The 72,089-nt window shown below is 39.7% G+C and overlaps 1 protein-coding gene across 15 annotated transcripts; it reads left to right on the top strand.

Moving 5' to 3' along the window:
• Window positions 1-12,282: 12,282 nt before the first annotated feature.
• On the top strand, window positions 12,283-53,239 carry eya1 (EYA transcriptional coactivator and phosphatase 1). Of its 15 annotated transcripts, none has more exons than XM_057323121.1 (18): window positions 12,283-12,573; window positions 19,373-19,500; window positions 20,060-20,125; window positions 21,514-21,591; window positions 23,793-23,859; window positions 24,215-24,369; window positions 26,352-26,489; window positions 31,368-31,450; window positions 31,849-32,035; window positions 32,357-32,499; window positions 33,472-33,555; window positions 38,476-38,565; window positions 46,870-46,928; window positions 47,012-47,172; window positions 47,348-47,462; window positions 47,917-48,038; window positions 48,693-48,793; window positions 51,146-53,239. In XM_057323121.1, the coding sequence occupies exons 2-18, from the start codon at window positions 19,377-19,379 to the stop codon at window positions 51,224-51,226; spliced, it is 1,854 nt and encodes a 617-aa protein (XP_057179104.1). In that variant the 5' UTR covers window positions 12,283-12,573; window positions 19,373-19,376; the 3' UTR covers window positions 51,227-53,239. The 15 variants fall into 15 exon arrangements, with proteins under 15 accessions (XP_057179104.1, XP_057179105.1, XP_057179106.1 ...); XM_057323122.1 differs by lacking the exon at window positions 12,283-12,573 and adding an exon at window positions 17,222-17,959; XM_057323123.1 differs by lacking the exon at window positions 12,283-12,573 and adding an exon at window positions 17,222-17,539.
• Window positions 53,240-72,089: the final 18,850 nt, after the last annotated feature.

A 72,089-nucleotide genomic window follows, 5' to 3' on the forward strand; every position in this document is an offset into this window, starting at 1 on the left:
AAGCGAATTGTCACATCCATAACGGTTTGTATTCCTTATAAATGGGCACATGAAAATTAAAATATAGTAACTATTTTATGTTCTGTGAAGAGCCATCCCTTCTCCATATGTTGGGTATCATTGCTTCTGGTTTGCACATTTTAATTCACAAAAATCATACAAAATTGTCTTTCAAAAATGGTCATCCTTTTCGGTCACATCCATAACACATGAATAGTTCTCTTTTTTAACATAGAAAACTTGTGCATAGACTGATTAGCTTTTCTAATATCTGGAGTCATTTTAGGCATTTAGTCAAATATAAACAGATGGTTCAAAATATTGGTGATAAATACATTTATATTTCACATTTTGACTGGAAATGTCACATCCATATCACTAGAATTGCCCACACGTTTCTAACGGTAGGCAAGCATACATCAAATATGCTTTTTAGGTAGTTTAATGTGTTTTTATTTAAACAAAAAGAAAAAAATCTGCTAGTTTTAATTCAAGTCAACCCTGCAGTGTAAAACCGGTCAGAGAAGCCCCCGGCCCAGCCAGTAGCTCTGAAATGCTTTTAACACATTGATACAATGACAACTTATTATTGATTTGTCCTTATTTAGAAGAAGCCATTAAATAATGTATGTGCTTGTGTGTATAACCTCCCACTCCTGTGTATTACCCTCCACTCCCAGCCCATTAGCCCACGCTGTCTCGCAGACCTCTGAGGTCCTTGGGCTTTCATTTAATTAAATTATCTCATAATGAAATCTCTTGTAATGAGATTAATTTTAATTATTCATCAACAGCTGATTTGAGTGAGAGACAACGTAAATAATTGATCGCGCTGCGAAACATTTTTCAATTCATCACCTTTTGCATTTTGTAGATAGAACAATTTATTAAACGGCAATGGATTCAAGGATCCGCGGTGGATGCTGCGGGTGCCCTCAGGGTCAAACTGAGACAGGATTGGTCAATCGACATGCTGTTAAAGCTAAACCGTCTATGCCTGTGTGTGTGACAGCTACGGCTGTGCATCGAGTTAGGCTTTGTTTTTGTGAGGTGGCACGGCTGAGTAATCTTTAATTCAGTGTTTATCATTTTGTTTTGCCATCTATCCTTTCGAGTTAGCGTCCTTTCGTCTTTTATGAAAAACAAGAAGTGTTTACTGAACATATTTCCAAAAAAATGCATAAAGTTTGTGTTTATATCTCCGCATTGTGTTGTTTACGGTATGTCATAAATATGCTGGTTCGGGCTGATCGTGTTACTCCATGCAGCAGGGAGCTTTAACTAGTTGGCATTGGCACCGGTTGGGCGTGTTCCCTCAGCATGACAGATTGCACGGCGGTAACCTAATCTTGTATTTCGAATTCTGCTCTCCTAGAGGGATAAAAATAAGAAACAACATTTGCGCTCTTCTGCTTAATCAGCCCTTCATGTATTAGAGATTGTACGGTGGCTGTGGACAAGAATGTGGACTGCATAGCAGGCTGCCTCCTTGTATTAGAGCTTTTCAATATCTGATCAATTATTCAGGCCCGGAGCAGCCGTTCTGTGGGACCGAATTTCAACTAGCTTGTCATTTTGTAAATAGCATAGTCATCATGTGATGGGTCGTTCCTTGTGGCGGTAAATGCAAGAACCTCGGGAGACAGGGATGAATTCATGCGAGCGCGATATTTCACAGCAAAAACAGTTTTGGTTATATTTGCCAACCGCTCACAATTCAGTCTAAATACACCGTTATTCAGTTAGTATTGTTCTGTTCACAGCAAGCACGTCTCCATTCTTTTGTCAAATTCCAAAGAAATTTCCTTTCTGTGTGAATTTCTTGTTTATTAGTGTTCCAAACTTTGTGCGGTTTATCTGGTAAAGTTAGCGCCAAAATATTACCACCCACAGAAAGTAGGCAGCAAACTGGATTTTATTGAAAAGAGATGTTTGTGTATATTTTTATTGATCATGGCAACAGTTACCCAACAGTTAAATGAGCTTTACTGTAGCATTAGAGCATTAAATTGATAACATCCATAATCATTTTTGTCATTTTAAAGGGCCCTGCATTGTAATGAGGTGTCGTTGTTTTCACTTGTTAACGTAACTATAAAATGCAAAAAATTGACAGGTCTAGTTGCGAGGCATGTAGGACAAGGTAGCATTCACACACATGTATGGTCAAGCAACATCTTAAAATATTATTAACGTCTCCAATAGAAGGTTATTAATCCTTTAATCTTTCAAAATCTATTTTACAATATCAGATGGGCCTTACCTCGCTAATCCACTATTCTGATATGCTTCTAAACACAGAAATGACAGCTGTCTACGCTGAGTACCCATTAAAATGGAAGCTGTATGTCATTTCCATTCTTCTAGAGTCTAAGCCAGGTGCGGCCGAGAGAGAGAACAATTCCAGCCCCGGTAAACGAACAAACCCCCAATTGCCCTGAATGTCCCTCTGGTAGCTTTCATTCAAGCAAATGGCTCCTCTAATTGGCCTGACCAGTCTTACCTGTTTCACATCCAAATCCTGGACTGTTCTTCTGCATTGTATCCACGGCAACAGGAAGTTTTTGTGGCCTATAAAAAGTTGCGAGTCGTGTAACCGAAACTTGGCAGGGAGTGTTACCATGGTACGCTTCTCTATTTATAGGACAATCTTAGTGCTATCGCTGAGTCGTACCCCTTGGACGTTCCACGACGACACTTTGCTTTCTCAGTGTTTGTCAAAAAAGCTGTTTTGCACTGTTTTGTTGTTAAGGATTAGACAATTCTAATGCAATACAGCATTGTAAAATTGCGTAGAGAGAACAATGACACAATTTATTAAACCTTTTACTGGTCTTCTTTTTATGGAATATGAAATTTATGACAAATCAATTTTCCCCATTTGCCTTGAATGTCTTTTTGGTGACAGCGAGAGTATGCCGGTCTTTGCAAGAGAGCATCATATGCTAACCATCTGAGCGCAAAGTTAGTCATCCTTTTCTTAGTTTATCTTCATTTATGAAAGCCAAACACTCGGCATGCGGACAGCCTGGTCATGTTATTGGATGCAGAGGGTTTTATAACCCTCCCTGAAGACATTCAAGTTATGACATTATGAATATACTCATTTTCTTTTCCTGTTTTTTCCCACAAAATGAAGTGTGACTCAGCGTCTCCTATAAACATTTTACTCACAATGAATCAAATGAGTAGCAGCAGATCTGATGAATCCAAACCCGATTTTTTTGGTGTGTTGTGATGGAAGTTTGTTACAGTTTAACTCACAATAGTGTTACCATGGACGTTCATGGAAGCAAGTATCCTTTCAGTTAGAGAAGTATAGGATTTGCCCATCACGACTGTCATTTATTGATTATTTAGTTTTTTTATGCATTTCCATTGGCTGTCAATCAAGCTACTGTAGTGTTCTGCGAAAGGTCAGTAGGTCCCGTGAAGAGGATGTGTCGTCAGGTGAGCTTCAAATACTGTTTTGAAACAACTTTTCCTCTCCCGCGTATCCATTACTAGGAATCCACCCCGCACATCCCATTCAGACGCTGAGATCTGATACACCCCAATGAAGTCATGGAGTAAGTATACTACAGTACATGCAGCGGAGCAATAAAACCCCCTTTCCCTGCGGTTTAGGTCCTCCGAAATAAATCTAACATGATCGTGTGTTTGTAAAGCACTTTTTGATATATATATGCATCTGGACAATAAAAAAATGTCTTTGTTATAGAAGCTTTACTTTTAAGTTTGTTACACCTCAGAGTATGTCCGCCGGTGTTGGGTTGGGATTCCGGCCATCTTGTCAGTTATCGGGAGGCCTGCATGTATGGTCCAACATATTTTTGAGTTCAAAGATTATTGGCTTGAAATCCCACAAGGCAATTTCCATTTCCTTTTGGAGGAAATCACCTTCCGAGCACCAGTGCAGCTACAACGAACACGTAGAAAATAGGAAATAAACACGGAAAGTTGGCACAGATCTTTCAAAAACTGCGACTTTGTCTCTGTGGTGTTTTGATGAGTGCGTTTGGTGCACTTGCCCTTGAAACGTCTGCTGCGAATAGTACTTGCGGTGATGGTTTTTTTTATTTTAACTAAAGGCAGCTGTCTTTGTGAATTTTGACAATTAAGAAGACAAGACCCAGAGCTGTGTACAGAGAGTTAGGCCACGCTGGGGAATGCTATTAGCATGTGTTTCAGCTCTCTCATGCATAGTCCTAAACTGTTATTAACCTTTGGTTATTTTTGAACTTCTGGTCATGCTTCAAGTCACTTTCTATGACGCCAGCATGATGGGAGGCGACTACTGGCCAGGCAAGCTGCTAATAGTTGACACACTTCAGGGGCCACTGCAACATCTTCCTCTGTCCTATAAAGTAAATTGCATTCCATTTCCAGATAATCCAAGTGTTATTTTAAATGCACATGAGGAGAAGGTGGCAGGGAAGTTCAGCTGTTGAACCTAGAGTTAAAAAAGATCTGAAATCTGCCTTGCGATGGCAACACGCCCTGCCATTATATATGGTAAATAACGCTGAGTGATTTGATTATACTTCCTAAATAGCTTCCTGAAGAGCAAGTGCGAAAATATATTTAGTACAAATTATTTCTAGAGGGTTCCTTAAAATTGGTGGGCCTAAGATAGGCTGTACTTAAAGTGATAGTTCACGCAAAAATACAAATTCTGTCATTTACTCACCCTCATGTCAAACCTGTGACTGTCTTGCCTCTGCAGAACACAAAAGAAGATATTTTGAAGAATGCTGGGAACTGAACAATGATGGTATCCCTTCACTTCTCTTGTACAGACAAAACCAATGCAAGTCAATGGGCACTGCTGTCGCTCAGTTACCAACATTCTTCAAAATACCTTCTTTTGCATTCTGCAGAAGAAAGTAAGTCATACAAGTTTGAAATGACAAGAGAGTGGGTAAACTATCATTTTAAAGACCTAAGGAAAAAATGGGGAATTCACTATTTGTCTATACTTCCAGTTTCCACAATAGGCCTTTCTTGGTTTCACAATGACTGTGTTTCTTTAACAAACACCTCAAATGTGTACATGTTAATGAAGCTGCACTATTTTCTAAGCTCTGCTATCATCTAGCACATTTGCACAACCCGCGGAGACACAGTTCCAGTTCTCTCTTACACCAAGACACAGCCGTATTTCCCCTTTTTCGCATTCCTTCCATGCGCCTGCCCCTTTTCCCGGAACTGCCCGCCACCATTGAGCAGACTGGCCGTGCCCCAGTCAAAGTGGCTTTCATCTGGCCAATTTAAACAGACAACCCCAAGCAGACATTTGCCTAATGTGTTTTTGTTATGTGGGCTCCCTGCTTCACAAACGTCAGCCGGCTGGAAGGAAGCAGTGGCTCTAACCTCTGTACTTTCAGGGCTCTTCCCCCACTGGGAGTTCTGCTGGGCTGAAACTAATCCCTCAGCCTAAGAGCCAAGCGTCCTCTCCGCAGGGGAGAACCCATTCCGGAGGCCGGGGAGCGGCGGTCTGGCCGTGGCACTCTGCTGACCTGGACCCGATTGGGGGAGGCAGCTGTGAAGGTTGGGAATGCCACATTTTTGATGTCCGGTGAGGGAGGCAGTTAGGATAGAGAGACAGTTGGGCCCGCGCTGACAAATGTTCCCGCGGACGCACGGCATGCTTGCGCGGAGTCATTAGAAAGCCGGCATGAAAATTTATTACGAAACATATTGGTATTTTAGAGCGCAGCTGATTTAAATTTAGTGGAGTCCAACAGCCTTTCTCTTGAATGCAAGATTCCAGTTATGCTATACCCAGAGCTAAGGAGTTTAAAAGGTTCCTTTACTGGAAAAGAAATCAATCAATTATTCACTTTTATGCCTGCTCTATGCTCGATATGTATTTTAAGGTAGTCAACAGGTTAACTAAATTCTCAGACTATAAAGGCTATAAAAGCTTTCTGTGTTACACGTGACATTGTCACACTTACAGTACGGCTTGCTCACCTTCTTTTGGGATTTTGGCTTGAACATACAGTAAATGTGTCCATGGGTCAATCTTTTTTGGTCTTGATTCAATGATTTGTTTTGTGCATTGTGAAAACACTTATTTTTACATACATTTTAAACATAAACATGTTTTAATCTTAGTTCAACTTAATTTCAGCATTTACTAATATATTTTAATGATTAAATACTGTAATTGTATTGACATTAAAAAAAAGGATTAATACTGTACATGTGGAAAACACATGTTATTGTTCATTGTTGGTTCATTTGAAATACAATCTTATTGTAAAGTGTTACCCAAAATGCTTTAGAAAATAAGAATAACATTAGTACATGCTAAAAAAAGTATTTTGATCATTGTAATTTAATATTAGGTAATAGATTAAGCAACGTTAAAGGGATTGTTCTCCTTTAAAATGGAAATTTGATTATTTCAGGTATTTCAAACCTGTATGACTTTCTTTCTTCAGCAAAACACAAAAGAAGATATTTTGAAAAATGTTATTAACAGAAAACCGCTGGCCCCCATTCACTTGCATTGTTTTTGTGTCAATGGGGACCAACGGTTTTTGGTTACCAACATTTTTCAAAATATCTTTTGGGTTTTGAAGAAGAAAGAAAATCACAATGGTTTACCACAATAAGAAATATTTTTTGAATCGGTTTCCAGCAGTTGTGTTGTTGCACAGATACAATTGCACACAATGCCACCCTTTTAGTTAGCATAGACACCGTTTGAATTCTCCACTGAGGAGGTATTGTTGAGTTTAGTATGACTTACAACACCTGCAGCTCATTTGGTAGTTTAGTTTGTCAATATCTGCACTGCCAAAACAGTGGAAATACACCCACAAAATATTGTATCTGTGAATGGCCTTACTTTATTTTGTTAATGCATTGTCTTGAACGCACAAATAAATAAACCAAGAAAATCAAGGAAGTTACTTCTGACCTCAATGTTTTTTCCATCTCTTTAACAACAGCAACTGGCCCCAGTACGCTATTTAAACAAACACCAGTAGGGAGTATGTGCTGCATATTACTGAGATCCTCTCTGATGTCTCATTTTGAGTAATAGGTCTCTGTAGTTTGCTTGTTTCGCCGAGTCCCGGAGAGCCATAAACTGTCTTGTAGAGGATCAGAGGAGCCTCGTAGCACTTCACCAGGTGTGACTGAATGCTCATAAAGCGCAGACTGTAGTGCACTCGTGAGCAGAAGTGTCTGCGCCGCTGCTCTTATACAAATGCTCGTGTGCTGAATGTGCTGCTTGACCAATTCCATGTGTCACAGTAGTGTGAGTCATACAGAGCTCATCACAGATGACAGAACTGTATGGACTGGAGATTAAATGAATTCAGTTGTGTTTCATTTGGAACAGAATTTGTTTTTTTGCTTAGTATGCATTACATGCATAAGAGTAGATGTATAAAATGAATGTGTTTAACATAGTGGATAACAATTTTGTGTTGGGTGACATGTTTGAGCTCCTGTTGAGACATATGAGATTTCTAGGGTCTTTTACTCGAGAGACACATTTGAAAAACCGTCTCCATTTCATCTTCATTGATCTCAATTCCTGAGATTCATTTCTTATGGGTTTACTGATTAGCAAATAGCAGACATTTTTTCTGAAATAAATTATGAAATCTATATGCACATCAGCGTTGTACAAACTACATTTACAAACGAAAAACTGCAACACCCTTAACACGAAACATGTGTATCGTCTTTTGGGAATCTCCGTTTGTCTTGCCTGTGATTGCAAATTTTGAATTATTCGGCGTCCTTTTTGAGGTTAAGCGGCTGAATTATTCTGATGAGGAAAAATCAAGTCGCGTTTCTGAGGAATAACTATGAAAATACTTTCATCAGCCCTAATATGCAAGAGCAGAGAAACCTGCCAGACAAACATGTTTGTTTATATAAAAATGGGGCTTCGCTGCAGTTTTCATTCACCACTTGAAAGCACTTCGTTTTCCTTCTAATTTACCTTAGAGCCCTTTAAAATGATCTGTCTGTGCTGTCGAAATCTTTATTGTGGTAGCAACCTGTCATCATCATCAGAGATTGCCCTGGAGTCAAATGAAGACGGTATTTGAATAGTGGGCATGGTGCTCTACTGAACAGATTTCATCTGATTGGCTTTCCTTTCTTCCCATGAAATTAAGCACTGCAGGTTGGATGAGCAAATGGAGTTTTGGAGATTGATGGTGCAGTCGGCGAGATCAGACGGGAGGAGAGAAAACACCCACTGGTGAGGCTGTGTAATCCGTAAACCTTCTTGTACGATGTGTTCGAATTTAGCTTCGCCCATTACTTACGAATGCAACCGTACAGGATTGAGTTTTTCGGATTATAGATTTGAATCCTTTTTATTTGTTATGTCAAGGCCTGATAGGGATCTGAATTTGATACGATTTGATATATATGCGATATGTGTCTTGATCCAAGATGCATTAATGCGCTATGAGACCGCTGTGCTTGGTAACACGGGATGCGCAGACAGGCCACAATGCATCACAAAGTGTTGTAACTGTGGTGCTAAATTTAGATGTTTTTGATCATTTTTGATAATCCATTCATGTTAGCTAAATAGTCACAATAAGACCAGAAGACTAATAATAATGTGTTTGTTTATTTGGAAGTGCTGTTTTTAACAGAGGTGTCACTCGCCACGTCTGCGTGAGTTTATCACATGAAGATTCTAGTTCAGTTTTCTCACGTTTCACCCCGTTGTCTTTCTGCCACCCAAGGGAGATGTTTGTACCTTGGTTATTCAAAGCAGAAAATGTAAGGAGTCTTAAAAAGAAGGAAGAAAATATCCGATATCAACTGCTTGAAAAAAGGCCAGTCAGCAGCGTGTCCTATCTTCTACCTGTCAGTGATACGAGCAGCGTTTAGGGGCCCAGAAACTGTTTTGTTCTCCTTTGTCGACTGAAAAATACTCCACCTGGTATTTTTGAGTTAGGTGTATAAAAGTTGTTTTGATTAGACAAAGACCGAGGTTTAAGTTTCATATCTTGGGGGTGAGGTGAAGGGGTTTTAGTGTTATATTTTTTACTAACTCAAGAAACGGCGGCGCAAAATTTCAATGTTTGTAAACTTATAGCGTAAATATTTTCATTTATAACGTCACAAAACAATCACTGTATATTTCAAGGTTTTTAATTTTGTCCGCTTTCTCCATGCTCGTAGACAATGGTGCTATGCAATAGCAATAATGGCATTCCATCAGGGCATCCATTTATTGTCTTTCGGTTGAATTACTTTAGTGAGTAATGAGTAGCTCAACTCCAGGCAGTTGGTTTTCGTGGCTCAGCTGTGGGCCGTGCATGAATCATCGCATAATTATGCATTTGTGACATAATTTCTTGATAACCCCCGTACAACTCAGAACACAGAAGATCCAGCATGTGTCTAGATTTCAAGCAGGCATCTCTGCAGCCTCCCAGTAAGACTGCAGGGTCCCATCAAGATAATCCTTAATAAAGAACGGCTTCACTTTTAATCTTACCCACTTCTCATATTTCTAGCTTGATATAGTTTTTGGCAAGTAATGTTTTAGCACTGATGTCAGTCTAGGGCCATCAATGCATCTTTGTTAGGTCCAGCATGGGCACGTAATAAGAACATTGCAGAGCTGACTGTCTAAATCTAGAGGGGCGTTTTGCTAAGCTTTTAAAGCTAGTGGAAAAAATAAGTCGGATAAGTCTTAGAAGTGATACAGCTGGATCAACGAGTAGTTATTAGATATGTAGATACGCAACAAAAATCTAATTGTTAACCTTTGTGTTTGACACTTTTAATACTGAATATATTGATTAAAACTTAACTTCCCCCAAAAATTGAATACAGTTTGTTTCATTTGGTTTATTTATGGCCATTCACACTTTTTAATGAGTAAATTAATCTTTTATGATTTTAATCTCAGCAGATTTTTGTGAGGAATCTTTCACCTGATATTGTGCTATTTATAGCCGTATGGTAGAGTAATGTGAAACACACATTTTCGAAAACCTCGCCGTTGACGAAGACGACTTGAGGGAAAATGAAAGCGTTTGCTTCGGAGACGTAAACAACTTGGGGTAATTATGCCGTGCAATTTTAAAATAACTGCAAAATTACATTGAAAGTTAATTTTATGTGATAGAGAGAGAGGGCTATAACTCGATTGGCGTATGCACCCCTCAGCTATGACGAGTAGTTACTTGAGATGCCCTCTGCATTTATTACTCTATTGAGTTATCAAGAGCCTTTTCAAAATGCAATATATTTAATTTTCAGAGGCTGAAATGTGAAACGGCGGGTTTTACCTGCAGGCACATCTGTAGTGTAAACGGCTGTGCATTTGCATGTCAACTGCTTTAGTAGCACAGCACATCTAGGTGAGGAGAAGTCAAGCTCGGCTCTATTTATACTGTTTGCCCATGTTGACCTGCTGTCCCATATATGGGTGCTGAGCCCGCTGCGGCACACAGACACTGTTAAGGTGTGTGAGTTTGTCACAGTTGCCACTGCGTGTGCCTGCTGTTTTATTAACCAGTTGCAAATATATATTATATTATAAAAATTAAAAAAAATATATATATATATACAAACACACAGTCTGGTTTACTATCTCCGTGGGGACAGTCCATAGGCGTAATGTTTTTTTATACTGTACAAACTGTATATTTTATCCCCTAACCCTACCTAAAGATCATAGAACACTTTTTGCATTTTTAGATTTTTAAAAAATATTGTTCTGTACCATTTATAAGCTTTTTTGCCCATGGGGACCTAAATTTTGGTCCCCACGGTGACACGAGTCCCCATGTGTTGGTGTGCATTCATGTGTAGGTCCCCACCATGATATAAAAACATGTCCACTCACACACGCTCACACACACACACACACACACACACACATATATATATACTTTTATTATACATATATATATGGGGTGTTGCAATATACCGGTATTGACAATAACTGTGATATTAAAAACCACAATTATCAATACTGTGTTAATTCTACACATATTGTATTATCATAATCAATTCATCTCCCGGTTAAAGTTTTGCCTGAGAAATCTCAATGGTTACAACCTCTCTGTGCCTCCCTACACTTTAATGTTGAGTTTGATTCATTAGAAAAAAATCACAAAAAAGAAATTAAACATGAATTTTCTTCATAGCATAATTTATTTTTTAAAAACATGTAATATATATATATATATATATATATATATATGTGTGTGTGTATGGTGTATGTATATATATATATATATATATATGTATATACAGTATATGTATGTTTTTATACAAAGATAAATCCACATATTAAAGTCACCTAGAACATTTTGTAATTTTCAAAAACTAGTGTGTGCGTGTGTGTGTGTGTGTGTGTGTGTGTGTTTGTGTGTTTGACTTCATTCATTCATTTAATCATTTAATTCCATTCTTCATTTACATTTAGATTTTTACATTTGCAATAATGCTTTAATTTTTTTAAAGATTTTTCCTTCTGCAAAAATGAATTTGCAATACATTTCCACAAAATCCACAAAACGTCCTTAATAGGAATGCCTGTCCTATAGAATGTGATAGATTGCATTTGGGAGCGTGTAGAGAAGATAAACTTTGAAAACAAATGAAGTAATAAGCTGGAGCAGACAGACAGCAGTCATTACCTGACAAACAGCAGTGAGCGCTCTACTTGTTGATGGAGGACTTCCACAACAACGTCGATCAGGCAGTTTGCTCCAATAAAATAAACAGCATCATTTACAAACTACATTACCTTTATACCGTACCTTTCCTTTGTCAAACAAACCAGAAAGAATCAACCACAAAAAGAACTGGTTTGTGGGAAAGCGAAAAAATAAAATAAAAATAAATGGCAGAGGAAAAAAGCTTTGCCCTCGGGCTGTGTGTATTTGTATGTGTGCGTGTGTGCGTGTGTGAGTGTGTGTGTGTGTGCGTGTGTGTGTGTGTGTGTGTGTGTGTGTGTGTGTGTGTGTGTGTGTGTGTGTGTGTGTGTGCGCCGAGCCATGGGATCCAGCAGACTAGCAGAGATGCATGAAGGCTCTGCAGTTTCATTGTCTTAAGACCACTGATACAATCTAGCGAAGGGCTATATTGCTTAAAGCTGTGAGTGAATGACATATGGAGGACTGGTGTGAAGCAAACTCCCCTGTGCCTCCTCCAAACTAAAGTCTTCCTGTTAGAGAGAAGCAAGCAACTTACTGCGCTTTCAGTCTGCGAGCTCCCTCCCTCTCTCTCGCTCGCTCTCGACCGGCTCTCTCTCTTTTACTCTTTTTTTTTTTCTCTTTCTCAGACACTAGCTGGTCACTGCCTGCAGCAGTAATCGGACAACTCTCGTTCTTGCTCGGAGTCTGTCTCTTGAGATCTAGCACGGGGCTCCACCGCTTTTCACCCTTAAAATGAAAAAGAAAAAAGTTGTCTTTTATCGGTAAGCTGTGCGTTTCGACTCAAGTGAAGTTTGTTTTTTAACAAGTTCTTTACTGCTCTGGAACGGAGAGAAAGTCAACAGAACATTGCAAAAAAGGAGGAATACAAGACAAAAAAACAAAGAATTCTACTATAATTGTAGTAAGTACCGTTTTGGTCATTTGTGTCTGTTTTTGTTGTTAGTATTTGGCATTTTTAGATTGTGGTGTTGTTTCACTTTTAAACTCTTTGTATCAGTTGTAAACGTGGATCATCAACAGAATACTTTTAAATTGAGACGTTTTTTTATAACACTCCCTTATATTTTTATTACACTTGGATCAAGATTTTTTTTAAATGGCAGAATGACAGGGATTTTAAAACCACAACAAATTACCCCAGGCACGAAACAAATTGTTTTTGTGTTATGTTAAAAAGATCTATTTTCATAAATTGTGCAAGACCCCTGTAGTATGTGCTACTTTAATCTTTTAAGGATTGTAAAGTATAAATATATTATTTTTTAATGACAACCCTGTTAACAAGACAATTTCTAAAAAGCAAACCAATATTGCTAAGTTTCATATTATTTTCAAAACAATTTTATATATAAAAATAGCTGATGTCAATATCACACAAATATTTTAAAACAAAAACTATTTTAAAAGAACAAATATGATACAGCATTTTGAGTTCACCTCATTCATTGCTATAAATTTGTATAGAAATAGACATATTCTTTTAAATGTTTTGATCCAGTATACACACATACAGTTTTTGTAACATTTTGTAACACAACAGCAGCAGCTTTAGATTTTTAAAGTTGAAGATTGAAAGAAAGGAATCATGTCGCTGTCACCGTTTGCCGCTCAAATTTAAATCCCCAGTGACTCTCTCTCACCTGAGAGCTCACGCACCTGATTCACTCCTTCCTTTCAAAATTCACCTTTTCCCCTCTCCACAACCCTCAGGTGACAAGAACCTTTTTCGAGACCTTAAAACAGGTGTAACGAAATGAGATGTAACATTATAAATAATGGCCAATGTTTTGGTCTAGAATATCCTTCTGCTCAATACGTTGCTTGTAAAACGCAGCAGACTCGCCACCGAAGATCCTATTCAGCTGGCAGAATAAACAAAACCATTTCAGTTTAGCAGTTGACATCCAATGCCATCTGCTGCAGGCAGGAATGCTTAAGGATAGACAGACCGGCAGGCCGGGTGCAGATTGGCGTCTTGTAAGACATCGGCACACGGCCACCAACAGAACCCTATACTTTTTGGAGAGGTTTTGTTTTTTGTTCAAGTCCGTAGTTGTTAGCAGCACAGTAAACTTTATATATAAATCTTTATAAATATATTTAATATTGCATTGTCTGGTGCAATGTGTAATTTCAGTTGGCTTGTAAGTATTTCTGTATGTCTCAAAGCTTTAAAAATATATTCTTTATTTGTGTAGTTTTTGACCTCTTGTAATTCTAAAATGTTTGATAAAATCAGCTTTTAAAATATACTTTATTACAAAATAATTAAAAAGTCGTCCCCCGGCAGCTGTTATTTAAATCGCATTGTTTTTGCTGGATCATGTTAATGCAGGCTTGCCTCCAGCCGCCCTTTTTGTATTCTTCATACAAAAAGCCTGATTATCTAATTGCCTCATAATGGCTTGCTTGATTTGGATTGTTTACACACGGTATTTGTTTTAATAAGTTTGACTGCATTAAGCTCTTTCTGATAAGCCCCACGACGTGCCGTCATTTGCAGAGGGCCCAATGCGTTCCGTATGTGTGCGGCCGGAGCCCGTTTCCGAGTTGGAAATGGTGTGTGGTGAAAGACGCAGGGTCAATTGAAACTGCAGCGCTCTGCTGTTTATGAGATAGGGACAGCGGAAACCATTTGTGGTGATTAGCTGTTTACTAAATACAGTAGAGTGTTATTTTGTTAACATGCCACTGTTTGTCTCAGGAAAACGTAGCCGAGGGAGCAGGAAATAAGGGCTGAGAGGCTCAATTGATCACGGCTCTTCAGCATTTAGAAAATCCTTTGTGTTTGTTTACATGTAATCAAGGAGTTTGTTTACTTAAGAATGGTAGCAGAGGATGAGCTCAACCTGAGTATCATTTGTTTTTGTTGGATGTCTGCATAGAAGCTGAATTTTTACAGTAATGTAGTAAAAGAGAAAAACAAAAAGGAATAGTTTTTATAAACAAAAATGTTATTTGACTGATCAAATTTTAAAAACTTAAATTTTAAATAAATCATTTATTTTCTGAGGCAGATTGTACAATCTAAAATTAGAGGCCGAAGTGAGACAATAATATCAATTGAAGTGTTTTTTCTATGATACTCCGGTGGGGAGAATGTGATCAGATGTGTAGCGTAAATCTCCTCTGATGGACTTCTGGAAATAATTTAGCGGGTTGAGAAGCTCAGAATTAAAAGATTTAATGTAGCTGTCCATCGCTCAAGCTCCATGTCAGATTGATCGAAATGAAATAGACAAATTGCCCATCAGCAAACCGCAACACATGCTCAGAATTTTTTAATTAAAATTCTACAATTTTTAGATGTGTCTTTAAATGGAAAATTAAAAAAGAGATCATATTTCTGCGGGTCCGTCCTTCTGTATGAATGCGTGTTTAGCTCTGGTTTATGTTTACGTCTTTATAATTCCCTACATAAAAACTATATATATATTGATGGTCTTAAGTGGATGCTTTTAACTTCACATTTAATAACAATTTTACAGTTTAATATCATATTTCCAGCATTTTAGTGCATGTACAATTTCAAATCCATTGTTCAGTTATAGTGAGAAAAAAGCACTAAACCTCTATACCTGTGGTACATTTATTCCCAGTGTTTCCGGCACTCATTTTCTTTTTTTGTGTTTTGTTGGCAGTGCATTTCTTTGCTCTGTGCTCATAGAGTCAAGTAAAGTGTAGCATTTTGTAAACTGTGTCTAATTCTCATGACATCTGTGTTCAATTGTTGTCTACATTGACATTCTTTGCAAGTGGATTTATTTTTCCTGGGCCACCATGTGGATTCAGCTGACCATCTTAAATTGGGATTACTTGTTGTAAAGTTATTTTGATTAAAGCATTGTTTTATAAAACTAATAACATATAACACATGTTTTGCATAATCTATAAAGTTCAATGTAGAATATGCTTTCCCTGCCCTTGAAAATTAAACTCAAACTATGCAACAAAATGAAAGTGCTAAACTTCCATTATGAATTTCTGAATTAAAAAATCTCATTTTATTGCAGTTTTTAATCATCATTTATAAAAATCACATTTTTATCTCTGACATTATAACAAAACTGCATTTTGTTTTCCACCGTGAAGTGCATTCAAATGCCAATAAACAAATATTTCAGGTGAATTTCATCTGTGTCTGTGCGAGCTCAGACAGCCCGCGTGTGCACTGCAATGATCAATGTTAAAAGCCCGGCGGTGTTTGCAGATGGAAACGCAGCGCTTGAAATAAGCAAAGCGAAACAAAAAGCCGTGCAAACAGTCGTGAGTGAAGCGTGTTTGGCTTTTTGATGACACTTCCAGCAACTCTTTGTTCTGAGAGCATCAAAGGCAGCTCAGTTCAGGTTGAATTAAAACGAACATCAAAGATGCTGAATGCAGCCCTTTTTTTGTTTAAACAATAAATATTTAGTGGCATGGGAGAATGGCTTGTTTTTGCTTTTAAAAGCCCCCCCGGCCCCTCCCCGGCCCTTTCCGTTCACCTGGTGAAAATCACCTGTTGGATAAGGGGCTCTGCCGTGAAACCAGCGTGAGTAATGCTTCGTGCGCTGGAGTCTCCTTTATTTGACCATACAGAGTTCCCCAGCTTCCCATCCTTCGTTTATTTCTTTATCTCTCATTCCCGCAATGAAAGAACTTGCGCTGCACTTTTTATACAATGTCATGCTTTGGATTATGTAAGGAATGAATTTAGGATATAAACGTGTGGCTAGACGTGTTAGAAAAACAAAGCAAGGTTGAGGAGGGAGATATTATAAAACTTGACCCTTATTCATCGTGGCTCGGGCATTGTGGGAAGAAAAAGGGAGGGGGGCGAAAAACACCAAGACCAAACAGCTCAGGTTACTACATCTTATGAAAACAGTCCGCCATTAAAAATTCATGCATTTTTTAGACATTTTTGGTGGAAAGGCGCTATTACCGTGACACAGATCTATCGACAGAGAGAACAGTTCGACCCTGGCCTGCTATTGGGTAATAGCGACACAGGTATACAGATTTTTTGATGCGGACAGCAGAATGTAATTGTCAACTTAAAACATCCGTAGCATTGTTATATCATATGCAGCTCCATATGTTCATCTTATGTATTCTAGACATCCTCATTGCAACAGATGCACTATCTGTAGTGGTCTAGTGTCCCCCCAAAGCCTCGGGCAAAGTCACCATCACCCCCCTTGACCGTCATTAGGAACTGTCATTGTGCCAGGAGAGGGAGTGTAGATAAATTTCAGATAGTGTCAATTGCGGATGATAGATCTTCTGAAGATGCTAGGGGTGTCATGCCTGACTAGCTTCTGTTCAACAAACTCCCATTTCTCTCAACTTCACCGCCCCCCCCCCCCCCCCCCCCCCCCTCCACTTCCAGAGGCAACAGTGGCAGCGACCTCAAGCAGGCGCCCCAAGCTCGCTCACCCGAAGCCCCCCCTCCTTTCCTGCTTACCTTGGCTAAGCCGCTTTGCATGTTGATTGGGGGAGGACTAATCCAGTTTGCAGCTGTCGTTGACCAATGATGAATCACCTTTCCGTCATTCGGCTGCTCTCTCTCTCTCTCTGAGGGAGGGAAGACCTGGGAGGAGGAAACAACAGTGGAGGGGTTGAGCCTACAGACAATGTGCCTCTCTGTTCCACCAGCTCCTCTCTTCCCATTCTGCGCGAGAATAACAAAAATGTTTTCTCAGACAACGTCTATTGTGTCACGGATGGCTCTTCACAGTGGAACCGAGCTGAAATAACAAGGAGTGATATTGCTTTAGGGTCCTGGCAGGTGGATAAAAATGATAGGGAGATAAAAAGACAGAGAGAGAGGGAAAATTAGAAAAGACGATATTTGACACAGATGGTTAAGGCCCATCCAGTTCCAGGTAAGAGGAGAGCGGATTGGCTGCCAGCAGCATCAGTGCAGAGGAGTGAGTTGTTTAGCAAAGTGCTGCGGTTTTCTAGACATAACCTTTGCTGAAATCCTTCAGAAGGAAGTGTGTGGAACTTTTTGCAAACTTCTGAAAGTGTGAAAGAGAGAGAGAGAGAGAGAGAGAGAGATGTGTCAGAAAACCATTATTAAATGAAATCCACTCATGTACAGAATATGTGAAAATGTACGTTCTGTCAATCCACCAGTTTAGCTGATAACTTTGACAAATCGATTGTGTGTCAGAAGCAGACGTTGTTTTTAAAGCAAGCTCAGTTTTAAGTTTTCCGTGGCATGGATTCCTTTTCACTTCTTTTAACTGCTTCCATCTGTAACGGATATTTTATAAATGATCGAGAACAACTACTAAAAAGAGGTATGAGCATTTATGCTGCTAAATGTTTTTTGTTTCCTCTTTGTAAGTTATCAGAATTTAAATTGTTGATAGCAGGCACACGAGCACTTTAAATGGCTGGAATAATAATGCACACGCAGCCTAATTAGTACATTATTTTTCTGGAACCTAATGTGTGTTTAGTATTGCACAACTGATGTAAACACACATAACATACATCCGACCACAAACACACACATACTGGCCTGACCTTCCATTTGCTTTGCATAATAAAATCCTGCGAGTGTAAAACAGATCCAGTAGAATAATGTTTTTAGTGGCGTGGCCCTCGGTATATAAACAAAGAAACAATTAAGATGCGTGCCAGAGCAAACAGCACGCTTTAGTGAACTCTTCATTCACTCGCAGTGAGGGCCTCGAAATCACACCGCTCGGCTGTGACTGTTTCAAACCAGCGAACGCGAGGAAAACAATCTATGAAAATTGCAGCGCGCTCTGCGGGGCCAGTCGTGGTTAATTTTAAATGCTTAAAATGAGAAAGTAAATCAATCATCAGATGTCTCATTAATTGTGAAATTTGTGTCAAATGTCATTTGATGTGTCTCAGGGGAATGCCCTTGTTAAGCTTATTTCTCTGGAGAACTGTTGGAATGTTTTTTTGTAAAGCCTAGCTGTTTTAAATTAAGAATGAAATTTATGGTCAATTATTATATGTATTTTTAAACGTTCTCTTTTATTGTTTATCTGTTGTTTTGTAGTTGTTATTCCTTAACTATAAGTTCTTGTTTTTATTTGACTTTGTGTTCATTATTTTGATGTTGTTGCTTGTTATGGGAATATAGTGGGGTCCAAACGTCTGAGATCACGTTAAAAGTTAAAAATGTAATTTGAATTAGTAAATCTGTAGGCTTTTTAAAAATGTACAGAAGTGAAACATGATAACGTAATAAATATGAAATATTTGAGATTCACTGATGGTAGATCACTAAAAAAGTGAGCAAATTTATGACAACGTTAACTCATTTTCTTAACTGCCCTTTGCACGAAAGGTCAGACTTCTTTGCTTCCATTAAAGAACACAAGATGCCCTTTGGAGCATTCTCAAATCATGCTGGGATAACATGCATCATCAGGTTTTGCACAAGCTTGTGGAGTTCATGCCAACCTGAGTGCACGCTGTGAAATGATCAAAATCATGTGCATTTCTTTTTGCTCAAATTATTATGCTCATTATTATGAAAACGTTTGTATTAAATGATACAATGCAAAATAAAAGTAAGTACTTTGTTTGGACACCACATGTATAAACAATCATTTTTTTAATGTTCAGTATCAGTGTTTAAATCATTTAAATGACCTCCTGATCTCCATGTTAGTTTATAATGTGTGTGTGTGCGTGTTTCGCAGTGCTTACGTCTGTGTGTCTCTTCTCAGGTCTATGGAAATGCAGGATCTAGCTAGTCCACACAGCCGAGTAAGTGGAAGCAGTGAGTCCCCCAACGGTCCCAACATCGACAACTCGCATATAAATAACAATTCCATGACACCAAATGGCACTGAAGGTGCGTCTCTCCTGCCTCACTCGGCCATTTACTTACATTACTGTGAATTTATAAGTGCTCTAGCACACGGCTTTCTCTCCAGTGGTGCTTTTTTACGCAGCACAATACCATTTGTGACCTCTTAACGTACAAAGTTGAATCCCTATAGCGTACCATATTATGTGCTTTCTTTGTCAGGGGGATATATTTAAAATGAATGTACAAAATATTAATTTAAAGTGCAGTTTATGTTCATTTAAATACTTGAATTGTCTTTTCCTATCTTTTTTAAAATTCATGAATACATTATTTGAAATAAGTTTATTTATAATTGTAATGTCTTATCCGCCAGTGCACTTCAGCAGTACATAAATGCATTTGTACTGTATGCGCAGACTATATAAACATTATACCTTTTACTATTTTCACGGCTCACGTTACAGCCCATAAGAACTAAATCGGCTCTGAGTAGTTTATATAATGTAATCTTATGTGGTTTTCTTCCATTTCTCCAGTGATAAGCCCCAGCCTGTGACGGTGCATATTGTCATGTGTCCTATCCCATTCTTTCTTCCTATAGGTGATAACATCACTATGCTTACCACAGCTGACTGGTTGTTAAGTTCTAGTTCACAGTCCGCTGCAGGTTTGTGCAGTTCTAGTGAATCAATGAAAGGACAATACTTGGCGTTATATCCCAAATTACAGTTTTTACACGTTCATTTAACCCTGAGGCAAACACAATTTTGTGTGAATCCAACTTTGATCTGCTTCAACTATTGTGCCTTTCATTAGGATTGTTTGGCATTTTTGTGTTGTGTTCTGGTGAATCTGTTGAAAGCATGGTTTGAGACTTTTGGCTTTGATTCCACACTGTCAATGAATGGTAAAGCTGTGGGCACGCGTAATGGGCATTTTATTTGATGTTCCGCGGGACGGTTTTATGGTTACGTGTGGTATGTGATAAGACTTGACTGCTCTAGTTTCTGCATGCTCCCTGCCGCTATTCTCCCATATCCCTTCTGAAAGGTAGGGGGGGTTTAGGGGGGAGGGTATTGGTGCGCATTCAAACCGCTCCCTATCGACATGTGTTCCTTTGAGAGACAACCATAGCAGCAACATGTTCGACATGACAAGCTGATGGCTACCTCAGCCATGAGGGATTTCAATGGGCATGACTCCGTACCCACATAGTGAATTTTTTCATAGAAGTAAAACTCCACCCTCCTACCCCCTCCCGAGACAGAGATGGATTCATTTCAAAGATCCGGGCCTGTCTAAACGCTGTGAAATTGTTTCGCGTTTGCCCTCATTGCAGTGTGGAGCAGGCGGGTCAAACACATTTTATACGCCATGCATTGCCTTGACATATCAATTATACTGCACGTCTATGCATTCCACAGCTTATTCGTGTCATTAAATTCCAACTTTCTTTGCCTGTTTTTAATGCAACGCAAACCCCTTCCGGTAAGAAATCAAGACACTAATAATCTTTCAAAAAGAATTATACAATAGGTCACATTTGAACTATTTTTACGTATATACAGTAAAAATATTGTTTAAAAATATGTTTTTTCTATTTGAGCGTCTGGCCCTCAGTTTGCTTTTTACAAACTACGTCGAGAGGTTTATGCATTTAAATGAGAGCTCTGAGTATGGCCATTGTACTTAAATCAACACAAGAGTTTGTGTGTTTTGGAGGGGAAGTGTCCTCCTTTTATTTGTACTACAGATTAGCATTTAATTGTTGGCCTGTCCTGTGGGCTGGCCGGGGCTGAACTGCGGAAACCTGAAAGCTCCATTATCTCGATAGCGACTCCATTTCATTACACCAACCGCCTAATGAATGCCACGCTGCCAGCCAACGAAACCGCTTGGATGTGCGCTCCGCAGTCTGTTTTCCGCCACGTTTTAAATTCGCACATTACCCCAGATTAAGTCTATTGACTTTACGAGTGCAGAGGGTTTGTCTGTGATTATTAAGCGGGATAACCGGCCCGTGTCACAAACGTCCTGGTTTCCTTCTGTTTGCAGTTAAAACAGAGCCAATGAGCAGCACTGAAATCACCACCTCTGTAGCAGACGGCTCCCTAGACAGCTTCCCAGGATCAGGTATGACACACACACACACACACACGGTGATGTGCGCGATGATCTTAGAGATGAATGACTGATAAGAAGAGGCACAGGAAGTGTTGGACTCCTAAACGTCTAAACTTAATACCCAATTTATGCATGTGAAGTGGAATATTTTGTTAATCGTGGTTTCATTCTACCAATGGAAAAAGAAATAAAGGACGGTAAATCTTAACTTAAGGAGAAACACGTGAAGTGTAAATTACAGAAATGAAATGCCTTTTTGTACTCAGTCTTACAAAGACAAATGCAACAGATTTTTCTCAAACCACAAAAATAGCTTGTGTTGTAAACGTTACACTCTCAATGGTATATTTTGAAACGAGCGCATACAAATTTAGGTGGATCCGCTCCACGTTATAGACCGCTCACATTACTTACTAAGCAAATGCCAGTGAACGTGAGAACTCTTCATGGAGTATTACATTCCTGCTAATTTGTCTTATTTCCCTACCTATTTGACTAAGTACCTGATACTTTTATGTTAGACCTATATAAATCACAGCTCGGACTTCTTTCTCTGACAATATGAATGAAATGTAGTCATTTGAGACTCTGGTTTATACTCGGGGGATGCCGCAGTGCCGTGGTTGTGTGTTTGTCCAGGCCAGGTGCTGAAGTGTGGGGAAAAGCTCCTGGTTTCAGGGTGTAGAGAATACAGTTACACCGAGCGGGATCTCCCTAACTAACTTTTACTGGAGATGTCACAGCCGATTTTACACACAAAGCGTAACCATCAAAATATTCGTAATGTATCGTGATAGCTCCTACTGAAGAGAGAGATCCTGCAAAAGCTAATGCACCAAAACTTGTATACACGATGATGTATACTTTGTGTGTGCAATCTCTTATACATGGATGTTCATTCGAATGATAACAATAAACATCAAATTATGAATAATAATTAACATTAATATCATTGCTGTCCTTACGATACCTCAGATTTCCTCCAGTTTTTTAGTAAATTGAGAAAACGCTGTACTTTTTAAATAATTAAATACTGTGTTGTCAACGTTGACAAGCACTTTTAAATGCTTTTTTATTGGTTAGATATTTGCAAAGTCCAGTGACAAACATAAAGGGTGACTAATAATAATGATATATGGCAAAAAATAAAAATCACGAAATATGGAGATACAAGGTTTCAGAATGACATCAGCGATATACAGTAGTTGTCAAAAGTGATGTCCAGTTTTGGACAATTGACATTTTTGCTCTTTTTTCCAAATATTTATAGTAAAGACGGATTTCAAAAATTGTATTCACGTTGCATTGGTGTGTTTGGGGTATAAACCAAAGTTACACATGTGCAGTTTATAAATACATAGCCCTGGAGAAAGACTACAGAATATTCAACAAATAACTAATAAAATTGTAGTCTAATATGCTTTATTTACAGAGAGCTTTTTGTTTTCATTGGATTTTTTGTATATTTGAATGCATATTCTCTGATATGGTTTGCCTCTTTGCCAAATAATGTTTGTCCGAAAAGTACCTTAAAGGTTTTTGTACTATACACCTGATATTTTAATGGTGTAATCTAACCGGAGGGGTCATTAAAAACAAACGAAGAGTTTGGTTCCAAAATGAGATAACTGTGAAATGTGATAATAATAGTATTATTAGTATTAGTATACAGAGTTTTCTCAATGTACCTTTAAGGGGGCTACAATTCCAGCCCTAGAACTCCAATACTTGAGCTGTGCATTCAGTGGCACATCAAAAGATCTCCAGTTGCTCTTCAGTGTTTGTGTGAGTTAACTGAATGGCCCTCCATGCCGTCATTAAGGGCCGGGAACTGGGCCGGTGTATTTCTGATGAAAGCTGCTTGTGTTTAGTACTTGTAATCAGGCCTACTGGCTTCTTATTGTGCCATCAACTTCGAGCCCTTCACTGACCAGTGCTATACATCATTCTCTGTTTGTGTGTGTGGACACTGGGCCCTTCCAATCTGTTTGGGTTTTTATGTGTTCCGTCAGCAGAAAAGCCTCCCATATTACCTGATTATTTTCCTTCGTTATTGCTCTTCATTTTTCAACCTAAAATAAGGTTAGCGAAATAAATAGTGCTACGCAATGTAATTACGGTTGCCTTGGATTCCAGAAGTTCTGTTGGCAAAGAATAATATTTACCTTATTTTTTAATGTCGAATATGTGCTTGACTCTTCTCTCCGCAGCCATTGGAAGCAGTGGCTTCAGCCCAAGACAAACTCACCAGTTCTCTCCCCAGATTTACCCTTCCAAGTAAGGCTCCTTTTATTTTTCTTTAAAAAATAAGCAGCATCCAACTTCATTTGGACCTTTAATTAGATCCTTCTGCCAGATCTTGGTCTGCGGCCGCTTTGTTTGCATTGATCTCAGCAGCTTGCTCGCTCCCAAATCTGTTGTAATTATTATCTCGCAACAATTTCCCCCCTGATTTATTTTTCTTTCGCAATGTATATCAGCTGCTTAATGGCTGTATTTTTCTCTGTTTCACAGCTTGGCCAAATATTTATGATTAAGTAGCAGAATGGCAGAGAGTGTGTCTGTGAGCAAATTTTACGATGTGTGCTTTTGGGTAAAATATGTCTTTCTCCGCTCTTTTGCCCTCAAACAGCAGACCTTATCCACACATTCTTCCGACTCCTTCCGCCCAAAATATGGCCTCGTACGGACAGACGCAATACACCACAGGAATGCAGCAAGCTTCTGCCTATGGCTCGTACCCTCAGCCAGGACAGCCCTATGGAATTCCAGCCTATGGTAACAGCAGTAAGAAAAACCAGCATTTCAGTTGGCTTGTTTTCTGTTCTTTGAAGCTTTGTTATCCAGGATTTCATTTGCTCTTCACTCAAACAGATTCAAACTCTCACCGTAGTAAAAAGTGTCCAATGGTAACCATAGCTAACACTACTATACCAAAGTCGATAACATGATTGTTATTATCGTAATGAACCAATATTCTTTAAAAATGATAATAACTTTTTAAAAATCGGTCTTGTTTTTATGACGTTAGTTGTTCAAAGTTGAACTGGTTATTTGAAGACTGTAATTTTACGAACTGTAACTTATAATATTGTGTTGAAAGTTATAGCTACCATTTTTTGTAAAGAAATCATTCAATGTTCCTCATCCATTTTAGGTTAGATTTTTAATTACTACTAAAATGTACTAAAATTAAGCAATCTTAAACTAATTTTAGCTATATCAATCTGAAACTTTGCATGTTAGATTATAACATTTAACAATATGCTGATAATAGGTTATGCAAACACTGGGGAAAATCCACCCAAAAATTAAAATTCTGTTGATTTACTCAACCTCGAGTTGTTCAAAACTGGTCTAAATTTCTTTGTTCTGATAAACAGAAAGATATTTAGAAAAATTGAAGCACCATTGACTACCATAGTAGAAAAAATTGAACTGTTTGTTTTCCCAAAGTCTTCAAAATATATCTTTCTGTGTTCAACAGAACAACAAAATGATACAATAGTTTTTCTACTATGGTAGTCAGTGGTGCCTCAGAAATCTCTATTGCTAACGTTCTTCCAAATATCTTTCTTTGTGTTTAACCAAACAAAGAAATTCATACCGGTTTGGAACCACTTGAGGGTGAGTAAACGATGACAGAATTTTCATTTTTGGGTGAACTGTCCCTTTAATTTTTAACTCAAATTTAGAAGTTTCCTAAACCACAGCAGATTTTGCAGATTCAGAGAATCATCCTCAAAGTTAATTGTTTAACAGAAATTGGAGATGTAAAGAATTGACTTCGAAACAAGACGCTCACAGTGCTGTTACACTGAGAACCCGACTTCAACTGTAAATATTCAGTCCAAGGCATTGAACGTTCTGAAACCTTTGCGAAAATATGCGCACAGATAAAGTTGTTTAGGTAGATCAATCTTAGATGTGCTCCAGAGAGTTCAGATGTTTGTTTGAGTGGAAGCAAATTGCAAATCTGCACTGGGCCCGATTCATCCCGATTCCTGATGTGCTGAGTTTGGCGCTAACAGTGCTTTATTGTAAGGTTACCATCAGTGCCTGAAGTGAAACGGTACTCACCGGTACAAAATTCAGCATATTCTGCACTAATTCTGTTTACAGTATCGAAAATTATTCTTGTGTGCCGACAGCTCTCGTAAACCGCCAGTAGTCTCTCTGTCTCTGCTTGTCCAGTTGTTAGTCTCGCAAGCCAAGTTTTGACCAAAGGCATTCAATCTGTTGTCTTCTATCCATCTGTTTATACATCTACTACAGTATGTGATGAAGCCGTCTTACCGTTACACTTTGATTGATTTTACACTACGTCTACAATTGTGCATCAAGAAATTGTTTGCCAAATAAAACTTTCTGTCAAAATTCCTGAATATCTTTAATACATCTTCACAAGTTTCCTTTTTTACAAGGAATGGGATTAAATGTTTTGATTTGCACAGAATTTCTAAATAAAGTTTTGTCTTTCCCTTGAAGGAAAGAATCAATGTTTTAAAGAAGTTTTAACGGCAGGTTAAGTAATCAGGTTTACTACATAAAGTACTTACATTAGGGATATATTTACATTATATATTATTAAAAATAATGACATAGCAGGGATTTCTTTCCACTTCGTGCACTTGTTTTTGCCTTTCGTACCTCTAGCGTAGCTTGAATCATGGCCCAGTGAAAAATAGCCGCCATCTTTTCTCTTGTCGTGGACGGAGTTACACCGAGGACTGTGCATCATACTGCTCTGGTGTCACTAACTGATTTAGGTCCATTGTGGGCAGGCATCAAGACAGAGAGTGGACTGAACCAGGCCCAGTCTCCAGGCCAGAGCAGCTTCCTCAGCTACAGCTCCGGTTTCTCCACACCTCAGACGGGACAAGCGCCCTACAGTTACCAGATGCAAGGTCAGAATCTCCCCTCTTTTCCTCCTCTGGTTTTGCGGGTAGAGTGGCAAAATAGAGGCATGATTCCTTTCCGCCCCCCTTCAAAAGAGGACACAATTAATGGCAGACACAGACCGAATCATAACATCCCCAAGCAGATGCTTGTATTGGGTTGTTGTTAGACACAGTCTTTTTTGCATTAGGCCATAAGAGAAAAAGGACAGATGGAAAAAATAACTGGCTTTTTCCCCCTATTAAGACCAGTCTTTTTCTCCACGTTTTGGCTTCGTGCTCGGCCTCGTATGTTCTTATAAATGTTTGTTTAAGAGGGAACACCCGGGACTCTTGTCTTTGAGGTCAGTTCATAGAAGTCAGATTTGTAAAGGGAATTCAAAGTGCGTCAGGCAAACCATCCGCCACCCAGCGGGGACATTGCCCATGTGTCTCTCTCTCGCTTCTTTGTGCTTTTCTCCGAGTTTTCAACAGCGAGTGCCGTTCTGAGCTCTCTAGTCTCCAAATAATGTGTGACGGTAGAAACATCTCCACGTTTTTTGGAAAGTGCTCCGGAGCATCTCACAATAAATAATGTGACACATGCGGTCTGTGGAAGCTTCTTTCCATGGCTCATAAGTAAAAACCGCTGATCATGCTTCAACACCAGGCCTGTAAATGTTACTCTGACTCGACCGCTGCCGTCTTAAGGCCTGTTCACACCGTCGAGATGAGACGTGGCGAATATAAATCTAAAATGTTTGCAGACAGGCCAAATTTTCTTATGCATTGAGTCTAATGCTGAATTTTCTCAAAATGCAGAATGCCGTTATATTATATTATATTATATATTATTTTTTCTTTTGAAATAAAACATTAGGGCTGTCAAACGATTAATCGCAATTAATCACATCTAGAATAAATGTTTTTTTACATAATATATGTCTGTGTACTGTGCATATTAATTTTAAAAACACATACACACACATGTACTGTATATATTTAAGTAAAATATAGACATTAATAAACATTTATATCATTTAAATTGTTGGTAAATTTAAATAAATACATGTAAATTTTTTCTAAATATGTATACATGTATGTGTTTATAAATACAAAATGAATATGCACAATATACAGACATATATTATGTAAACACAAACTTTTATTCTAGATGCGATTAATCGCGATAAATCGTTTGACATCTCTAAAAAAAAATGTCTTTTAAGTCTTTTAAAGAATAATGTACTTTACCCCAAAATGTACTCATTATTTATTCACCCCTTAATGTTAAAGACTCTTTATTAATTTCTAGAATGAACTGTCCTGGTATGGAAACCCATTTCAAACCGCCTAAATAACAACATATGTTTTTTTGGGTGAACTGTTCCTTTAAGAGCACTTATTTGGTTTCATCCCATACTGACTTTTAGTATAGATCATCCACTGACACTGAGGTACCTTCAGTCTGCCATACATAGCCCACACAGCAGTAAACACATTAGCCACTAACTGCAAAAGCAGATGACAGATGACCATTAACCAAACTAGTCTGTCCCTATCGGCTTCCTCCTGATGCCTCATCGATTGGGCAGGTCTGGACTCACAGGAAGAGTCTGAACGCGGTAGCGTAGACCACCCCCCTCTATACGATACCAACTGCTGTCCTATTACCCCAGTAGAGGCTGACTGCACCCAGCTGTCAGAGGGAATACAATTAAATTAATGTTTTTACCCAGCGCTTTTATGTCTAATGGAACGGCACTGGGTTTCGAGATGAAGGTCTAGAAGTGTAACACAGAAGGATCTTTCGGGCTTCAAATGGTCAGGGAGTCATCACAGAGGGAGAGACCGGGGCTAGTTGTCACACTCCAGTAAATATTTTAAAGGTTGGTTTACTTTTTAACCAAAGTCGTGCTTTCTAAAAATGCATTGAACAGCGTATTGATCTGCTTTATAAAAATTTGTATGATTATGAAACACAAACAGAAAAAAAAGAGAAAAGATCATTTACATAAATGTCAAATTATTGTTTTTACAATTGGCTCTGGTCTGACGTTTATGAAAAAAGAATGTATTTTTTCTTTACTTCACATCTGCCTCATGGTGAATTCTTTTAGAGTTTGCCAACAGTAATACGAAAGTATGATTTTTTTTATATACATAAAAATACATTGCTAGAGAAAAAAAATCAAGCATCGAGTTAGTTCAGGCAGGTCACGTTCGCATCAGCTGACAGTCAGCTGTTTCTGACGCGCACCAATCCAAATTCGACACACATCATAGCTGTTCATTTAAATCCCCATTCATTCTGCGCCAATCTACTGCTTAGCGGCACGCTGAACTTTAACCCTCCCTCCATCCCCAACTCCACCTTTATATCATTACCTGTGGATTATTTATATTTCTTGTGATTGTTTATTTATGGTTCCAGTTGTTACTAGTTTTGTTTAATGCATTTATTGGATCTGTTCTGTTACCCCAAGGGGGGATTTTGACTTGCTGCCCTGCCCGCTCTGTCCAGGAATTAATGCATGGATGGGCGCGTGGAGTTTGCCTAGAACAGAACCATACCACCAACACCAACTAGATGCTTTATTATTCAATAAAAAATTGTTATTTGACGAAGTGGTCCTGACTGAAATACATTTGTGCAAACAGTTACTGAGAGAAAGCCCTAACGACAACTTGTGACAACTAGCCCCGATCTCCCCACCACAGAATAAAGAGAATTTTCAGAATTGTTACTGGCCCCATTTCAGAAATACCAATCGACTATTGGTCTGTAATTTTCTCTCTGTTAGTGGAGATTTCCTACTTGCCAACAAATTTTAGCACTCGACTGAATTTCCCTCAGTTCATCCAAGTTTAAATTAGGAATTCATTTTATATTTTCACACCTGTTTGAGCTTTGCTTCCCTTGCTGCGAGCTTAATAGCTATGCAGCAAGAAAGTGGGACTTCACTGACCGATTTTCACCGCGACCAGAGGATAATTACGGCAACGATCGGGCCTCCCTCCATTCCGCAAACAGTGTGAGAGAGGCAGCAGACTGCTTTTTAAAGAAGCCCATCTGGACTTGATCGCCAGCTCCCCAGAGAGGCCTACAAAACCTCTGCTACAAATATTGTGCACTGATGATAGACATAGCCCATGGCAAGAGGACTGATCAAGCAAAGCAAATGGACTCCCAATTGCAGAGGCCATAAGGAGAGCCAGTGTCTCGTCTTAACTGAACTAACTGGAGCAAGACAGAGAGGATGGGGGAAGGAAGGGGGGGGGGGATGGGGTTGCCCCTGGGAAAAACCAGACCTCTCCCCAGCATGGAGTCATTCTTTTGGGACCAGAGGGGGTCTTGCTGGGCTTTTATGTGGCTCCGTGCTCTCTCCGGAGTCAACTGCTATCCCATAAGTCCTGGCTTTTATGACTGTTTGAACTGTGGATTTAGCTAATTTGTTGTGCGACGGGAGTTTGATGACTCTCACTTTATGTGATATGTAAGATTCTGTGTCTGGAGAGGAAAACCAAACGTTTGTGAAGCAAATAGTGGAGAGAAAGAGAGAGAGAGAGAGAGAGAGAGAGAGAGAGAGAGAAATATGTATATATAAAAGTGATTAAAAAATATGTATACATAGAAATGAGTAAGCAAAAAACTATTTTCCTAATGACCAAAAGATGAATTTAGTCTTTTTCACTGAAAAACGATTTCTCTTGATTTTGAAATTGATTTTGATCTTATTTTTAAAATACAGCTCAGGAAAAAATTAAGAGACCCCTTTAGTTTTCTTTAATACTGCATTTCAACAGGCATTAAAAAAAGCTTACAACTTGTTTTCTTTGGAATATTCAAGATCTGAAAGCATCTTTTTCATTTTTAACCACTTTGTCTTCAGTTTTCTGCAAATAAATGCTAATAAAAAACTTTTTACATTTAAACTTTTTTTTTTTTTTTAAATTTTGTCAGTAGTTCACAAAGAGAAACAAAAACAATTATTTTACATAAACACCCTACTTAAAAACCTATAAATAGTAAATTCAGAACAACTGAAAATGATTCTCTTTATTTTTTCATGTCTGTAGATTTTGTGAACATTTTACATTGGAAAAGCATCAGTGCAGCTGTTCATTCGCTTAAAATCTGTTAATGCTATGAGAAAATGCTTCTGGGAAAATACTTTCAGTAAACATCACTTTGTAAGCTTTGAGAAAACTTCTGAGCCAGGGCTTGATGTGATTACAACACTGCAGAAGCAATGAAGATTTCATACCTTCAGGCCGTGCCGTTCCCTATAACTCATGTCACGTATGTTATTAAGTCATTAGATGCTATCTCTCCATAAAGAGATTTAATTACCCAGAAGGTGCTTCTTCGGGCAGCTTGAAAAGCAGACAGATATGCATATTCATTGAGGCAGGATGTCAGGTAAAAGACCACCCCACCCCTCCCATCCCCCCCACGGAGAGGATAACACAGTGCCACTGTTTCTGTTATTGTAAGGGTGCGATGGATGAAATAATAGACCCGACCCCCTTTCCGACCATCAGATCTGATCACTGATACAGAGAGAAGAGATAGCAAGAGAAAAAGCCACTGTTGTATATCACACACACACACACACACACACACACACACACAGACTCACAATCCCTCATGCCCCTATTATAGCTGCAAGGCTTTTTTTAATGCCTTTGAGTTGGTTGTTGAATCTGCCCCCGTTCGACAATTTTAAAATCTAATTGATAAAAAAACACACATTTTGTCTGCTTTTCCACCATTTTACTGTTTTATGTTGATCTTTATTATGGTCTGATGTATATCTGTTGTACAAACGTCTTGATGCCTATCACATCTGATCAGATTTTACTCTGCATATGTAACTAACTCACCGTTATGTCTTTCACTGGTAGGAGGCAGTTTTACAACAACTTCAGGGCTTTACACTGGAAGCAATTCCCTCACAAATTCGACCGGATTCAACAGTACACAACAGGTAGCTATTATTACATTTTCTATCTCTGACTCTGGTCCGCAGCACATGTTGAAATTCCCTCCGTGTCCACCGGAGCCTGTCGCATTTTGGCATCCGCACGCCGTGTTTTCTCCGGCCTCCTGGAAGCTTTTATAGAACATGTGTACGCTTGCATATTACTCACATGATATGAATCACTCTAAATGTCCCGACCGCTGTACGCGAGGATTACCTATTGGTCTTTGTGTATGAATTATGCCACAAGCGGAGGAAAAGGAGAAAAGAAGTGAAGACAGATCACTGTCCAGATGTAGCACACGGGAGACATATGGTCACGTTTACGTTTTGGAATCTGCGCTGTGAAGTAGCAGCGTCGCTGAGCGCCTATCTCACGTTACTTCCTTGATGTCTTTTTGCAGGACTACCCCTCCTATCCCGCTTTTGGCCAGAGTCAGTACGCGCAGTATTACAACAATAGCCCGTACACCTCTCCGTACATGACCAGTAACAACACTAGCCCCACCACGCCCTCCACTACGGCTACCTACACCTTACAGGAACCTTCATCAGGCATCACCAGCCAGGCCCTTTCAGAGCAACCTGCGGGTAAGAGGCTTTAGTGGATTTGTTTTGTGAAAATAGGTGGGTGGGGGGGTCCTGAAACGGCACATTGAGATGTGATTGGCTAGTTTTGGGTTATGAAATACTGTGAATTAAGAATTAACGGTAAGTAACGGAATTAACGCACAATACCCTCCCATTGCCGTTACTTTGGACTAAATGGTACCTAGGGCATAAACTGATCTGCTAAACTCAGATCTGCCACTGCCATGAGCACTGGAGGGGTAAATGGATCCAGCCACAATGTTCATTTGCCTTTTTTATTTTCCACCTCTGATACACGTTTTTCCTCTTTTTTTTCTGCAGGAGAGTACAGTACAATCCACAGTCCATCAACCCCCATTAAAGATTCAGATTCGGATCGATTGCGTCGGGCCTCGGATGGAAAGTCACGTGGTAGGGGGAGAAGGAACAATAACCCATCCCCTCCTCCCGACTCTGACCTTGAGGTATTGGACCTCTGCCGCACTGTCAGTCTCTCATACAAGCTGGAATCGGAGATTTTGAATAAATTATTACCATGAAACATTTGATTATGTTGAAGTATGTTTCGGTCTCTGGTTTAACGTAAAATAAAAGTCTGAGACGCTAGTGAAAGTAGTATTTTGCATTGCGGTAAATTAATACAAATTGTGGACTAGCAAAAAAATGTAGCGAAAAATTTAAATGCAAGTTTTTGATATATCCTCTTACTTTAACAAGTTTGTGCAAAATCTTGTAATCCATGATTTGTTAATGTTCATCTTGCCGACATCTTATAAACATCTTGCATGCTTCAAAGGAACTAAAGTTGCACATTTGCTGCCTTGCAAATGCCTTGCAGAATTATACTTTTATAATGTCACATTTTAACAGTAACTTTTGTTTTGTTTTTAATCCCAAAACTTCATTTATTTCCTGATTTTGAATCCCATATAACTAGTGTGAACTCAGACTTTTGAACTCCACTGTACACAAAAGCGTGCAGTTGATTCAGAAATGGTTTGCTCGGTTTTGAAAAATGCACTGATGACACCAAATTTAAGAAGCATTTTGCTCTTAAATTCTTAGTTCCTAGCAGAAAATGTATAGTAGTCTTCTACAGTAGTCTACCTTTCTCTGCTGTACAGAACACATTCGTGATCGTTTCATTACCATGACCTGGATCTCAGGACGGGTTTTGCCCCCATTAGCAAGCTGACATCATAGCATGTTAACAAATCTAGTTAATTAGTTTGTTGGTATTGATTGTGTTAATGCATCGGGGGTAGGAGATGGATGGTGTGGTGGTGGCTCTTCCCGCAGTTGTGGGGTGCTGTGGTGACCATGAACGGTGAACGTGTATAGATCCCAGGGCACATGAATCTATGCACCCTTTCTATTGACAATCAGATCATCTTGCATGCTGAGTGAGCCATTGATTTTGCCCTTTCTTTTCTCAGCGCGTGTTCATTTGGGATTTGGATGAAACAATCATCGTTTTCCATTCCTTGCTCACTGGGTCTTACGCCAACAGATTCGGAAGGGTGAGTGATGCAGCAGACACGGGCAAATATTGCCGCAGAGTTTAACAAAACACACTGAAAAGAGGGACTGTTTGGGTTTACGGTTCAGCTTCGTGGAACTCTGAGATCGGGTAATTGTTTCTTTTTTTAATAAGTTGGAAGAGGCCTCGCAGGCATTTGGCTTGGCCCGCAGCTGTCTGAGTTATGTGGCTGAAACAGGCAAGGATTACAAGCCAGTTGCACTGGGAATGTCCATTGACACTTCCTACGGGTTTTCAGTATTATAAAAATCTTGCATTGTTAGTTTGCAAGTGTTTGCTTTAACTGCCATTTAAAAGAGGTAAGATTGTTATAGAATATCGAGAATAGATTGCTTGATGATAAACATCTGTATTTGTAGACGATTATTTATATGAATTATATCGGTTAGGTTATTAAAAATGGACATTACCACCAAATACCGCCAAATTTAGCAGGTTCAATGGGGTCGTGAATACGTAATGAAAACTAGTTTACTTCTGTGCCGTATTTGTTATTTTATTGGAATGTCATAGCTATATTTGAACCTTAAAAACAAACAATTTGGGAAATACGGCAATCTCCAATTCTCAGGCTTTTTAATGATCTCATAGCTTTATTTGACTTGGGAGACTGCTTACTGAATTCACCTTATTCTATTTTCCCATACGCGCACACACACATTTAATGCAGCTGTAGTCTGAATTCAATATGCACGTGTTGTTAGACTTTCTTTTTGAGAAGAATGTAAAAAGCTGCTTCCTAGTTTGAGGGAAATAAATCACAGAAGTGGCATTTTTTGGCTCTTGAAGGGTTTTCTTTGTGGTGAGTATAGATGACAGCAGCGCTCGTATGTCAGTGGAACGGGGCCCGGCGGCTGGTTTGTTCTCTTTGTTCCTTAGACAGGGTGTTTGATGGGGGTGTTGTTTTGTTTTAAGGGTGAGGGAGCGCTGGCCCTCGACCCTGCACTGTTTATTTACTTTATCTCGGCTGAGCATGCTGGGTAAAGAAGCAAAACTAGTGCCTCAACATGAAATGAGATGTGTTGGCGTCCACTCTCTCACACGCACATACACACACACACACACATGTTGGGTTTCCATGTTTTATGGGGACATTGCTTAGACGCAATGGTTTTTATACTGTACAAACTGTATATCATATTCCCTACACCTAACCCACCCCTAAACCTAACAATCACACAAAACTTTCTGCTCTTTGAGATTTTCAAAAAAGTTAATTCTGTATGATTTATAAGCTTGTTTCCTCATGGGGACAAAAAAATGTTCCCGCAAGGACAAGGATTTTGGATATTGCCATCTTTGTGGGGACATTTTGTCCCCATACCGTAGGGTTTACCCTTCCCACACACACACACACACTCATCTTAGTCATTGCACTTTTCTTTCTTTCTTTCTTTCTTTTTCTTTCTTTCTTTCTTTCTTTCTTTCTTTCTTTCTTTCCTTCCTTCCTGTCTTTGTCTTGCTCACTTTGCTGTCATAATCTGATTACGCATTGCCCTCCTACCCGAAATATACTTATCCCATCCACAACATCACAGACCACATAATGCTCTCTTAAACCATATCAGCGTACTCATCTCAACCCCCTTACATTAAAACCCAAGGTGCTTCACATTTCTCCGATATGAGCCTCAACATAAACAGTGAGAAACTCACTCACATTCACCAAAATGTATTTCCTCCAGGCATGCTGTTGAGGAAGAGCCCTATAAATAGAGCTATGCCGGAGAGCTCACCGCTGTGGTTATCAGTTATCCTAATTGGCATCAGAGTAGCTCTCTCCCATAAAGCTGATGGCTCGGGCCAGCTGTGTGGCCGTCAGCCTGGAGGGGAGAGCCGCGGGGTGAGGGGGATTTTAGAGGGGAGGACCTGGCGCCCTTTGCCGCGACGCTGATGTGTGGGGACAGGTGGCGACGGCAGCAGAAGACCCTCTGGCACTCCGGCCCGCTTGTATTCTTAACTCTCTTGCTGATGGATTGTTTAGATTTAATTGGAGAGGATCTGCCGGGCCAGAGAAGTGCACTTTGCATACCTCTCACCACCAAACCTGCTTTTATTAACTGTCAGATACACACGCAGGTGTTTATATTAAGCTGACTGAGTGGCAGGCTCGAAATAGACGGGAGGGGAGGAATATTCAAACGTGTTGTTTGCTTTAAGCATTACCACCCATAGTGCTATACAAAGCAATGAACTATATTAGGTTCGATATCTAAAAGTGTGTTTAACGATATTGTCTATTAGTTCTTATGCATGCCGTTTTATTGCATAAAATTAAAAATAGTTTTGAATAATTCAGGTTTGTCGACATTATATTATGCAGACATTTGTTTCACCAAACAATCAGTTTGATCATTGTTTGTAAATACAGGTTGATCATTACACAACCTTTCATTCTATGAAATCAAGTTCACATTTGTCTTTTGTCAACACAGTAATAATCCATATACAGAAGTTGGTTTCCAAGTTATGCAAGATCCAAAAGTGTGTGAACCATCTGTTAATACCCATCATCAGTGACTTGGGCATTCTGTTCTACTTGTGTGGTTTCCCCTCCCACTGTCCGCAGTTAAAACATTTTCATTGTGAGCGTGGATGTAATCAGTTAAAAGCTCAGCCGTTTCTTCAGGTGGGTTTAAGCTTTAATCCCTGCGGCACAGCTTTCTGACTCAGCACAGCCGCACAGACACCGAAATAAATCCCCTCCTTCATTTCATCTCTGCTGTCCTGTCCCCTTCACACACTTGCTCTATCCTCTTAATGAAGAACCAGAGAGCGGCCACTGATAGAGACATAAGCCCATGTGGAATGAAGATTACGAAGATGATTTTAAACCGAATGCTTGACTAATGCATAAACGCTCATTTAATAAGCCTTGTGGTCGCTTTTAGCTTGTATTATAGGGTTACTTCGTCTTTACGCTACTGGATTTATTTACTCCATATGAAGAGTTTGGTTCCAAAATGAGATAACTCCTTATTTAAATTTTGTGTTTTATTGTGTTAGTTATCTGTGTTTTTTTTTAGTTATTATGGCTAAAAAACGAACCAACTGCAGTTTGATTGATATTCATTTTTTAAAAACGGAGTTATCTCATTTTGGAACCAAACACTTCATATGCACTGCTTTGTGATCAAGCTCTATTTAACGTTTTGTAATATTCAACGTACTTTAACAGATTCATAAATGTGCGCAGAGGTTCACTTTGTTAATCTGTTTTGATTTTTTTGTTTTTAAAGAAGCTTAAAAGGACAGTTCACCAAAAATGCTATCATTATTTACTCACCCTCGAGTTGTTTCAAATCTGTATATGCTTGTAACCAAACAGTTCTAGGACACCATTGACCACCATAGTAGGAAAAAGGATAATGGTAGTCAAAAGTGCCCCAGAACGGTTTGCTTTCCTACATTCTTCAAAATATCTTCTTTTTTCTTCAACAGAACAAAAATATTTATAAAGCAGATTTTCCTACTATGATAGTCAATGCTGGCCAGGAACTGTTTGGTTACACGCATTCTTTCAAATATCTTTCTGTGTTTATCAGAACAAAGACACTGATACCGTTTTGGAACAACTTGAGGGTGAGTAAATGATGACAGAATTTTTTATTTTTGGGGTAAACTGTTCCTTTAATACAGTATACGTAGCAGTCACTTCCATCTACGCACAGTATCAACTCTAACACAGCCACTGAGATGACCATTACTGCTGGTATTACATTACTGTGGAAACAGAATACATTAAAAAAGAGAAGAGTCCATTATATTTGGAGTGAGTAATCCATTTTGATTACTGCCAATGCACAGGTTCATACATTACTCGGTAAAGCAGTTTTGCGAAGGAAAAATGCGCATCTTCCCGTTTCTATTAAATTCCCACCTTGAACCTTTTACAAATAGTTGGAAAAATACTTTATCTGACATGAGATCAGATTGTGGAAGGGGGAGTGGGGTGAGATGCATCAGTAGTAATGTGTGGAAAGATGATCTAGAGTCGGAGGTGTATAGACAGCTACTGTATATTTATGATGGCGCTTTGACCTCAAGTTCCTTTCAGCACGTCTAAGATGAGTTTTAATAGCTAAATTAAGCTCAGCCTCCTTTTACAGAGTGCTTTTTAACTATTTATAATGGAGCCCTGCAAGTAAATTTGAGTTTTTATGTTATTCTAATGCGTATTTTATATGCACCGATACTAAATTTCTCCACCGATACAGATAGCCGATTCAGAGTAATATCTGCCGATACCAATTCTGATACCGATTCTGAAGATTAAATTACTATTTCTTAACTTTCTGAATGTTATTTATTCATATAATGGTTATTAAAATTGAGCATTAAACTGGTGATGTTTCTAAACATTTTTTAATATACACAGCACAAATTCACTGCATTTTCCTGTATTTTGATTGACAGGATATATCAGCCCTGATCATTGGCTGTTTTTGAACTATCGTCCGATAGCCGATAATGTAAAAAACTGCTTTTATCGACCAATACCGATTATTGGCCGATATATCGGTACATCTTTAATATTTTAATGTCTATAGCATATTGTTGCTCATCATTCGGCTTTCACTCACAAAGGTTACGATACCATAGAGGAACCATTTTTGTCTGAAAGAACCTAAATAACCTTTTCACATCTCTTTTCTTAAGAAAGAATTGGATCTTATAAGAACCTTTGGGTAAATTGTTCTTCTATGGCATTTCTGTGCAGAACCCTTTGTAGCACCTTTCTGTAATTCAATGCCACACAAATATAAAAAAACCTAATAATAATGAATAAACACACAAGGGGTGATTTAAGATGATCTAACATTACGGTAGAGTGCCCTACATAATCTTCATTTTTGTACTAAACGAAAAATATGTTATTCTGTATGTTTTTTTTTTTCAGGATCCACCAACGTCTGTTTCATTGGGACTGCGAATGGAAGAGATGATCTTCAACTTGGCCGACACGCATTTCTTCTTCAACGACTTAGAAGTAAGTCCAGCACGTTTCGTCTCTGCGTTTTCTGCGCTTACTGTCGCAGGCTTCGCCCCCTGTGAAGCCCACTGCAACATTTTCTAATACTGTGATTACTTCTCCAGCCCGCTTTCTTAGCAGCAATATTTAAAACCCAGCCCCAAAGGATAAGTCAAAACGGAGTGTATACATTACATTACGAGCAAAAGAGCAGTCCATTAAACTTTAAGCCAAAGCATCAACAACCATTTAATAGCGGGGTGCCTATTTCTCGCTAACGTCCCTCAGTGGCGAAGTATTACCTCCGAGCCCATGGGACACTATGAATTTTACATGCGCTGTCAGTCTCCCTGGTCTGTGCCCATCGCCGCCCCCCTCCCCCACCTTTCCCCGCCGCCCGGGCCAATTTGTCAGCTTCTAATATTTCTGTACGGGCTCTGACTGTCTGCGTGTCATGCTGTGTACTCGGTGTCTCTGTCCGCCTGGCCGCAGTCACGGTCTGAAAACTGCTCCACGGCCCGCACCGCCTGATTCATGTTGGATCAGTGTAAAATCTGCCCCCAGGGGCAGTTATTGAGAGGGTATCTAGGTGTCTTTCTGCCCCCTACGTGAGGGGTGAAAATGAGACCGGTGGGGTGACGTCCATGATTGGCAGTGCTCCATGTGTTCATAGCAGTCAGGTTCAGTTGGACCCGATCGGGTGTTGCTTAAGCTACTGTAGAACATTATTCAGAGTATTTGACATTTCAGCAACTGTGGTAAATTTGCAACCCTTAAAGAGACAGTTCACTCCAAAAAAACATTGTTTACCCTTGTGTTGTTCAAAAAGTATATGTATAGTCTTCTGTATATAGTAAATGCATATAAGTCTTCTGATGTGATATAAATATACGTCTGATTCTGCCAAACTCGACCGTTAACATCTCATTGAAAGTGGAGATTATTAATAAAAAATGAAAAAAATGTTTGGTCTTTTGTAAGGCTTTAAAGCTTTACTCCCCCATTTTTTGCAAGGAAAGACCTAAGCTGTCTTCAGAATAAAAGAAATATTGGTTTATTAATACAACATGAGGGTGAGTAAGTACACTTGCCCAACCTGAGCCAGCTGAACCCGCCCCGGCCTTGACTCCGCTGGCGAGCCGCCCTCCCTCTTCCCCAGAACCCGACTCTGCTGATCCAATGGTTTTCCTCTGTGTCCTGCTCGTGGTTGACCCTGCCGTGGAGGAAATGTTTTGTTTGATACTTAAGTGTGAGGAGAAGTGTTGCAAGTCTGCCAGGTTTCATTAGTCAGCGTCCCCGCTCTGCGTTTACTGCCACGAGAACCAGGGAGAAAGCAAATGTTTGTGCTGCCCGAGACACAAGAGTGACGGCGAGATTCCAATCGTACTCATCTTGATCAAAGTTAATTGCCTGTTAAATATTTCCTTATGTTCGGCCGCGTCAAATCGCGCGCCGCACTTTCTGTAATAAGTGTGCCTTTTTGGAAATAAATGACAGTTTTGTGACAAAGCTTATATGTGGCTTTTTCACAACATCTGTCCCGTATTTTGATTTCGTTTCATGTGTTTAAACTGCTCGCGTATGAATTGGCAGTTCTGGCATCTTGTAAAATGATTGGATTGTGCAATGCAAGTTTTTCCCGTCTGCTATATCTCAGCAACGGAATTATTACATTTCGTTTTGACACTTTAAAGCTTAGGACCTTCTCTTAAAACTACAGTCGCATGCAATGGCACAATACTTCTCTTTTTGTACTTCAGACCGCAACTGGATGTTTTGTAGTGCATTCAAACGGGATGAAGACAAAATTGAAGGAAAAATTCTGAACTGTAAATAATACCACAGCAGATATATTCCTGGCCTTGAAGAAATGCATACGCTCAATGCAATTTGGTCGAAGTCTTAGAGGGATTTCCCCCACGGCTTTGCGCATACAAATGCCTGATGTTGTTCGTAACACCAGGCTGTCGTCTGCGTAACTTGTACACAAGTGTGCAAATGACAGACAGTAGTCCTTAAACACACCATCAGCCTGATTGACACCCTGGGTGTTTTTTTTTTACGACGGCCTTTCATTTGCTTTCTTTAGCCTTTGGTTTGTGCCACACTGCAATGCTCATTTTCAGGAATAAAAGTTGCTAATAAATTTTGGTTTGGTTTTGTGATCCGCACGGAGGATACGTTTTCTCGTGGTCACATCCTGTCTGATTAAAGCCTTGCTCTGTCTTGGCAATGCGCGGGGTCATGTTGCCTTGTGTCATGTTACACCATTCTGCGCAGTCGATGGCTTGTGTTATTTGTTTGTTGCCTGCTTTCTTGTGCGTGATTAGTTTAATCAGTGCTGATGACAACTGAAGAGGAATGAAAAGAAGTCATATACAACACACACACACACACGTCGCTCTGACCCAGCACAAAAGATCGAGAGCACTGAACATGAGAAACAAAGTGGCAGAGATCTTTGGGAAAAAGAGACAGTCTTGTTTTTTGGGCTCACTTAATTATTGATATTGTACAATGGCAGAATATATTTCATGCTTGTCAGCAATATGATCCTTGTATTGATCGCAGTATATTGATTCAGATTGCTTCATGAGAGGATTTTAGCGGTTATTTTCTGGAACCACAGAATATATTGATAGGTTGCAGGTCTGTAGAAATTTTAGCTACTAACAAAAAAGATGTAATTTTTTTATATTTATTTTATTTATATTAAATATCTTATTGTGATTTCTAAATAATAATTCATTATAAAAATGTATAGGGCTGGCCTGTTTTGTTGTCAGGACACTTGACAAATTATATACTACGTAATATCGTGTCTAATGGTAAATGTAAATCAATAACTAATATATAATTACATTTTTTATTGTTTATTGTATGTTGTTTATTTACATTTACATTAATTCATTTAGCAGACTTTTTTCCCAAAGCGACTAACAGTTGAGGAATACAACACATTTTGTTGCATTGTATGCTATAACAATAAATTGAATAGAATAACATTAATTAAGTGTTAGAATGATTGATTTAATCCTTTTTTCTTAAAAAGGAAGCTTAGCTAAAGTTACATTTGTCAAATTTGTGAATTTTAAATACTGTAGGAATAGTGTTTCTGTACAAACGTTCCAAAATGTATTTATCAATAATAAAACTCCTTTTTAAAACCTAATTTAACAACAAATAAAAAAGGTGCACATGAGTACAGACGTTTGACTCTTTTGGCCTGAATCTCTTTGGTTATACCATAATAACCTGTTGTGCAATAACTCTTGTATGCCGTCACCTCTATCTTGTGTGATATTTTGTGTTCAGTACCTGAGTGTAGGGACATCACAGGGATGAAAGCATTCTTGTGTGTTGGGTAAGAGGTGGAGTGCGGGCTGGTGTGTGGGAATGTGCGTCTCTGGAGGATCGGCCGTGCTCCCTCTCAGCGGGAAAAGGCCACGGCTCGCCGGGAGAGAAAACAACGCAGCGCTGTGTGAAGGACAGAGTTCTTCTCCCTGGCTCTGCGCTCTGCCTCGCTCTGAGGTGGGAACGGTTTCAATTAGCCACGCTGTACCTCTGCTGATGCATACCTGAGCCAACCCGGTGACATTGCGAAGGACTCTGGGTCGTTTTTAGCACCATGGGATAGAGAGGCTTCGCTTATCATTTTACAGTGAGCGATTGGGCAGTGTTAGGTTCATGTGTGGTAATATGAGATAAAATTATGCAATTAAAAAGACAAAAAGTGTTTTTATTTGAAATAACCTACACATTTTTCTGGCCAATACCACAAGCAAAAGTTCCATCAAAATTCCTAGAGCTCTCTGGAGCAAACCAAAGTAGAGGAGTGACTCTTTTGAAAGTGAAATAAGTCATTATCATAACTTTCCCTACGCGTGTTGTGTGTTCGGGAACAGGATTTGACTCTGCGGACTGAATGTGTTTTTTTGTCTAGACGCAGGTAGTATCTGTTGGCTGTCAGAGCTCAGCATGTCCCCGAGGCAGGGGCCGTGATGTGTTTTGGAATGACTAAAAAGAGAATGTAGAGCTTTTAAAGTTGCCCTGTCTATCTTCTCTCAGCATCTGGCCCCTTTTACCCACAGTAACCCACAGTACAGGGGTCTTAAAGCAATAGGGGTTGTGCGTCTGTGGAAAATGTAGTGTTAGAAACATTGTGATGACAAATGATGTTTACAATCAGTTCTCTCATCCTTTTAAATAAATTCAGATGCGAACTCTCGAGTGTTTCAAGGCTGTTTGGAATCATCTGTAATTCACAAAAAGTCCTAAAAAAACTTAACTTAAAAAAAAAACTTTCATTTGATATGTTGAACCCTCATGTTGTCAGAGGGTTAATAAGAGCAAGTTTTTGCTTGTCTTCATGTTTGGACTGACTTTTGTTTTAACTGGCAACGCACCTACAAGTCGGATATATAGTCTGTAAAAGTTAGAAATGCGATAATGTGCAGTGGAACACTTGGCATTTGTACGTGTCTATCGAGTAGCCAATGACTAGATATCTTTACAAGAGGGTTTTTGATTCTTGTAGTGTTTTTGCAGTGCATTGTATAACTTTGAGACCAAAATAGCGTTCCAAGATTTTTCTCTCCAACTTTATTTGACTGTACCTTTCTCTCTCCGAGAGTGTAAAAAGCCTCCATTTTAGGAAACCTCTGTTTCCAGAGAGCTTTGTTTCACTCGGGTGTTTGAATTCCATGACTGTTCAAGCACAAACTGTGGATTGGTATGAAGTGGGTCTGAAGAACTTTCTTTGTTCTCCATATCCTGTGTCCGACACACAGGTAAGCTGCACCCTCCCTATCTCTCTCTACCTCTCTCACTCTTGCGCGGGCCAACCGTGGTGGGAAAGTGAAGGAGGGGGGAAACACCGGGGGTCATGAACCCCCCTCACAGACGGGGGGATGACAGACCCTGCCAATGGAGTGGCAGCATTGAGAACCTGCGAACCATGGATTGGGACTTTTCACATGGACTTAGCTTGTAGGCTTGGAGGAATGTTGTGATGATGGCTGTAATCACTCACACTGTGCCTTTGTTACCTGTGCTGCTCACCTGCGTAGAGAGTCGGGAGTTTAAAATCTGGCCAGAGGAAAAAGCCCATTACCTCCTGTGCTACTAGGAAAAAAGAGCAGAAGCAGAGGTAGCCAGGAAGAGTAATGCAATACGGATGTTTCCAGCTTCAACAGCAGGAACGAAAGGGAAAGTGAGGTTTGTAGTTTTAAATAATCATTTTCTCTTTGACGTTGTGCAGCTCGCTCCTGAGCAGTCGGCAGCAAAGCCCTTCCTCTGGCCAACAGGAAGAATCAAGCGGTCCGGCCTGATTGCTTAATGACAGATGCCCGGGAACAAAGGAGGCTCTGATAGCTCGCATAAATGAAAAGGTTTCTCCAGGCCTGGATAGTCCAGGACGGAACTGAAAGGAAAATGAGAGCGAGAGAATGAAAGCTGATTCGAACGTGTTTGTTTTGTAGTTTGTAAGGCCCCTCTTGGAGTTTCCCACAGTAGCTCTTTATGGATATTATTTGTCATTTTTTTTGTTCAGACGGTTTGATGAGCATGTGAAATGACTACGATTAAACAGCGAGACAAAGTGTTTGTGTAAGACGTAATTGCGTATGATTCGCAGAGGAGGATCTTTACACAGCCTACAGTAGGAACATCTGGACTCAGTTAGGAGTGATTGTAGGTTTTGTAAGAACCACAACTACGACGAAACAAGGACAAACCTTTTTACACCAACGTACACGGTTTCCACTCACTCCCTTGAATTCACAGCCCTCATTTAACCTACTTGCCTCTTGTAACATTTATAGTGTCGCATCCTTTCAAAAGAAAGATACCTTCTTAAAGCCACCCTTAAAGATCAACCACATGCTGTACTTAAGCACTTAAAGCTGGCCCATCCTCGGTCATTAGGCTTAACGGTGTTTACGAGTGCTTAAGAAGCTGTCCTAATGAGTCTCGTGAGTTACTGTAAGACATTAGGACAGCTCGGTTCCATTAGGGTCCGGGTGCAGCTACCAGAGTGGCAGTCAAGTGGTTTATGTGGGCTCCAGCTGTGTGCAGTAATTGCTGGAGGTTGTGCATTTTTTCTCTGCCCTAACTTTCATCCTGGAGGTCCGGGAGCCTGTGAAATGTTAATTAGGTATCGTAATAACCACAGAATTAAAAGGCAATGTAAACATGCGGTGATACCGACAATGAGAAGTGCTAACTTTAAGAGACTCGAACAATACACTTAAAGCTATAATTCACCAGAAGTTGAAAATTCTGTTTTCTCAGTCATTTACTCAACATCGTGTCATGCCAAACCTGTATGCCTTTCTTTTTTCTGCAGAACACAAAAAATATATTTTGAAGAATGTTGGTAGCAAACAGCATTGGCCCCATTGACTTCCGTTCTATGGACACAAAACCCCTGAGACATTTTTCAAAATATCTTCTTTTGTGTTTCGCAGAAGAAAGTGTCGTTTACAGGTTTTGATCAAAATGAGGTGAATAAATAACGATGCAAGAATAGTTTCGATATTTTGCATAGGTTTCATGAATTTTATTAGACTTTATGAGCATTTTGTCATCATCGTGATTAATACCTGACAAAGAAAAATACAAGTCTTTGAGTGAACCAGAGTTAAACCTTACAAGGAAGCCCCCATTTTTCTGTAACGATTTTATCCTGTTCAAAGGTTCTTTTAAGAAAAACTCATTTGTACTTCACAAGTATTAAACGTCCACTGCTGACTATCTAAAAACACATTACACAAATAGCTCAAGGTGTTCCTGAGCTCTCTCCCCAATTGGCCGTCCATCTCTTGGACCCACAACACTCCAAGTTCTCCATGTGAGGTCACCCCAAACCCCTCACACCCCCCCATCCCGCCATCCCCTTCCCCCTTATCTGAGCCTGCGGAGCCCCGGAGAGGAGGAGCAGGGCACCGGGTCAAAGTCTTTTCCTCTTTGGATCTCGAAGCTTGCTGGGAGAGGCTTGGCGAGAGAATGGCTGCATTAGAGCAGAGGTTGAGGGTCAAGATTTTAATTCTGTTAAAGAACAGCTGGTTTGAGTTTCTCTTCACGTCGCTCTTCCCTCCCTCTCCCCACAAATCCAGAGAGATGAAAAATTTGTTCAGAGGGGAACCAGTAAAATAAAAAGGTTTACGGTCTGAAGCGCTTACCCCTGCCCTGCTGTAGCATTAGACAGGAATGCAATAACGTCAGCATTTGGCCAGGTTCAGATCGAGTTAAAACAAGGAAGTTGTTTTTGTGTTTTTGGTGTCTTAGCAGCCCATTGAAACTTAATTAAAAGGCTTAAAGTTGTGGGAAAACGCCACCTGGACTTCTAAGTGTTAGATTGAAAACTTGACTCCTAGTTTAACGAAAGAATCTCTTTGTGCTTGCTTTAGGGAGTAATTGAATTATCAATGAAATACAAGAGCAAATGCTATATTTGATACCAGTAGTGTACTGTATATACTGTATACCTACTGTATAACTATGTTTAGACCGATTTAAAAATGCCCAAGCCACCACCTCTGTTTTTCCATGTGAGATTTGTTTGATTTGAATGCTCAGGCGCAGCTCGCTAACATCCATGGCTCTTGCAGCGGGAGGGGGGGACGTCGACTATAAATGGAAAACTAATAACAGATTTTCAGTCTGCTTTCTCCAAAAAGCTGGCCTCAGGCTGTGTTGGTGTGTGGCTCGGCAGCAATCAGAGGTCATAATTTCATTGGCGGTTAGCATCAGGTTCAATTTTTCTAGTACGTTACATTTACCAGAAAGTCTGGTTCGTGTTACTGTGCGCACTGGCTGAATCAGCTCCGAGCTGTAGAATCGTCCAACCTCTCCAAGAAGTGGAGATCCTGAAGGGGGCTCGGACGCTTCTGTTATCCCACAGCTATCTCTTTGTTGAGGCACAAGTCCGTGAACCTTACACGGAGAGGATGGACCTTTCCGGAGTACACGGCGACACGCTGATCCAGTCCTGATTGATTTTACGCACTGGCAAATGTGTGTATATCAAGAGATCCCCCTAGCGGTTGAGGCCAAATGGGTTGGGCCCCGGTCCCCTGATGATGGTGTTTATTTTTATTAAGATTTAGCAGGTGGGGGGTTCGGGCTGGAAGTGGTTGAGGCCTGATTTGAGCTTTCGGAACAGGGCTTAGGCTTCAAATGGGAATTCCACAGTTGTTGACATTATTCGCTCGGTAGACTCGAGCTGCCAAATCGCACCCAATTTTGCACATGAAAACCATTTATCAAATCGGCGTATTTTAATTCAGACTGGCTGACCGTCCGTTGTTTTTCTTTCTGCAGGAGTGTGATCAGGTCCATATCGACGACGTGTCGTCGGACGACAACGGCCAAGATCTGAGGTACGGTTGGCGTAGCTTCTCTCAAAACTGGCTTTGATTCATCCAAGCAGCGGGCTAACACGCATCCTCTCATTTCTGTTCAGTACGTATAATTTTAGCACGGACGGATTCCACGCTGCTGCTACGAGTGCCAACCTGTGTCTGGCCACTGGCGTACGAGGAGGCGTGGACTGGATGAGAAAGCTGGCGTTCCGCTACAGACGAGTAAAAGAAATTTACACCACCTATAAAAATAACGTCGGAGGTAATCCCCCATTAAACCGCTTTGCTGAAATTGCTGGGGAAGGGGATGGGGTGTCGACAAAAAGCGCTTTTTCAAATAACCCCTTGTGCTGAGCCACTTGGTTAGAGTACATTTCGAAATTTCTCAAAGTATTCGCAGGACGGTCCAACTCAAACAATGTTTCTGTTCATTTCAGGTCTGCTTGGCCCGGCCAAAAGGGAAGCCTGGTTGCAATTGCGAGCAGAAATTGAAGCCCTGACGGACTCCTGGTTAACACTGGCACTGAAAGCACTAACATTAATTCACTCAAGGTATGCAAATTATATAGAGCCCATCTCTGTTATATATAAATCAACAGGAGGTCTGGATAGTACGGATGGTAGAGACCCCAGTACCTCAGAACCTTATCTGGTTTTGGTTTAGAGCGCTCATTTTCCATAATTAAAGAGCTAAAAATACAAAGTTTGTCTTCATTTATGCACGTCATGTTTTTCAAAACCTGTGTTTTGACTGTATATTGAAAATTGACTTCTGTGTTGAAGTCAATGTGGCCCAATGCTCTTTGGTTTCCAACATTCGTCAAAATATCTTCTTTTGTGTTCTGCAGAAGAAAGAAAGTCATACAGGTTAGGGATGACATAAGGGTGAATAAATAATGAAAGAATTTTCATTTTCGGGTAACTACAAGGCTGCCCAGTGCATTATGGGTGACAAATACGATGTACTTCCTGCACTTTTTTGACATCATTTGCCTTTCCATCACAGGTCAAACTGCGTAAACATCTTGGTGACCACAACACAGCTCATACCTGCGCTCGCAAAGGTTCTCCTCTACGGACTGGGGGTCGTGTTTCCAATCGAAAACATCTACAGCGCCACAAAAATAGGTACGCTTTATTTTGAGGTCGACCGCAGTTTTAGCTACCTGTGTAAGAGTGGACTCTTCATGCGGACCGTAATTACGGCGATATTACGTGTAAACAGCACAAGACACATGCCGTGTGATTGGGTTAGGCTGCAGAAGTGGCGGACACATGAGAGGGTTGATGTTCAGGAAGAGGCCTAATCAGGCTGGGATTATTTTCTTGGAGCTCAGCCTAAACCGGGCCTCTTCTTTTCAGGTCTACATATGAAACCACTTCTGCAAATTTATGTCATTCCACTCGGCCATTTTTTTCTGCTCTGCCTCCACTTTTCCAACGCAAAATAAACACCGACCTTCACTTCTAGGCCATTGTCAAGCGGATCCGCCGCTCGCACACAGAGTCCTGCAGCCGCTAGTTCTGCGCCTCCCTCGCCGCTCGCATGTGAGGCTGATTTAGCTTGTTAAACTCCATTTGTCCCATATTCTGGGAGGAATAAGACACACTTAATGCTTTTCAGACTGCTTTTATCTGGGCATCGATCTTATCGCATCTCCGAGCCGAGGCAAAGTGTTTACGCTGCGTAATTTTGTGTAACTTATTGCGTATTTAAAGAGCCCTCACATGGGCTGGCTCTTGGACGAGGCTCCTTTGCGTTAAACCTGTTTCTCTTCTCAGGAAAAGAGAGCTGCTTCGAGAGAGTAATTCAGAGGTTTGGGAGGAAAGTTGTTTATGTGGTGGTGGGCGACGGCGTGGAGGAGGAACAAGGGTCGAAAAAGGTACGTTCTGTTTTGTTTTTCTCTTAAACCTTTAATTTCTTTAGCCCGTTCCCTGAGAACGCCATTGAGTCTAACGTTGTCATCGGCCCAATTCATCTGACAGCTCGAATGTAAAAGGACGAGATGACATAATTACACGTCCCTTCCATGTGTAATGCTAGACAAGTCCGATCAGGCATGTTGGGTTCATAAATATAACATGCGTTTAAGAGGCTTAAATCATTGTTAGATACGTTTAGGATAATGACAAGCACTGAAGAATAAAGAACAGAGACGTTCGCACTGTCAAGCGGGTTTTTGATGCATTGTGGGACGTGGCCAAGCACCTGAGTGTTGTTTTTCCAGCCTCCTGTTGTTCAAACCAGAAGATTTATGTTACCTGCAGCCTGTTGACAGGACCTGTGTATTCAGAACGCCTGCCAAGTTTTCGCGTAAACCCAGCGCCTCAGCCATAAACCACAAACCTGAAATTATTCATTATGTAATTAATTATCAAAGAAAACCGGTTTGTTGTTCAGACAGGTTCCAAACACATGCGGCAGCCCGCCGAGCAGTGTTGACGTGATTCTTTATCATATTGTGCCAAGTGATTAGTTCCATGTTGTCAATTAATCATGCAAGGAATGTGAATAGAGGAAGTTAACAGAGGCCAAATCGGCTATTCAGTTTTAAATGTCAGTCCCCATTTCCTCCAAGACCAAGCCTGTAGTGTTTTGCCACGGTTTTAATAAGTCCCGGGCACTATATAAGGTAGAATGCAGAAAGCCTGGCTGCAAATAAAATAGCACAGTTTTGTCAGATGCAAGACAAATGTTGAAGGGCGACTTTGTGCGAAACCTTTCGGGGGTTTTTCAACGTCGTCTTGAAAGTATCCCAGAAACAATTCCAGTTAATAACTCGAGCGAGGCAGGGGGAGATAACATCTCTGGCTTTTAAAGTTAAAAGCAAAGACAATTTACAAAACAAAAGAAAAGAAAAGAGTCTTTTAAGGGTCACTGCAGGCTTCTCTAAGCGGAACATATGCCTGAGAGACGGTGCACCTTTGATAAGACTCTGTAATGGTTTGTGTGTGGAAGACTCGGAGCTGACAAGCTTTTTTCATTCTGGAAGAATCATATTTCCCTCTGGCCTCTCCCAGGAACAATGCCTCATTTGCAATGTTGTCTCCAGCTACGTTTGGTGCTGTATGTAGTGTGTTTAACAGTTATTTCCCATCTGGCCTTTTTATGGTATATGGAGGAATAGCAAAACACTCACCAGATTGGCTTTTCTTATGGACTTCCATTTAAACTCGTTTTTTGTCTAGTTGAATAAGGTGCAATGCCAAGGTCGTAGGTTCGATTCTTTGTTAAAGCAACACTATAGAACTTTTGCTCACAGTTCCCCCAGCACAATTACTGTATCTGTTACCAGTGTTGTAAATAATGTTGCTGTATAAGTTTCACCGTGGGCAGCGCAATACACGTGAATTTGTTAACTAAGCTGATGGAACCGGTGAATGCACTCTTCCGCAGGCAGGGGATGGGCGGGGCTGTGTGTACCGACCCGAGCACAGAACTTAGAGTGTGGTTTTAGCCGCCATGAGGCTGCTCAGGTAGCAGCGGCAAAAGAATTCGTCTGTTGTTCTACCACTGAAATAATTTTAGAGACATTATTTTAAAGTCGAAAAACTACAAAGTGTTGCTTTTAAACATAGCTGATAAAATCTGACCTTAAAGGGATAGTTCACCCAAAAATGAATATTCTGTCATCGTTTATTAACCGTCTTGTCATTTCAAACATGTATGGCTTTCTTTCTTCTGCAGAACACCAAATAAGATATGTTGAACAATGTTGCTAATGGTACCCATTCACTTCTATTGTACGGACACAAAGCCAATGCAAGTCAATGGGGACCGCCGTTGTTCGGTGACCATCATTTTTCAAAATATCTTCTTTTGTGTTCTGCAGAAGAAAGAAAACCATACAGGTTTGAAATGACAAGAGGATGAGTAAATGATGACAGAATGTTCATTTTTGGGTGAACTATCCCTTAAAATGCACCATAAGTCACTTTATAAAAGCATCTGCCAATTGCATAAATCTAATAAAATCTAAACTTTTGTCAGGTTAATCCTTATTTTTATTAAATACTCAGTGATCTCAATGTTTTGGTGCTGCTTCAGTGATTCTGCTTTGGAAATCGTTCCTCCTTTAAAGTTCCTCGCGTGAAGTTATGGGTCATCGAGGATGTTTAGACACTCATGTGCTAGGCGTGATTGTTTTTCCAAGTCAAGTGTTCACTGGAGGCTTTGTTTTCTTTCTTTTCCATTTCTCTTCACCTTCAAACACTCTTTCTTTCTGTTTCCCCAGCACAATATGCCTTTCTGGAGGATATCTAGTCATTCTGACCTCATGGCCCTGCACCACGCTCTGGACCTGGAGTACTTGTAGCATCACCCTTTTGCTCTTCGGCCCCGCTGTTGTGTTCCATGCTGCGCACGGGCCCCGAAGACCCACACCCATCATCAGCATCGCCAGCCGGCTGCGTCGCCCAAGTGTCTGCGTTCCAATAGTAGCAGACCCCAAAAAATCCTTCACACACATAGAGAGAGCAAAACCTGAGCGACACGCTCAGCGTGTTGACACATGGCCGCAATTCGTCTTAACCCTAAACCTTTTTCGAAGCAGAGGAGAGTGAATTTATGGCGCCGCAGCTGCTGGCCCTGGTTACTGTGAATTGGCTTTTTTTTTTCGAAAGCCATCAAAATGTTTTACAGCCCTGTCTGTGCGGGGGACTCGGCAAGGGTTCACACCTGTGACGAAACTGAGCTACCGACGCCTTCAGAACATAGCAGGACTCCGATCCCACTGCAACTTGGTGTAATCATCCTCCCCGTTTGTTTCCCCCTTCGTCGATCTCAACCAATGGTACAAAGACAATAGGGCGTGGCCTCCTCGGTTCGCCAGCCCCGATTTGTTAACCTTTGCTCTGGATGTCCTGCGCTTCTTATTTATGATCTGAAACTTTGTGGAGTGGCACTGGCCCTAAAAAAGGCGCTTTGTTTGAGTGACTTGTGCCTTTTCGCATCACGGCGTACTTTGATTCCACTTCAAGAGGAAAAATGGATTTTCTAGTAATTTAAGGAAAATTTTAACAAAGCGTTATTTACATTGCAAAGACAATCGTGTACAGAAGACATTTTTTGCGTGTAAATTTGTAATCACTGGACTATTCCTTCCTATATTGATTAAGGTACATGCTGTGGAAAGGTGGCAATGTTTTTATTTTCATGGAAGTACGTAAAGGCGTTTGCGCGCAGTAACTTGCGCAAACCCTCAAAGTGTTGACGTGTTTAAGGTTTCATTCAATAAATAAATGTAGATAAGGATTTTTTTTGTGATAACTGTTTTGTCATGACCAAAAGCATGGATGTCAAGTGTCAATGATTTCTTATTTCCTTCATTGATGTTTTTTTCTTTGTAAGCTTCTGCTCTTCGAAGTTGGCGAGACTTTTCTCCACAATGAAATGTGACACTTTTTTTGGTTGGGATGTCATATAGGGCAGTTTTCTAGAATGTTCACAGTCTGGGAAGAATTATTTAAGTCCCTAGGGTATCTCGAGCGAAACTCCAAGAAGAACATCACGGATTGCATAAGCAGCTTATTAATAAATACTTGTTAAGAACTTAATCCTATGAATGTCAAACTGAGTGTAAATGTCTGTGTTCCCACTGCTTTGGAGCTGGATGTTCAACCCCAACGTCCAGGCATTCAAAACAAGCTCAAAATAGGGTTTATTATCTTTTGTACCAGCACTACAACGGAAACTCTTGTACAGCAAGTGTATTTTGTATGAAGTAGTCTTTTTATTTTGACTTTAAAATGTGTCTACTTGAAAATCGCTGTAGTTGGATTTTCAATATGCATATTGATAGTTCTTAGGTGACTGTGGACTGAGAAACTCTAGCTCTGGACTTTAAGAAAGCAAGCCACTACTCACTCACACGGGCACACATATGCGCACACACACACGATTGAGTTGAGAACATACGTGTGCTATCGACTGTGAATTTCCCCAGCTAACTCAATCTGTTTTTAATTTTCCCTCCCAGTACATGATGTTGCTTGGCTCCTGCAGGTGAGGTCTTCTTTTGTAGCCTATTTTTTTTCTCACCACATTTACAATTTCACCCCTCTTATTGCACCCCCAACCCTGCCACCCCCCATATCGGGGAATCACATTTTGCTGCTAGATCACGGTAACAGTAGACATGGGAAATGTTTTGTAGATTCAACACGGCGAGATTTTTTTTAATGTTGCAATCATAATGCAAACTGGAAATAATTTACAATATGTGGGCCTCATTGTGAAACGCAGTTTGTTGTGTCTGCAAAAAAGATGTGTACAGATGTTTTTGACATTATTATTTGATTGTGTTTAAATTAATAAAAACTGATTTGTGAACTGTTACACATATTTTTCCTTGCGCGCAAGTGATTGAAATGGTGCCTCTGCAATTTTCTGCCATGGAGGTTTTATTTATTGAGTGTTTGACCCTGTGATCAAATGCCTCTGAAATTAAGTGTTTGGAACGATGGCTATTTTGTGGCGAGGTAACTTTTATCTACAGATGCATGCACTAACATCATTATATTAACATTTTACAAACACACATAGCGTTTTTATAGTTTATTGGATGGAAATGTATATTTTTGCGGCTTCTTCTGTAGTTTGGTGGTCTACGATTCAGCAGTTTTCGTTATGACGGATGCTCAGACAACACGACATGCGTACCACTGTTGGTTAAACCAAAGCTTTACAACTGATGTAATGCATATACATACAGTGTAAGCTCTCCTCTTGCATCTGAGTGTTTAGTTTGCTAGGAAATCTTAAGAAATTCTGGATTATCTTTAGCCGAGTTCTTGTGTCTAGTCAAATTTCATACTATATAAGAAACGTGCAGTGACAGATCTTGCCTCAGTCATTCATTTTAGTGACTCACTGCCATAAAATATGATCCATGTAAAGTAAATGTAACATTAGGCTGGGGTCTGCTGATAGTCTTTATTAAAACACCTAAAAATCCTCTGATTCTTTTGCTTTAGGCGGACTTTTTCGATTCAGAGCCACAATGATACCATATAGCCACCAAAGGTTTGTCAGTCGGTTCGTGTTATTTTTGGGGATAGCTGAAGGTAAATCCCTTACCAAACTGTGATATTTCTTTGCAGCATAGCCAAACGCTTCCAATAACAGCACTCCGCGCAAATGTTTCCCTCAGAGTCTGCATATTTTTCTAAATACACAGCTTGGCCACTTACATTTGGGAGTTGAGTTGGTTTATATAACACATGAAAAATATTTATGAGCCTGATTTTATGGGGTGGCCAAAATGAAGATGTAACGAGAGACTGGCAGAGGAATAGAGGCCTTTATGCAAGAAGTGCTCGGTTCTGTTCACTTGTTTAATATACAAGTCAGTCAATTAAGTTTTCAGATGGCATCTGAGCGATATTCCAGGGGACTTGGAGGCAGCCAGGAGGAACAGATAGGGTTGTCATCCCTGGAATGTAACAAAACAAGGCATCTTTCCCACTTTTCAGTAACTGGAAGACCAAATACTGTCCTAAGCTCTGTGCCCACTCGTACAAAATAGCTTTTGTTCTCTTGGGTATATATAGTATGTCTGCGCTTGAATGAATGCACTTCACCCTTTTTTATTGTAAAATATCTACTTTGGTACACACATCTATACACACTTTCATCCATAATTCCTGTGTCACATGTCACCTTCTGTAGCATTTTTGCTTCAAAAGCTTTTGCCACATTTTACACTCTTCATAGATTTACAGCCACAATATTGTTGTGTCCCTCAGCTACTCTTTAAATCAAAGAATAAAAAAATGTAAGAATTGAGACATCAGTCTCTTTGAGCTCACGATACAGTAATGCTTGGACAAACAGCACTAGAGTGATTTACTGCTCGAGCCCAGACACCGATTTCATGCAGATTCACATAGAAAGAGCCACTCCTGCTTCATCGTAAGTGAACTAATATTATATTACATACATATCAAACATTAAAAACTCGTTCCGCATGAGTTACTTTACAACCAGAGGGTCCATTAAAACGCCCTGTTCCCCCAGATGCGGTAGCTAATGTGTTTCAAGCTGAGAGAGTTCACTTTATCTTGTACAAGAGAGAGTCTTTAATAAAAGAGTTAAATGTACATTCTTTCCCTTTTGTCGTTTTACTACCATCGTCTTTAATTATGATATTTGCCTTTGGAAGAAGAAAAACACATTTGAAGTTATTGTTGCTTCTTTTCAGGGTGGGTTTTGGACAGGATGATTTAGTGCTTTGAGGAAAGACTAACTTGAACCGTCCCAGGGAGAGACCGACCTGCCGTTGTAGTTTTTAGGCTGCTATACTGGGATTTTGGTTTGTTTGTTTGTTTGCAGATTCCGGATGACTCACGAGATGTGGGGGGTGGGGATTAGTCAGTGTAGTCAGCAGGGGACTCCGACCATGACATCGTTGCAGAGTTCTAAGAGAAGTTATATAGCTGGTCTGAAAAAAGCATGTTCACAGTGTCATTTAGAGGTCATTCAAGTTTAATATTAAAGCCGAGCGTTCAGGAGGATTAATGCACTACTGTACTTTACTCTAAAAACGTCTAAAAGAACAAATGTTTCCAACTGCTGGGTGGGTAAAATATGGACGAACTCAACCATTGGTTTAACCTAACCTTTTTTTATTTGGACATTTCCTAGGTTAATGTAAACCTATTATGTTCTCAGATTTTTTGTTGAATTATTAGAAACTGAGTTGGATTATTTTTTTGACAATTTTAAGAGACCTAGAGTGAAAAAGTGTTTTTATTTTTGTAATTTTTTTATAATAATGGTTTAATAATGGTTGTTTGTTTGTTTGACATCAATCCATTAATCTCACATTATGCCATATATTTCAGGGGGCAATTTCGGGGACAGGGATTAAGACAGGACTAGGCCTAAATTAAATTATCATCATTTAAGTCATTTTTACAAACATGCCTTGCAAAAAAACATTAATTGTGTGCATTTTGAAACGAAACAAAAGCAATGATGTATTTTAAGACATGTTAGTATAAGCTGTTTTCAGTTTAGACAGGACTGGGTTTATGCCCAGTATGGGAAACCACCCCTAAATGTTCAGAATTACTGACAATTTATGACACTGGCGTTAAGGTCTCCCTCATTGTAAATTACCTTTCTTACAATGGGCTCAACTATCTTTGGTTTATCATTGAAACCGTAACTCCACAATGGAACAGTTAAATAACACTATGAGAATACTCTTCAATGTGACACCAAAGCGCTGCCCCATGAGACCTGTCCTTCAAACCATCCACTGCGTAAACACCTCAGCCTATCACAGGGGCCGTCCTGGTTTTATAGCAGCAGAAGGTTGGCTCTATTCATAGGGCATGTCATTAAGCTTTGAGTTGTTACTCATATTTGTGAGAGAGGCTTTCCATTCTCCCGTTTGCAACCTCCACCTGCACTTGCGGTCAAACTGCACACTCGGTGCTATTTTGTAGGCCCACCAAGCAGTGAGCGGCAGTGAGTTATATAGACGGCTCCAGGCTCGTTTTGGCAGCATGGAGCCAATGACTCTGGCTTCCCCTGCTTTGAGATGTGAGCTTCTGGATCTCCCGGGACTTAATTTGGCCAGCGAGCCCCGTCCAGACCTCCCGGTCTGGTGTTAATTGGTCAGACTTTCTCCCGTTATGGCTCGGACTCGTTCCAAGACCTTTCTGGGTTGGCCCGCGTTCCAACCTCTCTGTGAGTTTAATAAACTTTATGTCGTCCGGTTAATAAAACAGCATTGTGTCCCTCCTTGGCTTGTTTTTCCTCGATAAGTCATGGGACTTTTCCTCTCTCTCTCTCTCTTTCTCTCGCTCGTCCTCTCCCTTTGCTTTTCTCTCACACGCGGACACACTCTCTCCACAGACAATTTCAGAGTAATGTCTCGAAGGCTACAATACTCTGTGTTTGAAGTGGTTCATGGATCTTTTGCCCCATAAAATTGATCTCCTCCTGATTCTTCTGTTGTGTTATTTTCATTGTGTTGTACAGTAAAGCATAAGTTAACATTAGATTTGTAAAACACTTCCTTTTCTTCTTGGGTTCTAGTGAGAAGGTTGGATGTTTTTTCTCGTCTGCTCTGGTTAGTAAATGAAATGTTTGAGTAGTGCTAACTCTCTTATTTTAGTGATTGATTTCATTGACAAGCAGATGACAGTTGGCACACACTTGTTCTGGTTTTAATTCAAAGTACCCTTGAAGACGAATGATGGTACTGCACACCTGTCGTCTGTGTGTGTCATATTTTGTGGAAATGTTCTAGTTTGACATGTTAAGCAAACATTGCTTCATGTGTTTGAGATCGACCAATAGCATGAGTTTGGGGAGGGACTATCTGTTTGAACAGCCAATAGAAGACAGAGGTGTTCAATTTTCGATATTATAGTGTTCTTTCTTTCTTTCTTTCGTCCGTCCTTCCTTCCTTCTGTCCGTCCGTCCGTCCTTCCTTCCTTCCTAACTTCCTTCCTAACTTCCTTCCTTCTGTCCGTCCGTCCGTCCGTCCATCCGTCCTTCCATCCTTCCTTCCTTCCTTCCTTCCTTCCATCCTTCCTTCCTTCCTTCCTTCCGTCCTTCCTTCCGTCCGTCCGTCCGTCCGTCGTCCGTCCTTCCGTCCATCCGTCCTTCCTTCCTTCTTTCCGTCCTTCCTTCCTTCCTTCCTTCCATCCGTCCGTCCTTCCTTCCGTCCGTCCTTCCTTCCTTCCTTCCTTCCTTCCATCCGTCCCCCTTCTTTCTTTCTTACATTTTTCTTCCTAACTTCTGTCTATCTGTCCGTCAGTCTGCCTGTCTTTCTTTCTTTCTGAATGACTTTGAAATGTTAATCAGGCTTTTTTTACAGAAAACTTTTTGTTTTTAAATGTTTATAGTGTATTCATATAATATGTAACATTTATTTTTTTCTGTCTGTCTGTCTTTGGAATGTTAATATCGGACCAAAACTTTTTTAGCCCTTTTATCCTCTTACTGAAAAAGCAAATCGGGTATTTTCGGACAGGTAAAAATATTTGAGTTCCTCTGCGAGTCCCCTCGGCCTGGGGATTACAAAGACTTTAAACTGGCGGATGAAGGAAAGCAAAGTGGTAAGTGACATTTCTGGTCTGGGAATATGGCAATCAGCAGCATGGAGCGCTGCCAAGTCCTGGGCCAGGTCTGAAAATGCTAAAAAGGGTCCGAGAGAGTGTAAACAAACACGGTGTTGTGAGAGTGGGGGAGGGAGTCTTGGGGGACAGATCTGTTAGCCATCAGCGGGCCCTTTTCATCTGACCGCTGCTCCTCCGGTAAACTGAAGGAAGGCTTTGTATACCTGCGTACAGACAGGAGCTAAGCATTCAGAGAGCAGGAAACCACAGCCTTCCCCCCCAAACCTCCACCTCTTCTCTTCCCGCCAGTCCCTAAGGCCTTGCAACAGAGAGCGCATACAGTATGGCATTCTGCGCCAGTGGCCCCTGCCCGCCACTTTGGCAGCCTGAAGCCACAGGAAGCTGGCAGAGTCACAGGCAGGTCAGGGGGTTGTTTGGGACAAGAGCACACGGCAACCCGGTCGTACATATTTAATCACAGAGAGGTTAGAGGCACCCAGACGTATTTTATAATTCAGTATAATTAGCGAGAAGGCTTTAAGTTAGTAATGACTTCCTTTGGGTCAACCCAACGCTGTGCTTGTTCAAATTTTAACTTAAAAATGAATCGGCATAAGTGCTATGCAAGGATATAAAGAATCAATAAATGCAATATCAAAATCCGAGATCATTTAACTGTGTAACTTTATATGCATCTATTAATTTCACAGAAATATCCTGTGTTAAAATGTGCCTGCATTATTGTCTAATGAGTCCAGGGTGAGTGCTATAATCCCTCCGGGTAACACAGGGACCATCCATTGCCCTTGTTCAATAATTCATGCGCTCTATCTCTCCATTGACCAAGCCATCACCTTAAAGCATTAACAGAGTGCACAGTGGAAATGAATACCCTCTTGGCTGCGCGAAGGGACGCTGAATTCTGGACGGCTTTATTCGTTTGATTAAGATTCCAGAGTTATCAAAGACACATATGAGATGGAGTCTAGAAGACGTATTCTACATCTGTTTCTGACATGTTTCCCAAACATTCGCCCAATTAGCTCGTTCGACAGACTCGGAACTTCATAACACTACAAGTGCAGTGGCAGAAACCGAGACTGAAACATGTAATTCTCTTTCCTGTTTACGGTTTTGCTTGATTGTGTAACTTTCACTAAATGTGCCTATGAATGATTTTGCGCGTGAAACTTTTTCGCGAATGTTTACAATTTATTTTAAATGTAGGATATGTTTACAACAAAAAGCCTTAAAAATATTGTTAGTGTTGTGAACATGCATTCAAGCTTATTTTTAGTAGCTAACATTATATTTTTATAGATTGATCTGTGCACAATTATTAGTGAACGAGAGTCATTGTAATGTTTTAACACAGTGTTTTGTGTATGAACAACGTTATAATTTATATTAAAAAAACATTGAGTTTCTAATAGACTTTCCATTGAGTCTAACAAGGACTCAAGATACTTTCATAAAAGACACCGCAAATGTTCTCATTTATCATGTCTTGAACTTTCCTTCACTTTCCTTCATGGCTTGAAAGATCTCTTCCTCTCCCATGCAGGTAGGTACTTGCATGTCTGTATACATGTCTTCTAAAACCACAAACTCACCCTGACTCAAGTCTCTGTGGAATTGTCAATACAAACCCTCAATGGTTATTTAAACTCTACATTTTACTCTCCTGTTGTCTCATTCAATATTTCTAGTTAAACCCATGATTATGCATTAGAACAAACACTGTGAGTTTGCCCGGTATAGAGAGTTTGCCTCCGTGTTTGAAGGGGTGAATTGTGGATGCCATGTTGGCGACATCCCAACACCTTGTTCCCGGAAATCCAGTTTGTTAATGGACCTCAGTCAGGGTAGATGCCATATTTAATTTAAAGCGATTGCAAACCAGGCTGAGAGGAATAGAAGTATGATCTGTTCAATGGGTTGTTTTGTTGCGAATCTTGGTGTCGAAAAAATCTCTTTCTGTGTGAAAAATATATACTGTATGTGTTTCATGTTAGCTTGTGACAATCTTGCAGGCATATTTTAATAAAAGCAAGACAAAGTTTCCCTTTTGTTTAGTAGTCAGGTAATGTATCAACCTTGTTACTATGATAAATTGCAGTAAAGTACAAGTTTAAAGTCACTTTTAAATGTAATTCTTTTATAAATTTAAAGATTGTGACAATGTTTTGAAAAGAAGGTTTTTTTTATCAGTTTAGATTTTAAAATGTCAACCCTGTTACTATATTTTCTTACATTAAAAATCAAACTGAAAAGGCTGTAAATGGCTAAACTCTGTGAAGATTCTTATAGACCCCAACCAATACTATCAAAAACTATATAACAACTTATTTTTGGTGGGTTCAGTATCTAGAGCCTCATACGTAAAACATTTGTTTGTGCCCTATCTGTTTAATCATTCAGACTCTTAGACGGTTTTGACAATGAGAGGATGAAAAAAGACGACAAAAGACTCGTTGTTAGTACAGTCGCGTCTCCTGCAATACTACATTTAAAAAATTGCTGTAACCCAATAAGATTAAACCTGCGATAACATCTAAAGTCAGTCTCTCACCACACCAATGACAAGAGATGTTCAGGAAGCAGCTAACACTTGCCAGATCAACAGATAATATTTGTCAGAGGGGAATAAATGAATATCTTCACCTTGAATAACACATTCACTTCGTAGCCCGAGGCCTGTTCAACTCCGCCGCAGAGGTCACGGTAAGGCGGGCTGCACAAATGTCTGTGTTTTTTTCATGTGCATGTAAGGATGGATGATTTAGAGGCTTCTTGTCTGGCTGACTGCGCGTTTGTGTGTGTGCGCGTGGAGCTGCAGCGGTCCGGGTTCCATGACAACGGAGGCCAGGTCCCATCCTCTTTCTCTAATTGTCTCTGACCTCGTAACTCGATCTACGCTCTCAAGGCAGGAGGATTTCTTTTCACACGGCAATCACTTTTGAATTTGTCCCCTGCATCTCCTGAATGCTTCTCCGGGCCACGGGCGTGCACTTGGAGCCTGGCAAAATAAATGACCTATCCTTTTAATTTACCCTCCGAACAGCGTTGTTTGAGTGAGGGATTTTTTTTCATGGGAGGGTACGCGTGAAAAACACAAGCAATCTCTCTTTCTCTGTGTGTGTGTTTTTCTTTCTCTCTCTCTTTTCTACACTTATCCTCCACCCCTCTCTTTCATTCTAGTGTACACCTACCGATTTTAGGTAATTACAGCCCTGGACAGAAAACAAAAGACATTTTTGATGGATGACGGAGAGGGTGGAATGGGATTAAAATGTTCATGCTTTTCCCCCTACACCTTTTCTTTAAGCACCGGTGTTTAAGTGGAATAAAAGTTCCTTCCGATTTTCTCTCCCCCATTTTATAACAACAAAAGGGGGCGTAGACCTAAAACAGCCCAGTGGAAAAGTACGTAATCGGGGTCACGTACGGGTGGGGTTGATAAAGCCGTGTCATAATCGCGGTAACAGTTATGACCTCACGCTCTCATTCCGTTAAACGCAATTGAGCACGGATGGGTCCGCATCACGAGGGTGATGTTGATGTCTTTGTTCATTCGAGTATTTAGTGCTTCCTGTCACACAGGGGTTTGAGAGTAAAAACTCGCCTCCCTCAGAAGGCGATGGCAGCTGTTGCCTGCCTGAATAATTTGATTTGGTGTTTTATGCCGGAAAAGAGCCTTTCTTCGCGAGCCACATTTGCGCTGGGCTTTGGCCACGTCTGCCTCCACTGAAAGACTTTACATGACATTAACACATTTTCAGAAAGCATTACCATTCTCAGGGAGATTTGTCTAGACAAAGACATGGTTTATTTGGAGTTAAAGCTTCATTTCCTGTCTGGACCTTCACTTTCTCTCTTTCTCTCTCTATCTTTTATCCACCCATGCAGTTACACCCGCACTCCTCCGCTGCCTGGCTGGCTGACAGGTAAGAGGATTTCAATTAGTTTACACTGTGGATATGCGCACAAACGTGATAAATGAGAGCAATTAGTCTTTGTCATGTCTTCTCTCTCTGCTCGGTAAATCAGCAGTCCACCCCTCTTGCCGATGTTAAGAGCACATTACATCACCTTCAGCACTCCGTGTGGCTTTATGAGATTTCAGGCTCTTTAGAAAAGAGAGGTTAGGAAGAGAGAGCGAAAACCCACTTTGCTCTAAAACTGATTTGAAAGTTAGAGGCCCTCCATTACGTGTCAAAAGCCGTAAGTTGGATTACAAGGTAACAATCTGACATTTCCAGGTCATATAGGAGCCACACATTTCGATTGCTGGATGTGGTTTTGGGGTGTTTTTTATATGGGCGTGTTTGATTCGTTGCCAGGGTGTAAAACACTGTGTTTGTTATAAGACTTTTAAAACAGTGGGGTATGAACCATGTGGTGTGATTGCTCAGACACAATTCAACCCTAAATACGCCTGTAAATGACAAGAAAATGAACAACAACAGGGGTAATTTTAGCCAGATTTTGGACAACCGAGGGTGATATTTGGTTGGAATTCCCCCTGAAATGTTCAAATAAGGGAGAGTTTACAAATCCTCTGATATTGTTTGGCTCGCTGTAAGGAAGATGGAAGCCAAACATAATCAAGCTTCAATATTACAGAGGGAACCCCTGCTGAAGCGAAATGATGCTCTTTAAACAACTCTGAGTTCTCACCCTCTCTTCAGCCTTTTATAGCAAATATGGATTGATAAATGCTTCGCGGATGATGTATCATCATTTCATATCTTGTTTATTGAGTGAATCAGTCATTTCACAGTTTGCTACTTAATTCTCCAAAAGAAACTGCGCGTCCAGTCGATACAATTACTCAAGCTTTGAAGAATGTCTGATGTAACTATAAATCCACGAGTTCATGGTTAAATAAAAACTGGCTGCAAAATAGTCATCTGTATGAATCCCGTAGGTGAGCGAAAATTTTCAAGAGTAAGTGTTGTTTTAAGATAGGCCTTCTTAAATTTTGTATTTATTTAGCTTCTATTTATTACCTCATTTATTTTTAGCAGTTGTAGTTTAGCATGAATAAGATTTTGAGTTTGATAATGCATTTTGTACAGAAATATCTACAGCGGGAACTAAGATACACTCAACATCAAACAAATGCTGCTTTCCATTTCGCCAACTTATACTATGCTCTACAAGTATGTACTGTGCTCGAAATGGGAAAGTATGCATTTTGGTATGCATAAAGTGAACACTGTTGTCTAGACACACATTGTGATTATTTACAATCATACACATCTGAACACAACTTCTTTTCATTTTTCATTCTTATCTATTGTTTACTATCCAAGTATCAGTTATTTAGTTAAGTCAGTGAGTGTAGTATCACTAAACTCCTCTCTCACACATAGAGTTATGGGTAATATCAGCCTTTAGAGCCCAGGTAAAAGCAATGCACTAAAATACACTTTATTTAATTACATTTAGTACACTTCCATAAGTGTACTTAACATGCTTTATTTTTACACAGTTTGTGCTTAATGTACTAAAAATATAGTCTTTAGTACTTCTATTCAAGGTTCCTCAAAAAAGCAAACTTGAGTAGCCTACACTTAGATCTTCTTAAGTTTATCTTAAAAAATATGAATGTACTTTTAGTGGGTGAAAATACTGCACATTTTAAAAACATTTAAGTGTATTTTAGTGCACTTTTTTCACCTTGGATGGGCACATGCACTTTTTCCAGAAACAGACTTTACATTTCAACATACTATGATTTGGGACATACTACAGTAATACTAATTTCAGATATGTAGTGTGGATGGTATAGGAATTTGGATGCAGGGCATGTTTTTTGTCCAGTGAGACCCCAGTGACTACCAATAAGATTTGAGCTTTTCCTCATGCTGTTGTTACGCAGTACTGCTGGCCGAAAGCTGCATAAAATTACATTTAAGAATTGAATAAAAATAGCTAAATATGCACAAATATTAACACATTCCATATATAAGACTATTTCTATTAAAGTCCCAGTGAAATAAAAAATGACAATTCTTATTTTTTCATAAAATATTGCAGCGTTTATAGTAAATAGCTTATCAATGTGGGTCATTTTCTTTTTTAAAATTCATTTTCCCCTTATAATCTTCAGTTAAAATCTGAAAATGCACTTCCACCCTGAAATGACTATCCATCTCAAATGACGTAAATTAGACTGCTTGGGCAGAGCATCCGTTAACTCCTCCCCTTCAACTTTCAGTCTGCTGCCAGTTTCATTTCAAAATACAACAGCTGTTTTTATTCATCCAATCAATTCGCAGTGAAAAACTCAAGCCACGCCCACTAATTTGAAATTCCTTTTCACTCGGAAATGTGTCAGAATACGTAAGTAAAAATGATCGCAACTTCCGTTTCATGGGGACTTTAACATGATTTTCAACATCTTTCACATTCACAATAAAAGATGTACAGTAAATAATTTGCTATATAGTTTCTACTTTGGCAGACCAACTGAAAGATGTGTTGTTATGTATTGTACCCATGTGAATTAGATTTCTGACAAGCGCCACCTGTGTTATTGGTGTGAAATGGCTTTTCATATAGCCTGATGTATATTCGATTCACACCTGGTGTAGATAGATCATCCCATCTGCGATTCGTTTCTCTTTTCGCTTCTCATTTGGTGTGCAAGAGGTCGTCACTAAACTCCATGTCTACTCCTGCCAACACTGTTAAAAAGTATGTTGAGGGGTAAAGACGGCATACTCGCATGTGATCCTATTTCTTCATTTCCTCTCTCACTTTTTCTCTCGTCTTCTCGTTGCTTGTCAGCACGTCAGATGGAAGATACCATTTTGACAGGCTGATTCCATGTGGAAATGACATGATTATAAGTACTTGGCATTCCCCTGTTTCTTTGTGCCGCCAAGACATTGCAGACCGTCCCTTGACAGGAAAAAGTCTAAAGCAAAAAAATGATCTGAAATTCCTTATGTGGATTTGTGTGTGAAAAAGGAGAGAAAAAAGCAATATGGGGGTCCGGGTGACAGACATACTGTACTTAGAGAGAGATGGGGGCACAGAAAGGAGAAGGGAGAGAGTCCAGTCTTAATGTGCCAGAACTTGTGCGATATACTCTGGTCTTGACTTCCTGAAAGAGTAAATGGAAGATCACTTGTCAAGCTGTCATGTAGTGGGGAGAGCCTTACCTGAGGCTGCCGAGCCAGCGTCTTTCTGCTAAGAGCAGGCCATTCACATAACCCTGAAACAATCAAGTCGGGGCATGAAACTGGAGAAATGCTGTGGGCCAGTGTGACGTGAGGAAATAAAGGATTGTAGGGGAAAGAAATGTCTCTCTCTTTCACCTCTCTCTCTTGCCTCTGTTGTCTAAGGTTGTTTTTGTCATTGGGCCAATACCTAAGTGTTCAAAGCTCTGTCAAGCTGTAACACTTTGATATTTTTCCCAGGCTTCAAAAGAGCACGGCAACAATGGACTTGTGACTGCAGGCTATGCAGAGTTAGCCAAGACAATATTAGTTGTCTCATCTTCTGTATGTTCTTGGCATCAGGCTAGGACTTTTTACTGGGTGGAGGTAGGTGTTTCGGAAGGAAGCCTGACCTGTTGGAGGTATCTCAGGCAGGTTGTTTGAGGCCTGAGGAGGTGTTCTGGTTTACACGGGTTTTGCACTTTTGATGCAGGTAAAGGTGGGGGTAACGCTGACTCACTCCGTACAGGTGGTCTACACTAATGAGTAATGTAGGCAAAGGTAAAATCCACCATAAAATAAAATTCTATGTATTATTTTGAAGATTATAGTGAGATATAGTAAGATTTTGGCATGTTTTCACCTCATTTTATAATGTATTTGCACAATTGTGTTGCCCCTGATGGAGTGTTGCCTGTAGAAATCATCCAACAATTTTGAATGAAATATTTTATGATTCATGATGATGATAGTCTTCTATAGACCACTTCGCAAGATTGGTTCAGAAGCACTTCCGGTTTCAGTTTTTATTATTATGTTTAATCTTACATTCAGTATATAATCAAATATTTAAGATAGTTGTTTAACATTTTGATTTGGTTAGAAATCGTCTGTTGGTTGTGTTTTGTTCAAACATTTGTGCAGTGTTAAAAAAAACAAACAGTGTTGCACCAGCGTTGTTTACGTATTTCATAACAGTCTATAGGCTGTTTTTTAAAAATGATAGTTTCAGTTTAAGAAAAGCTTTTCAAAGTCACGTTTTGAGAAAAAAAGAATACAGGTTCAGTTGTTTACAAAAAGGAACAGTACGATGGATTACAGCGTGCATTTATGAACTGCTTTCTAATGCATAAGGAAAAACATTATATACACCTGAAAAAAATTAAGAGACCACTCTTTTGCCTTTACCTCAGAAGTGATATAAGTCACACAGCAGTAGTATAAAAGACTGATGACAAAGATGCATGAAAGCTGTGGAAGTTGTGGAAAAATCATTTATTCATTTTTAAACTGATCCTAAAATACATATCAAAACATTCATATTATGTTGTTTAAGCATGAATATGAACTTGCGTTGTTTGCACTGTTCAAGATCTGCAAACATTGCATCTTGTTTGCTGTTTTGATGAGTTTATCCTGTTAAAATTTTCTGTAAATATATGCAAATATAAAACAATAATTTTGGGGAGAGAATTTGGGAGAAACGTTGTCACCAGTTCACATAATGAAACAAAAAGCATTTAACTTATAAATGGTAAATTCAGAAAAACTGTAAATAATCTTGAGTGGTATGCTATTTTGTTCCAAGGCTGGATACACAAACTTCAAAGAAAGGGTTCTCGCACTTTTTTGTGCGGTGAAGTATGACAGCTACTCAGACCAAATATATTATGATGATACATTACAAAACCTCATGATAATTAGGCATATTTCAAAGTATAAAATGTTGCACTAGCATGACACTTGAATGAGCTAAACCGCACTGAATGTAATACATTATATTAGTTTTTACAGGTCACCCAGACACAAGGGAGTAATACGTGCTCATGAAACATAACTCTAACCCAACATACTGTAGTATACACAGCTGTAACACTGCTACATCTAATAGGTACAGTCCTGATCTAATTTTGCTAGCTGTTTTTTTCCTCACTGTAACATGTATTGTTTGAGGGGATGTTAGCCAGTAGCAGATTAGCACCTCCTTAACAAGGCAAATATGATCTGTGAGCACCTCCACAAAAGGCGCTCAAGTTCTCTATTTATAGATGCCAAGTAAACGGACACTCACGACAGAATTCATGTGTTCTATAGGGTAGGTGAGCGAGGAAGAGTACTTGGGTTTTCTTTTCCAGAGAATATAGTGTCCAACATGTTTCCTAGGTTTTTCCTGAGGGTATTGTGATGACTATTTAGGTTATTTCTGAGGTGTTGGCTTGCAGTTCAATTTACATGAGTGAAATCAGGGAGAGTTCATATTTCTCAGGTTAGTTTGTTTTTTTGAAAGTTCTGTATGGGCATATAGCCTACAGTCTTGGCTCCTAAAAACCATTAAACATTTCTATTGTACTTGCTCAGAAAAAAAAGTTAATTGAACAAAAAAGTGAGACTTGTTGTCACATGGTAAAGCATGGGGTAAGTTCTCACAATGAAAATTAATTTTTAAAGTCATATTTAGAAAACGAAGAAATTATGAAACAAAAAAATACAGTATGTACACTGTAAAACCTTGCTGTAGTTTTTGCCGCAGGTTTGCCAGTAACTTACTGTAGATTTAATTACTACTTAATATACTTTCCAATGAGTACTGTTTTCAATTACTTTAATCAAAATTAAAACACTTTGACTTTTGAGATTCAAAATGAGCAAGAAGAGACTGGCATTAGCACAGCAACACTGTAAAAAAACGACATTCTTCCTAAGCATTTTTCTCTTGTTTTCTGTAAAAATATTTAAAACTTCTTAAATTACGATACATTTACATAACAAGAGACCCAAGATATTTAGTCTTGTTTTATGAAAGAAAAATATATAAACTACGTAAATTTATGCTTAAAACAAAATTGTACATTAAATCTACAGTAAGTTACTGGCAAACCTGCTGCGAAATTACAGCAAAGTTTTACAGTGTATATTATTACAAGAAAGGATCAACAAATATTTATAACTGATAAAACTGAAGTGAACTGTTTGCTCTATTTCGTAACTTTGTTTTTTATGTTTTTTGTACTGTTTTTCCAATAAAACAAAAACATTTCAAAAACGTTTTTATTTTAAGACAGTTCTGGGTGTTAACCATTCCCTTGTGCAGACATTTGACTTCAAACTTTATAAATACTCAGATATAACCCTAATGACAACTTCCACATGTGACATGTAACCCTGATCTCCCGATAGCAACTGTTAAATGTGTTACTGTCAGTACGACCAACATGCAACAAAATGACTGTCTGCAATACAGTGTGATAAGATCAAAGCTGTCATTTATAATATACGCAATGTAAAAAACATACAACTTCCCATTAGCACGCAGGTCCACCCATAAATACTTAACTGGGGTTGAGGTGCACAGGTTATCTTTGTTCTTTACTTGAACATATTACAAGAATCCGAACCCCTGACTGGGTGAATCTTTTAAGACTCAGCAGTAATTTCCTCCACCATCCTTCAGATTCTCAGACCACGGGAGAAAGTTTAACAATCTGATATTTTTTATTTTCAAGCTGAAACCCGCTTTGAAGAAAATCACACCTTCCTCTGGGAGGCTTGGCCTTCGGCAGCCGGCTTTAAAGTGCGGCGGAGAGCGTGCAGTAGCCGAGATGGTTCTCTCAGCAGATGGAAATGATGGTGCTGTCATTATGGCTACAGACTGAACTCAGACACAATTAGCCACCGACAGATGGAAATCTTCACGTTGGAAACCTCTCCCACCCCCCACAGCCCTCAAGAGAGTGTCTGGAAGAAGAAAGGCCAACCATTGGCATGCAGAAGCCATGTAGGCCAGACACGCTCTGTAATTTTTATGTAGTTTGGAAACACACACAAATGTAGTAAACGCAGCCCTCTGATTATGTCCATGTTCAAGGCTGCTGGATGAAAAGAATGTGAATCATGATTTGGTTCTCAAGGCCACATCAAACATACACATATCTTGCCTATAGAGCAAGAGACATTTTGGTAAAATAGGTGAAAATGGAGTTTTGCTTGTCAGAGAAAAATTGTCATCACACTCTAAAAAACGCTGGGTTGTTTTCAATCCTAAACTTGGTCAAAAGGAGACAAACACAACCGTTGGGTTAAACTAACCCCCAAAATATGTAGATTTAAAACAACTATGTCTTTGTTCATTGGCCCAAGTCAAAAGGTGGAGAGAGAGAGTGCACCCTGGCACCCTGCGGCTGCTAGGGTGTTGGTGGTAGTTGGTGCATTGCTAGACTGTTGCTAAGGTGTTGGTAGTCAGTTGCTATGGTGTTCTTTGTGGTTGCTAAGGTGTTGCTAGGGTGCTATCCCTGTTCAGTGTCTTTAAGATGTTTCCAGTTGTTTATATGCCACCTGGCAAATATTGATCATTTAGAAAAGTTGTGTCTTCTTGTGTTTTCCCAAACATGATTAATAAAAATCAAGAAAAGTGTTTTGTGATGCATGGGAATATTGTGCGAAAACAACAAATAACAACTCCAATTTAGACTCAAAACATTTTTCAGGATTTAGGTGCCGTTGCACTTGAACTGAACCGAAGCGTAAAGATGTATTTTGGCGGATGATGAATTCGGCGATTAAATATCAAATCCACCCCCTCTCAAAATACTGTGAGATAGTGTTTACACAATAGCCAGCATCTGATATTCATTAACATAAAATCAGGAGTACAGGAACAGGAAACAAAATCTTTCAGCATCTTCATCCCCCTCCCGCCCCACTGTCATAACAGATTACTTTTTTGCCTGGGGGGTGGGCTACACTTTTACTTCAGACCCTGGCAACTGGTGTAGCGCAACCTAAAATGTTTTTGTTTTTATTTGTTGTACCCTCTCATTCTCTAGTCATTCCACATATTCCCTTGTTTCTGTGTCTACAACACTGTCAGATTTTTTTCCTGCACTCTCAGATTTCAATAAAAGAGGCCCGACTTCGGTCGGTTGTGATGAGAAACTCCTACATGCTCGCCGATTTCCTTTGATAAGCAATCAGAGCCCGTAACACACATTATGGGCTGAGACGTTGCTTCATAGTAGATTCACTCACAAATCTGAAATGATGTTTTTTTTTAATTGTCGCTGGAGGCTATGTGATGCTGGCAGAGGATGCCAGGATGAGTACTGAACTCTGAACACTGTCTTCCTGCTTCCCTATGTTTTTATAATTTGCGCCTTGCTGGCTAAAGTAAAGGACTGCATCAGAAGCCAAGTTTGCCATTGTGTTTATAGCCTATGTGTGTGTGTGTCACGCACAGGAACATGTGCTGTCTGCTCTCTGGACAGCCAGAGGTGACACAAGGTTCCTCGCCATATGCTGTCATTCCTCAGACTCGCTCATCCTTGATGCTGAATTAATTTATTAGAACTTTTTTCGCTCTGCCATCGCTACCTAAAAAGCATTCTCCTCTTCATCTGAGGCTTGTCACACAGATGCTGATCTATTTTCCCTCTCTCGTTGCCAGGGTTTATGATGGAAACCGATACAACGCTGTGATAGAGTTTCGGGATAAATTATTCACGCTTTAAACGCACTCTGCCTGGCTTTCTTGGAGGACATCCATTTTACAAAAGCCTCACCCCCCACAAAACCACCCCACAATCCTTTTAATTGATCCGCTCCTCTGTGGTAAAGACGACACACATGTACGTCTTTATCCTACAGTCCGGGGATGTTTTTATTGATAGCGATGCCGGGGCAAGTTGTCATATGATTACATCTAAAAAATTACAGAAAATTACTGGTTTCTGTAACTTCTAAACTGTCTTAAATTAAAGTTATTATTTCAGAACTCAGAATTCATTTATATTTAAATGTTGCAAATAAATAAACAAGTGAAAACAATAAAACAACACTGATTAGGTGCACAAGTCATATTTTTATGTATTGTACATTTTTTTATATATTTTATTATTTATTATTATAAATACATATTATTTATTCATTTATAATATATTATTTACAGTATTTTGGGTAAAAAATAACTATTTTATGAATTATTTTGTGTTTTATATTTGTTTTATGCTTTACATTTGGCTTAAAACCTACAATATGAAGACTTACAATTTGCCCCTTTAGTGTGGACAATGTCACAATATATAAATATTAAATTGTTCAAATTAAACTTTTTACCTGGACTGACAACTTGCCCCCGTCTCCCTCATATCTGTGTCTGGAGACGTTATTCAGCATCAAATACACAATGACATATTCTAAGAGTGAAGAAAAAACTGTTTATTGAGAGTTTGGCCATTTTTCATCCACAACTCTAATGCCAATACCATCTGTCTGGATGAGTCCTTAATTGAAAAGAATTTTGGCCTACACAAAGCAGTTGGACTTGCTCCCCAGGACACATAAGTAAAGAAAATAAAATTGCTTTCTTCTTCTTAATACCTGTTGAAGCTATAAAGAAAAGCATGAGGCACTGAAAAAATGGACTCGGCCGTGGCGAGTGGGTGAGCGACTTTCATATTACATTGGACATCTGCAAAGATAGTTTTGCCGTGAGGAGGCCAATTGGATTTAATGTTATTGCCAGTCTGCTATTGGCTAGCCGTTTTGACGAGCATAAGGTGGCAGTTCATACAGCATTTTTTCTTGTCAGATGGCTTGGATGTAAAAGAGGAATTTCTGCACCACTGTCAGTCGCACCCCTCTTTGGATCCCGGGCCTAGAGTTGGATTTTTCTTTAAACAAACATTGGGGAAAAGGTACAGCAGACATTTTGGAGACGAGGGAAGATAAGTGATGCGTCTACCAGCGCTCGCAAGGAGAAATAACAGAGGCCGCTTTTAATGTGGTTACACTGTAGGGAGAGTCGACCTCCTTCCATGGAAGATTTTTGTGAACCGCACATGAAAAAAAATCAAATTGGTGTTTTCAAGGATTAAATAAATCAAGAACTTGATTGTTGATGAATCGGGATTAATATCAGGCTGTTGGAAACGGTCTG

This window comes from Triplophysa rosa, linkage group LG23 (assembly GCF_024868665.1).
Source record: "Triplophysa rosa linkage group LG23, Trosa_1v2, whole genome shotgun sequence".
Classification (NCBI taxonomy): domain Eukaryota; kingdom Metazoa; phylum Chordata; class Actinopteri; order Cypriniformes; family Nemacheilidae; genus Triplophysa; species Triplophysa rosa.

Bases quoted from the DNA above. Each gene is read 5' to 3' on its own strand.
- eya1 (XM_057323115.1), top strand. From the start codon at position 19,308: ATGTTAGTTTATAATGTGTGTGTGTGCGTGTTTCGCAGTGCTTACGTC. The intron at 23,860-24,214 runs GTAAGGCTCCTT...GCCCTCAAACAG, and splicing joins CCCCAGATTTACCCTTCCAA to CAGACCTTATCCACACATTC. The intron at 48,794-51,145 runs GTACGTTCTGTT...CTGTTTCCCCAG, and splicing joins AGGAACAAGGGTCGAAAAAG to CACAATATGCCTTTCTGGAG.